The 72,089-nt window shown below is 36.3% G+C and overlaps 1 protein-coding gene across 1 annotated transcript; it reads right to left on the bottom strand.

The window, feature by feature from the left end:
• Positions 1-25,826: 25,826 nt before the first annotated feature.
• Positions 25,827-27,605, bottom strand: LOC143555604 (uncharacterized). Its single transcript, XM_077045126.1, has 5 exons — positions 27,354-27,605; positions 26,877-27,137; positions 26,688-26,777; positions 26,400-26,555; positions 25,827-26,141 (listed from the first exon to the last, which is right to left on the bottom strand). The coding sequence occupies exons 1-5, from the start codon at positions 27,603-27,605 to the stop codon at positions 25,827-25,829; spliced, it is 1,074 nt and encodes a 357-aa protein (XP_076901241.1).
• Between the last annotated feature and the right edge of the window lie 44,484 nt (positions 27,606-72,089).

Below are 72,089 nucleotides of genomic sequence, written 5' to 3' on the forward strand. Positions count from 1 at the left end.
ATTAGAAAGCCTTTGGTTCGAGCAAGGGTTTAACACCTACTCATTCAAACAATCTTATTAGTCGGTTTGAATTTATTGTTTTCGTTATGAATTTATTATTTCAACCTATTTATTATCTTCTGTTCTTGAGTATGATTGTTGGCTAAACCCTTAGATTGCCTAGGTTATGATGAACCTACTTTGATGTTTTGATTTGACTTGGGATTATTTATTGTTATGGTTTAGTAAAATATTTACTTATATTAAATTGATGCGTATGAATGTCTAGGATTGTTTGATGAGTTTTATTCCATAGCTTTCCTTGATTATTGTTTGTCATATGATAGGTTGCTATTAGATCAATTACTTTGTGTTTTTATTATTTTATGATTGATGTCATGATAAGATCATAGGAATAATATTATCAAATAAACCTAAGTGTGATGCTAACCTAAAATCTATAAAGTGCTAGGTTATTGATAGATCTTTATTATTTAATCTTGCTAGATTTAGTTCTTCGTAAGCAGTCCGTCTAGGGTTGATTATTTATTATTGTCTATTGAATCAATTAAATATTTTGAATTGCCTTTGATTTCCGCGCAGTAAGGTAGGATTTCATATAAAGGAACTAGATTGTATTTAATTAGGTGACCGTAAGGGAACTTGATTTTTAATACTAATGTGCGTTAAAACTTGTTAGAAACCCATAGGTGTCTCTTGAGAAGGGTCAGGGGTCCTGTTCGGGTTTTCTTTTAAGTGTCTATTTTACTATCCCAGTGCATAACTAAATATTTTCCCGGGTTAGTTCATAACTGAAATTTAGGGGATTCTAACCCAGATGGATTTTTCACCATCATCTTATTTAAATAACAAACTTTACTTTCGTTTAAGTTACTTGTTTTCTTAATTAGTTTTTAATTATAGTATTAAATTAGTATTTTAAATAAAAAACCCCCCAAAAAAATATAATTAATAAGTCATGTTTAGTAGTCGAGTCTAATTAGCTAATAAACGTAATTTAAAGAGTCTCGTGGGTTCGATATCCGGACTTACTTAGCTTTACTAGAGTCGATTGGTTCACTTGCCGGTTAGTAGTTTAGTCGAGTTTTAGGGAGTCTAGAGTATTACTTAGTGTTTATTTTTAGTTAAGAATTATTAAACTACTTTTAGCACATCAGGTTTTTAGCGCCGTTGCCGGGGACTCTTGGCAATTGCGTTATTAGATTTGATTAGACTTGCTTGCTATATACGTGCTATTTGCTTTATTTATTGCTTTGAGGTCGTAGGTGTCTACTTTTAAGTGTTAGTTATTTTATTCTATTTTCAGTTTTTTTATTTTTGAGTCTTTTATTAGAGTCTACCAATTTTGTTTTGGGTGTTTTTCAGGTACATGCCACATCTTCACTCGCAAGGATCGCCGTTGAATTGTTTTGGACCTACTCCGTTGAAGTCCGATGACCCGACTCCTCGAGAAAGATGTGCCTTTTGTTTTTGATAATGAGTGTGTGAAGGCGTTCACGTTTTTAAAAAAGAAGCTCGTAAGTGCTCCCGTTCTTTGTTCTCCCGATTGGAGTTCGCCGTTCGAGCTCATGTGTGATGCTAGCGATTATGCAGTTGGAGCGGTTTTGGGGCAAAGGAGAGATAAACATTTTCACCCCATCTATTATTCTAGCAAGACGTTGAATGATGCCCAAGAAAACTACACCACACCGAGAAGGAGCTTTTAGCCGTTGTTTTTGCATTTGACAAGTTCCGCTCCTATCTCGTGCTTTCGAATACCACCGTTTTTACCGATCATGCAGCCTTGCGTTTTCTCTTTCAGAAGAAATATGCGAAGCCTCGTCTTATATGGTGGATTCTTCTACTTTTAGAGTTTGACATCAAGATTAAAGATAAAAGGGGTGCGGAAAACGTAGCGGCCGATCATCTATCCCGGTTAGAGGACTCGATGAGAGAAGAGTTGCTTGAGGAGGAGATTGGAGATACATTCCCTCACGATTCGATCAATTTTGTTGCGGCTGAGAAGCAAGGTATGCCATGGTTCACTGATTTTGCTAATTATTTGGCTAATGGTTTTGTGTTAGAGGGTATGACTATGCAACAAAAGAGGAAATTCTTCCGGGATGTGAATAGGTATGTGTGGGATGACCCATTTTTGTTCAAGATTGACGGTGATCGGAATTTGAGGAGATGTGTAACAAAAGAGGAAGGTTAGGATATTCTCAAGCATGTTCATGAAGGGTTGACTGGAGGTCATCATGGTGCGCATGCTACCGCGCAGAAGGTACTTGATAGTGGGTTCTATTGGCCGACAATTGTTAAAGATGCTGAAGAGTTTGTGAAGCTTTGTGATGCGTGCCAAAGAACAGGTAATATTTCGTCCAAGAATGAGATGCCTCAAAACCTAATACAAATTCTTGAAATCCTTAATCTCCTACATACTCATTTGTGTTTGATACTTACTCGATATTAGCCATTAGCTCTGTTTCGACCTTGGTAAGATATCAATTATAGTTATCATATCCCCAAGTTTCGAAGTTAGGGTTTCTATTGAATGTTTACTGATTAATTGCTTGATTTGTGCAGGTTCGAAAACTACTCTCCGCTATCAATTGTGCATTTATGAGTACTGATTGTTTTCTTATTTTGCAGAACTGATGGCAATGAAGTTCGAGTCTAGGCACAATATGTGCGCCCTGTTGGAAGTAATGATGACAATAGAGAGTTGGAGTTAATCATCAATTTCCTTAACAACTCCAACTTGAGAGTGGCATTGACAGAAAGCCTAACCATATACAAGAATCACATCACGGATTTCTGGAGCTCTGCTAATTATGTTAATGACATCGATGGGAAGAGAATTGAAGCTTCTGTCCTAAATCTAGATATTGAAAGTAACTGAAGCATCAATTAGAGTGTTACACCCCAACCTAAGGCGGAAATGTCGGGGCGTGATCCAATTGCTCACAGCTCGAAGATACTATCATGATGTAAAGGTGACGATATCTAATTAATTATTTATTTCAATTATACTAAATATCCAAATACAATAAACAATTTAACCATACAAATATAAGCTCAAATAAATATTAATTTGATCATATCCTAAGGTCTTGTCTACATGTCCAAACTTTCAATCTTCAAAACAAGCAACCTGCATATGCGTATAAAATAGATTTTGTCAACATAAAGTTGAGTGAGAATATCACCAGTTTTGACACAACAATATAAATAAGCATGACGTAATAAGTGCGGTAAATATAATCAAAACACAAACAAGTATGTAGACCATTGCCAAGCGAATCGGGCGTTGGTCACCAACAGGAACACCCGCTATATGATTGATTGAATGGTAACACAAGTAAGCAAGTAGCACGTATGTTTGATTAAATCACTCACAATAACACGTATGCATTTATTTGAATATATATATATATATAGTATGAAATACGGATACTTACGCATATGTCCCCAAAACGTTTAGAAAAGTTATAAAAAAGGGGAATGATAAACTCACCTTATATTAACGACAAACGAATATAAATACGAATAAGCAAGCTAACGAATAAGCGAGTCATCCACTACATGTCAAAACTAGTCCCTATAGTTCCCGAAAATGCGATTTTTAACCGTTTTAAGCGATTTTAAAGGTTGTTAAGAGCTATTTGGCATAATTGAAAGTTATGAAATTATAAAATTAGTTAAACCAATAAATACATGTTTTAAATAGTTCGAAAGATCCGAATTACATTCTCGAATTGGTTTAAACAAATACGAATAATCCGAGATGTTACAGTCTCCCCTACTCTAGGGAATTTCGTCCCGAAATTAAAGAAAACTATAACATCATTGTTTTGAAAATAATTAAACTTTTAAGAAAAATATCATAACATAGAACTTCTAGTAATCAAAGCAACGCTCCAAATGACAATCCGATAAGGGCAATTATATATAGGATGTGCCAGCGGCGTATCCACCATGTCCTTATCATCTTATCATTTGTATCGTTACCCAAGCTACCTTAGGTTCTAAATCATGACACACAATTGTACTTATTATGATTTCCATGCGAGGACTTGGATAATTATGTTCCGGACCATGATTATTCTTATCGTCGGATGGTCCGCATAACTCCTTTCATCATGTGGGTTATAAAACATTTAAAATCGTCATTTTGAATGAAGTAAATGTTTTGATAACTTTAAATAAAGATTCAAGAGATAATAAATGTTCGAGTTTGATTAATAAAACCAGGTTATCTCTATTATATTTTTTGATTAGGAAAGTTACAAATTTTGGAGATTGAAAAGGATTTCTTGAATAAGACATTTGAAATGAATTATGATGACCAAGAATAAGCTAAGAGTGGAATATTATATGAAGTTAACCTTGATAGATAAAGAACTTGATTCATGAGATGGTATGCGCAAAAGTTTAATTTATGACAAATCTCAAAATAGTTAATAGCACGCGGATTTTTTTTTAAAGATCGTATTCATTAGGAACTAAATTCTTAAGATCGAAAGTATAAGTTTAAACATAATTAACGAAAATCTTGATGAATTGAGTTTGATAAATTTGAGAACTATGAGATTAAAGAGAAGTTAATACAAAGTCATAGCTTTTAAAGTTGTGATATTGAGATATGATTAATTCGATTTTATAACAAAATATTATATTAATAAGTAAATAATAATATTAATGAAAAGGCTAAAATGTTCATATTCAAATAAATCGTTAATAGATTAAACTAGGAAGAGGATATTCCCAAGTCACCGAGATAGTGCTATTCCAATTAAATCTTTAAAATTAGATAAAATAATAAGTGGGTAATTGAAGATATTAAATTATATTAAATTGGGAATTCATGGATTTAATCCTTTTTTCACAAAATCGTTATAAATATTAGGAATTAAGTAAATTGAATTATCTATGGTTTATAATGGAAATTCAAGTAAATAACAAACATTAAATTAATTGTGATACCAAAATAAGATGTGGAGTATATAATAAAATACGATAAACACGAGGCTAGAAATGCATGAACCACCATGACTATTCTAACAACTACAAAGTTTATCATTAAAACGTTTAAGGTTTTCAAAATATATCAAAAGTCAAAGTAGGGAATTGAAGTATTTATGATGGAGATTCAATCAGAAAGTTAATTTAATGATAAAAGTTAAATTAATTAACGGAAGAATTTTTTAATTTAAAAATGGAAATTAAATTTAGAGATTACATAATTTAGTTTAGTAATAATAAAATTTACAATACTTAAATTTTAATAATAAAGATTTATAAAATGCAAAGTAAGTTGTGAAAAGTAACAAGAGGAAAATCAAGAGATAATAAGATATTTATAGTTTGAAGTTGAGGGCAATGATTTAAATGCACTTAGAAATTTATAGTTTGAGAATATGGAAATTAATAAGAAAAGATGATTTAAATAATATTTTACCGAATATGAATTAGTATAAGATTTCTTGTTCGGTGTATTTGAGTTTTGTCGAGATTGGCGGTCGTTTGGTTAACGAAATACAGCAGCAAACTCCTTGTCGATTCTAGTAGTCGAATGGCAATCACGGGAAACAGGTGAACGACGTTGATTACGATGATTGATTCTTAGGAAAGACATTCTACGAGGATCAACAATGAAAATGTGTAAGATGACAGGTAAGTTGTGGGAATGAGTTGATGTGAGATAATAGGGATGCGTATGTATATGTATATGTATGTGTATGAATTAGTGCTAGTGAAGACTCGAGGACGAGTCGAGATTGAAAATAATATATATAAGTTTGAAGCATTTAAGTAAATGAACAATGTTTATAAAATTTTTCCAAGAATAAAATAATCAAGCATATCAAACTAGTTGGCCTCCCATGAGCTTTCCATGGCAATTTGAATGGCCCAACTAAATAAAGCAACATAAAGTTTGTGAATTGGCATCCCGCGAGTGTTCCATGGCAATTTGTTGGCCCAATTCAAATAACTAGTAATAAACAATTGAGTTGGTCAGCCCATAAGCGTGTACATGGCGTTTAACTGATCCAAGTAATTAACGAATTATCAAATCAATGGAGTTGGTCGGACCATGAGCGTCACATGGCATTTAACTGACCCAACTAAATATCGAATCAACGAATAAAATATGAGTAGTTGGTGTATCTCGGGAACCACCCCGGTTCCAACCAAAAAAATCAAATTGAAAACGGTTTTAAGAAATGGATAGTTGGAGTGCCCGTGAATTTCCATGAATTTTTCACCCAACTAAGCATTTAAAATAATCTAAAACACAATTTGAAAGTATAACCGTATAACCGGTTATGTTTACCACACAACCGTTTAGCCGATTACGGGCACCCTTAAAGTTACGGTTGCACGACATTCGTCATACCCCCATGCTTCAAGGTGAATGAGCAAAACAAAACACGGGAATTCTTAAGGAATTTCCAACAATAAAAGATAATATACCAAAATAAAAGATTTAGAAAAATATTTTGAATGTGAGACATAGCCTCGGATTTTGTGTGTGTGTGTAATCATTAAATAAGATAAGTATAACAAAATAATTAATATAAGCAAGCTGTAAATTTTTTTATTAAATAGCACATACGGCAGTTCAGATAAGCACATACAGGCTTCCTAACATATGTCTAGGACCATTTCTAACGACCTATCTTATAATCTTCGGCTCTGATACCAATCTGTCACACCCCAACCTATGGCGGAAATGTCGGGGCGTGATCCGATTGCTCACAGCTCGAAGATACTATCATGATGTAAAGGTGACAATGTCTAATTAATTATTTTATTTCAATTATACATAATATCCAAATACAATAAACAATTTAAACATACAATTATAAGCTCAAATAAAGATTAACTTGATTATATCCTAAGGTCTTGTCTACATATCCAAACTTTCAATCTTCAAAACAAGCAACCTGCATATGCGTATAAAATGGATTTTGTCAACATAAAGTTGAGTGAGAATATCACCAGTTGACACAACAATATAAATAAGTATGACGTGATAAGTGCGGTAATATAATCAAAACACAAACAAGTATGTAGACCGTTGCCAAGAGAATCGGGCGTTGGTCACCAGCAGGAACCCCAACTATATGATTGATTGAAAAGTAATCCCAATATACGATTAATTGAACGGTAACACAAGTAAGCAAGTAGCACGTATGTTTAATTAAATCACTCACAATAACACGTATGCATTTGTTTGAATATATATATATATATATATATATATATAGTATGAAATACGAATAGTTACGTATATGTCTTCAAAACGTTTAGGAAATTTATAAAATAAGGGAATAATAAACTCACCTTAGATTAACGATAAACGAATATAAATACAAATAAGCGAGCTAACGAATAAGCGAGTCGTCCACTACATGTCAAACGATATAAACAACTCAGAATCTGGAATTTTAGGATATGATAATATATGTAAAAACGAACTCGTGACCGCTGGAACCAATCCAAACGGACGTTTAGAACTCAAGTTATGTTTGTTTTAAGATTTAAGTGAGCTGGTACTGACCAGAATCCAAACAGCAAGTCGGAAATCAAGTTTTGGTCAGTAGTCTTAAAATTTCGTTACGAGAATAAAAGTCTTCTGGACCGAACATTGAATCTGACCAGAAGCATGAGAAAACGAGTAGTCAAATTTGTTGACTATTATGCCCTTAAACGAGTTTGAGTCCAATTGACCACCGAGAATCCCTCACTCGGAAAAAATTGATTGAGGTCTTTATTCTACAGATAAAAATCTACAATATTGAAGAAAACAACTTACCCTAAAGATAAATGGAACAAGAGATAATCGAGGTTAAAGAGTCTTGAAGCTTGAAAGTCAAACCGGAAGATGAAAGTTCTTAAAGAAACGCCATAAACCATCATGAACGAATTTTTTAGAGTTGGGGGCTGAATTTCCAGATTATACTAGGGTTTTAGGATATACCTTGTTTAAATATTAAAGGCTTTGTTTATTATGAAATAACTATTTTAGGAAACCGAATAATCAATTAATGACAAAATTGGGTATAATAACTTAAAGATTTTGGTTTGGACAACAATAAAATGAAATTTGAATGTTTTATAAAATTACTTGACATATCTTGGAGCATAAGTTCCGTTAATTTAATCAAAAATAGGAAAGAATTGGCAAAACTAGTCCATTTAGTTCCCGAAAATGTGATTTTTAGCCGTTTTAAGAGATTTTAAAGGTTGTTAAGAGCTATTTGGCATAATTGAAAGTTATGAAATTATAAAATAAGTTAAACCAAGTTAAAAACCAATAAATACAAGTTTTAAATAGTTCGAAAGATCCGAATTACGTTCTCGAATCGGTTTAAACAAATACGAAAAATTCGAGATGTTACACTGAGAGGCACTACAATTGAATGAAAATCATGAGGTGCTATCTTTGTATTCGGTCCGAAGACTTGTGATAATATTTCAAGAAACAATGGGATATCAAGGAGGTGTGAATGAAGGACAGTTTCAGAAGGGAATCTTTCCCTTGATTTATAGATTCTTGATACATCATGTAATCCAGTCCCTTTCTCCAAGAAGAGGAACTTGGACTTTATTAAGCAGGGTGCTTGCTACCATGACTGTAGCCATCTTATATCAGCAACCATTCAATTTTTCAAGACTTATTTTTAATGGTTTGGTGTCCAATGCTGAAAAGGGGCGAAAATCAGAGATTTCTTATGTACCCAAGATTCTTTCAAATACTTATCAATAGATCTCTGCAGAATCTACTACTGACAGGAGCAGTTCTTAGGCTGCAGGACCCGAATGTTTGTCAAAGGATCAAGGAGGCAAGAAGCAAATTTAATGAAAATGTAGAATGGGACATTCTCCCTTAGTTGCTTGTTCCGGAGATAGGAGTAATTGATGTACCTCTCACACTAGGACACAGTGAAGATGATAAAGATGAAGGTGAAAGTGATAAAGGTCATGATGATGATGATGATCAGGGAAATGACAATGATGGTGCTAATTATGAGCCAATTATTGAACCAATTGCACATGAAGCTCAAAATGTTGAGGTTATGGGCCATAATGTTGAAGTGAATGAATCTATTCCTAACCCAGTTGGTAATGAAATGGTCGTATTTGCAGGTCCTAGACCAGATGTTCATATGGAAAGTCCAGAGGGTGATAGTGGACCAGCAAATGAGGTTGTTGAACCAGTTGCTGAACCAATTGTCGGTTCTGGTGAAGTAGCAAATGATCAAATAGATGATGATGTCTTTGTTACAAATGTGGTCTCAAATGTAACTGAAACTATTCAGAAGTTCATGCCACCGGATTCACAAGAACTTGTAGAAGACAAAAATGATACATCCTCCTATGGATCTGAGGTAGCCCATGAAACAATTCAATCATCTCCTGACACAATGTAACACCCGTTAATTTTCGGTTTAAAGATTTAAAGCTTGTAAAGTATGTACATTTCTCGGGAGTTATCCGGCATTCCTCGTCGACCTTACCATCTTTCCGGTGCGTTAAATTCACTTAAATTTTCTTTCAAGTCACCATATCTTTCAACTTGGAGGGGCTAGGATGAAACATTTTATATTATAACATAAAACATAAAAACCCTAACCCCTCCCCATTCACTTCAGCCGATCGGACCTATGGCAGCCCCAATCACCCTCGTTTTTCTTTTTTTCAGCCAAGTTTAGGGCGTGAAAATTCAATTGAAGGTTAGTTTTATGTTTCCCAAAGTCTTTTACTCCTTAATTGATCATATTAACACGCTTATTGGTCGTTAGGGTTGAGTTTTGGTTATAACGATTTCCGACAGATTCGTACTCGTTTATTGTTCGGTCTGTAACTTGATAAAAATATATTGTTCTTGATCGATTCTTGTTTCTATGATGTTCTAATTTGAGTCTAGTTTCGAGAAAGGTATAATTTGTAATTTTTGTACAAGAATTGAATGGTTTTTATGATTTTATAAGATCGAGTATCAAAGCTGATGCGGGATGACGGATTCTGGTCTGTCTTCCCGACATCATAACTCTTTTTCAACAAGTCCTAATTGGTTGGTTCCACTTCTGGAAGTTAATATTTTGAGTTAGGAACGAAACCCAGTTGGAATCGTTTAATTTGGCTGGGTAATGATTTTTATAAATATAGAACCATTTTGTTGCGCACTGAAATAGCGGCACATACCTTTCTGTGTTGGAGGAATTTTTATGATTTTTTTGTCGACTAGAAAAATATAATAAAAATATTTTTATAAACCTAAGACATTTATTAAAGTCTGGTAAAAATTTAATAATTTATTTCCAAGGTTATCCTATGTAATTAAATGCATCTTTGTATGCTAAAATCTGCACATTTTACTTGTTATTGATCGATAAGTTCGTTTTAGGTTTAACCGGTGGATGTTCAATTGTGATCGTGTCAGGGCTGTTTGAAGTGAGTTTTTGCACTAACATCTTCCTAGCTATGTCTAGTATTACATACTTTAAAATCATGTCCTTTGGTTTTCGTTTGATAGGTCAACTAGTTGTAGTTTGAAAGATTGTTTTCGGTTGGCTAGAATAGTGTTTTGTTGCGTTTAACGCGAGGGATGAAGTAAGTGATGACCAATTCAGTTTGGATAGTTTCGGGTTAATGTACGGGCTATTGAAAAATAATTTTTATGGGTTTTGGGGCTGAATTGGTTGTCGGTTACTCAAACGGGTCGGTACAACGCGCATTCGCGTTTATTGATTAGTTGGTGCATTGTGCTTCGAGTTACCGACCCATTTGACTCGTGTAGCGTCGTGTGGACTTGTTGGCTGTGAAATTATCATAACGGTCCACACGGGGCTGAGTTGGATGTTAATTGCCTAAACAACTCTTAAACGCGCATACTAGTCCCACCTAGTGCTTCCGGGGGTAATTTGGGAATTCTTTACTCCCGGGAGTATCTATGGGTCGTGTTAGTAAATGTAAGGCCCCGGGGGCTGTTATGATTTGGTTTGATGAGGTCGAGGCTTTAGGTAACTCGAACCATGTTAAAACGCCTCGTATGATAATCGAGTCGGTTCGGTATCGTTAGTAATTCTTGTTCATAATCCGACAGGCTTTTGAGTTGCGGGAGTACTTAAGGCTCCTCTAGCCCGTTGTGATTGTGTGCCTCATGTCAGGTAAGTTCATGATGCCCCTTTTAATCTTTTTACGTTTCGGGCTAGCATACACACCGTAATACGATTTTACATGATTTTACTCGTTACAACTAATTGGATGGTAAGTACATAGCCTTAGTTGTATTTGTGCATTTATAAAACTATGAGTGGATTATGTTCTATGCCTTAGGATATTTTAGACTCGTTTATGGACATATATTCCTTAAGGTTATACATATTATTTGTGCTCTAAGCTCGAGGTTGCTATTAGGCTTAGTATTGAATGCCTACATTATCCATTATTTATGGATTGTATGTGATGATATTGTTTGGTTGGATATTTGAAGTAGATGTTTGTAAGTTTGTATGTGAATGTGTATGTGTGGGTAAACTGTGACTGGGTCAAATTATTACTCAGGGAAGACCCGGAGTGAGGAGGCCCGTGTTGCATGTTTATGTCCCGGCGGGTTCAATATTTTACTTGGGGATGACCCGGGGTGAGGAGGCCCGCCGTTCTGCTTAACCGTGGTCGGGTCAAATATATTACTTGGGGAAGACCCGGGGTGAGGAGGCCCGTATCACGTGTTTATGTATGTTTAACCGTGACCGAGTCAAATATATTACTCGGGGATGACCGGGGGTGAGGAGGCTCATGTTGCGTGACTTTTGTATTATTAAACTATGACCGGGTCAAATATATTACTTGGGGATGACCCAGGGTGAGGAGGCTTGTGTTGCATGATTTTGTTGGTTTTGGTAAAACTACGGCCGGCTCAAATATATTTCTCGGGGAAGACCCTAGGTGAGGAGACCCGTGTTGTGTGTTTGATTAAGAAAAGATGTTTAATGTTTTATTTACTTATGATTTGATCAAGAAGAGTTATTCATTATTTTATTTACCTATGACTTGACCAAGGAAAGTTATATATCTAATTACTTATGATTTTCTCCTACATTTTATACTTATGGAGTTAAATTGTTTATTAGATATTACTTATGGAAAACTTGAACTCACTCAGCTCAAGCTGACTTTGTGTGCATGTTAGATTGATTTTCAGGTTGAGGATTGGAGATTACTGCTTGGACGTGCTGGGGACTACTCGGACGGTTGACGGCATATCTAGTCGAAGAATTAATAGTGTAAACTGTTTCTTTCAATTTATTATTATAAGCATTTAAATTTTGGTTTTGGGTACTTTTCCTGGTTTTTGGGAATTTTGATGTTATTTATACCGTTGTTGATTGCTCTGAACTGATTTTAATAAGATAAACATGTTTGGTTTTTTAATTTTTGTGAATTTTTGAATATGATTACCAACTGTAGGATTCCCGAGGTTCGGGGTCTTACAAGTTGGTATCAGAGCCATGGTTCGAGGGATCCGAGCATTCCCAAATGCTTGGACTCAAACTGTAAAATATAAGGCTAGAAAGTCAACCGCGAGTAGCTGCACGCCAAGAGGTAAATTCTATATTTATGTATTCATTTTTATAAGCATGAGGGTTTTATTATGCGCATAAACTGCTTAAGTGTTAGATGGGATGCTAATATGGTTAGGGGCAGTGGGTGCTTAGGATGGGCGGGTAAAGTAAACAATTAATAACACTTGATCAACGTTATTAGCAGTTTACCCTTACTTTCCATGTTCTAAACGCTACCTGTGCTTGACTGTGTTAGGGTTCTGTCTTTGTAGGGATAGGATATGGCTAATGCTCGTGTCGTTAGCGTTACGTTCATCTCATTCCTTGAATTCTCCCGTTCATTCCTCAATGTCTCGAACGCTTTGCGCTTAATTGTTTAGCTGAGGCGTAGCATGCTATCACTCTGGATTTCCTTTTTATTGTTGAGCTACGGCGTAGATGATTAGTATTTGTCTCCATCTGCGCTCGTTCCTGTATAGCGGGATTCGGGGACGAATCACATTCTAATGAGGGTAGACTTGTAACGCCCGTTAATTTTCGGTTTAAGGATTTAAAGCTTGTAAAGTATGTACATTTCTCGGGAGTTATCCGGCATTCCTCGACGACCTTACCATCTTTCCGGTGTGTTAAATTCACTTAACTTTTCTTTCAAGTCGCCATATCTTTCAACTTGGAGGGGCTAGAATGAAACATTTTATATTATAACATAAAACCTAAAAACCCTAACCCCTCCCAATTCACTTCAGCCAATCGGACCTATGGCAGCCCCAATCACCCTCGTTTTTCATTTTTGCAGCCAAGTTTAGGGCGTGAAAATTCAATTGAAGGTTAGTTTTATGTTTCCCAAAGTCTTTTACTTCTTAATTGATCATATTAACGCACTTATTGGTTGTTAGGGTTGAGTTTTGGTTATAACGATTTCTGACAGATTCGTACTCATTTATTGTTCGGTCTGTAACTCGATGAAAATATATTGTTTTCGATCGATTCTTATTTCTAAAATGTTCTACTTTGAGTCTAGTTTCCAGAAAGGTATAATTTGTATTTTTTGGACAAGAATTGAATGGGTTTTATGATTTTATAAGATCGAGTGTCAAAGCTGATGCGGGATGACGGATTCTGGTTTGTCTTCCCGATATCATAACTCTTCTTTGACAAGTCCAAATTAGTTGGTTCTACTTCTGGATGTTAATATTTTGAGTTAGGAACCAAACCCAATTGGAATCGTTTAATTTGGCTGGGTAATGATTTTTATAAAAATAGAACCATTTTGTTGCGCACTGAAATAGCTGCACATACCTTTCTGTGTTGGAGGAATTTTTTTATGATTTTTTTATCCACTAAAAAAATATAATAAAAATATTTTTATAAACCTAAGATATTTATTAAAGTCTGGTAAAAATTTAATAATTTATTTCAAAGGTTATCCTATGTAATTAAATGCATCTTCGCATACTAAAATCTGCACGTTTTACTTGTTATTGATCGATAAGTTCGTTTTAGGCTTAACCGGTGGATGTCCAATTGTGATCGTGTCGGGGCTGTTTGAAGTGAGTTTTTGCACCAACATCTTCCTAGGTATGTCTAGTATTACATACTTTAAAATCATGTCCTTTGGTGTTCGTTTGATTGGTCAACTAGTTGTAGTTTGAAAGATTGTTTTCGGTTGGCTAGAATAGTGTTTTGTTGCGTTTAACGCGAGGGATGAAGTAAGTGATGACCAATTCAGTTTGGATAGTTTCGGGTTAATGTACAGGCTGTGGGAAAATGATTTTTATGGGTATTGGGGCTGAATTGGTTGTCGGTTACTCAAACGGGTCAGTAAAACGCGCATTCACATTTATTGATTAGTTGGTGCGTTGTGCTTCGAGTTACCGACCCATTTGACTCGTGTAGCGTCGTGTGGACTTGTTGGCTATGAAATTATCATAACGGGTCCACACGGGGCTGAGTTGGATGTTAATTGCCTAAACAACTCTTAAACGCGCATACTAGTCCCACCTAGTGCTTCCGGGGGTAATTTAGGAATTCTTTATTCCCGGGAGTATCTATGGGTCGTGTTAGTAAATGTAAGGCCCCGGGGGCTGTTATGATTTGGTTTGATGAGGTCGAGGCTTTAGGTAACTCGAACCATGTTAGAACGCCTCGTATGATAATCGAGTCGGTTCGGTATCGTTAGTAATTCTTGTTCATAATACGACAGGCTTTTGAGTTGCGGGAGTACTTAAGGGTCCTCTAGCCTGTTGTGATTGTGTGCCTCGTGTCAGGTGAGTTTATGATGCCCTTTTTAATCTTTTTACATTTTGGGCTAGCATACACACCGTAATACGATTTTACATGATTTTACTCGTTACAACTAATTGGATGGTAAGTACATAGCCTTAGTTGTATTTGTGCATTTATAAAACTATGAGTGGATTATGTTCTATGCCTTAGGATATTTTAGACTCGTTTATGGTCATATATTCCTTAAGGTTATACATATTATTTGTGCACTAAGCTCGAGGTTGCTATTAGGCTTAGTATTGAATGCCTACATTATCCATTATTTATGGATTGTATGTTATGTTATTGTTTGGTTGGATATTTGAAGTAGATGTTTGTAAGTTTGTATGTGAATGTGTATGTGTGGGTAAACTGTGACTGGGTCAAATATATTACTCGGGGAAGACCCAGAGTGAGGAGGCCCGTGTTGCATGTTTATGTCCCGACGGGTTCAATATTTTACTTGGGGATGACCCGGGGTGAGGAGGCCCGCCGTTCTGCTTAACCGTGGTCGGGTCAAATATATTACTTGGGGAAGACCCGGGGTGAGGAGGCCCGTATCACGTGTTTAGGTATGTTTAACCGTGACAGAGTCAAATATATTACTCGGGGATGACCGGGGGTGAGGAGGCTCGTGTTGCGTGACTTTTGTATTATTAAACTATGACCGGGTCAAATATATTACTTGGGGATGACCCAGGGTGAGGAGGCTCGTGTTGCATGATTTTGTTGGTTTTGGTTAAACTACGGCCGGCTCAAATATATTTCTCGGGGAAGACCCTAGGTGAGGAGACCCGTGTTGTGTGTTTGATTAAGAAAAGATGTTTAATGTTTTATTTACTTATGATTTGATCAAGAAGAGTTATTCATTATTTTATTTACCTATGACTTGACCAAGGAAAGTTATATATCTAATTACTTATGATTTTCTCCTACATTTTATACTTATGGAGTTAAATTGTTTATTTGATGTTACTTATGGAAAACTTGAACTCACTCAGCTCAAGCTGACTTTGTGTGCATGTTAGATTGATTTTCAGGTTGAGGATTGGAGATTACCGCTTGGACGTGCTGGGGACTACTCGGACGGTTGAAGGCATATCTAGTCGAAGAATTAATAGTGCAAACTGTTTCATTCAATTTATTACTATAAGCATTTAAATTTTGGTTTTGGGTACATTTCCTGGTTTTTGGGAATTTTGATGTTATTTATTCCGCTGTTGATTACTCTGAACTGATTTTAATAAGATAAATATGTTTGGTTTTTTAATTTTTGTGAATTTTTGATTATGATTACCAACTGTAGGATTCCCGAGGTTCGGGGTTCTTACACACAACCGAACCAATCAATTCAGGCCCTGAACAAATTCAAGAAACCCAAGTTCCAACACCACCTACATCTTCTCTAAAAGACCCAATCATTTCGTCAACACCTTTGTCACCACCAGCCAAATCTACCCAAGACACACATGTATCTACACCACCAACCTCACCTCTAAAAGAAATTATTCTTACTGAAACCCTTCATACTTCCCAAACCATTCCCAAAGAACTTGAATCCCATAGACTACCCTCACCAGAAACCTCCTCCCCAGAACCTTTCTCTGAGAATGCTGAGCTGGAATTCACTAACATTATGCTTCGGGAAAAGAATGCCTTTTTAGAGAAGAGGAATATAGCTCTAGATCAAGCCTTGCAGCACGCCATACTCAGTATTCAAACCCTGGAGCAAGCTGAGGTTGAGAAGACCTCAGATGCACCAAAACAGGGGGAGAATCTTAATGATGTGTTGTAAAACACTCGTATTTTCCGTACCTTTTATCTACGTAATATATTATATTTTATGTGTTTTTACTTGATTTATTTAGGTTTTACGTAAGTTTAATAACCTTGTAGGTTTTGGGTAAAAGAAAGGAAGAAACCGGGACTTTTCGAGCTTTTTACGAGCCTTTTACGCATACAAGTTCAAGACAAAGCTCAAGGCCCGACCCTAATGCATCATGGAGGCCCAAGACCATATTATATTATATTATATTATATAAAAAAAATAAAACCCTAATCAGCCTAGAGAGCTGCTGATCGGATTTAGCAGCACAACAGCAGCCAACAGCAGCACAACAGCAGCCAACAGCAGCACAGCAGCAGCAACAGCAGCAACCAACAGCAGCAGGAAGAAAAGAAAAGAAAAAAAAAAGTGTTGTTCGGCTAGGGTTTGATCGTGTGACGGCTAGGGAAGGAAGAATACACAAGAATCTAGCCTCGGGAAGGTTCGACATCAGTTTACACAGCAAGGAACGGCCGGGAATTCATCATATATCCTTCATTTTTTCACATTGTTCATTACTTTGATTATCTTGTTCAATTGTTTACTAGTTTTTGCAATTGATTGATAGATTGAATTGTTTATGAGTATTGTTGATTGTTGAATGATATTTGAGATGATTAGTAGGAGTTTTATGATGTTTTATTTGATCATTAGCTGCTGTCCAAAAACTATGTTCGGCTAAACTTGTTAGTTCTACCTAGGGAAGATGAAAATTGTTGAGTTTTGATGAGTTTAATGGATTGTTTGATTAATGGACTTGAATTGCTATTGTAAAGTTTGATTTAGACATGAAAAAGGTTGTGTTTAGTGGCTGGAAATTTTAGTGATTCATTGCATAAACCCCGTGTGTTGATTGATTAGTTTTGTATTGATTGATCGGTGCATTGTTTGATTCTAGACTTTGTGTTTAGGGTTTGTTTGCGGTAGGTACCACCGTAGGGTTTTGTTGCGTGAATTTGTGATTAAAGTACAGCGGTTAAACATCTTTCTTGAAACCGAGAGGTGATAGGAAGTAGGGTCGTCTCATTGCCTTTGCATGCTAGAATAGGGATTGCGCGAGAGCGAGTTCGTTTCTTGTCAGGTTTAGGTATTTGAGCGACTAGTTGATCTATTTTGGTTTAAGTTGAATTGTTCCTCTATCCTTGGTTGTGTAGTATTAATTACCATTAGGGTCGAGTGTTGGTGAGACCGAGAGGTGATCCTTCATTAGAACACGTTAGCAATTATTTCCCGGTTTGGTCGTTTTAGGCGATTTTGAGTAGTTTAGGCTTGTTGAGTGAGACCAAGAGGTGATCCAGTGAGCCCGAGCGATCCTTAGTCGTGTCATATTTAGGGACCGGTGTCTTGAAGTTATTCAATCCATTAGCTTGTTAGGCCTACAATTTGATTCAGACCTAGGTAGATGTTTTTCTCCATCTTAAGTCAACACAGTTAGTTTTCCGTTAAGTTTTCTATTTTTGGTAAGTTTTGTTAGTTAATCCAGTTAGTTCAGTTAAGTTAAAAAAAATCAAAAATCAATATAATATTATTTTAAGGTAGGTCTTGTCTAGGGTTAGTGATCTTTAGCGTTCTAACGTGTCCACGTGTTCGATACTCGGACTTCCTAAGTCTATACTACTTGCGATCGGTACACTTGCCGGTTGTGTGTGGTTTTAGGATTTTCGTTTTAATATTAAAGCTTAGTTGTGAGGGTCATTATTATAGGGTTATTAGACACACATCACTTAATGAAACAGATGCTCTTAAATTGATCAATAAAAATTATTATGAGGGAAGTGATGAAGATGATGAAGTGGGACCTAAAATGCTTTGAAGATGATCAATGAGGAGTATGAGGAGGAGAAGGAAGAAAGAGATGTAATGAAATAGGGGGAGTCTGATGCTGAGGAAGAAACCCCTGAGCAGATTGAGAAAAGACAACAATAGGGAAAGGGGTTGCTCTCTCTGAAGAAGAATTGCAACCAAAAGCCACTCCTAGAGTAACCTCTGGAGATGATGTTTGGACAAAAATGAAACAATTGATACTGAAATGGCTGAGGTTGAATCGGTGAAAACGGTTATGAAAATCTTAAATGAAGAGAGAGAGAAAGTATTTGTAGAAGAAGAAGAGGAAGAGATTGATCAGGAGGTAATAGAGATGTTGATTGAAATGAAAAGGAAGGAGGAGGAAGATGAAAAACTGAGAAATTTGGTAGATGAGAGCATTAAGGTTGCTATGGAAAATTTAAAGAAAAGCATTCATTCTGAAGATCCTATTACTGTTGAACCAGAAGCAGAAGTAGATAAGCCTAGGCCTGAAAATCAAAATGAATTCAGTCTTGGAGTCAGAGATGAACCTGAAAAAGACACAGGACCAAAAATTCCATGGAACATATATGTAAAATTTATCTCTCAATTGGTTATGCTCAGGACAAACTACTACATTCTCCTGAATCCTGATAAATATGCACCGGAGACTGTGGTAGCCGCTAAAAGGGCTCAAGCAGCACAAAGAGAATAACACTGGAAGGCTAGCCAGCTGCTGCTAAAAGATAAACTAGAGCCAATAACTAATGAGGTTGTTGAGGATGATTTTCAGGTCAAAGAACCCAGAATTGAAGAGATCATTGATGATGAACAAGCAAATCTGACTTATGAGCACATGGCAACTGAACATGTTATCACTGAGTCAGAGCATGAGGCTGAGTGGTCTTTGAAAAGAAAAGAAACATATGAAATTGAGACCCCCAAAGCAAAAACCAAAAGTCAGTCTATAAAAGAAGACGTCATATCAAGGTTACTGTATAGCCTTCTATTACTCAAACAGAAGAACCTATGATTGAGGCTCTAAATAACTTAGATGAACATATGGAGATTGATGAAGAAGAAGAAAGGACAAAGAAGACCGATGAGAAAGAAAAGGAAGATACAGCCTACCTCTTGAGCCTCAACTATGATTTGAAATACCTACAGAGAATGCCCAAAGAGAAAATTACACAAGAGGCTGAGGGCTGGAGGAAGAGAGAGTCTAAAAGAGACTTTATGTTGAAAGCTGGACAGAGACCTGCATTTCTAAATCTGCAATCCTTTGACACATTCGACCAAATGTACAAGAATGCATTGGTGGATGATGTGGCAAACTATGTTCAGAAGATAAGAAAGAGAGATGCTGAATCAAAAAGGTTAATTGAAGAGATGAAAATGAAGCATAAAGATTTCAAGTATCTTCAAAAGCATGGATGCACATATGACCCAATCAAAGACCTATTTATTGAAGAACTAAAAGAAAAGGTCAGGAAATTGGAAGAGGGCCATGAAAAACAAAGTACGAAAAAAAGAGAAAACAAAAAACTTCAAGAACTGAAAGAAAAGGAAGCCCGTGAACAAAGAGAATATGAGGAAGTAAAGAGCAAGCACAAAGACATCAAGTTCTTGCAACTGCATGGATTTGAACACAACAATCTGGTTGGACTGACTCTTGAAGAATTGAAGAGGAAGGTGCAAATGGTCAAAGACTCTCACAAGGATCAAAAATCACTGAGGATTGCAAGAGACAGAATTTATTAAGAATAAGACTTGAAAAAGAAAGAAAGGAAGTAGAAAAGAAGAAAGTTGAAGCAGACAGATGGTTTAATGATCCAGAATGAGTTAAAATCTTAAAGGACATTTTACTACAGAAGGGGAATGACAGAAGCTGAGTTTGATAGCATGCCTCATGAGCAACTGATTGAAAAATACAATAGAGAGCAAAAGCTATTCATGGAAACTCAGAGACAAATTGAGGAAGATAGAAGAAGAAGAGAAGAAGAAGAAAGGTCTGAAATGATAAGCATTCTTTGTAAAAGAGGTGCAAATTTTGGAAAGCTAATGATGCAGACTGATGATACTACAGACAATGGTTTGAAGAATCAGAGAAAGAGCATGCAAAGAAAAATCCTCTGTAGGATCAAGTAGAATTGCAGTAAGGTTAGAGATTGTGAGGCCTGAACATTCAAAGAACTTGAACTTGCCCACACATCTTTATTTTGATAAAAGATCAAGGACCCTAAGAATAGTAACTGAAGACAATGAAGAGAGCTTAATAATCTTCAGAGATGACTTGAGAAACTTTTCAAGAGAACAACTGCAAAAAATGGCTCAGCTGGACCTTCATGACAATTTGCAAGTCAACAAAGAAATTACTTCTCAAAGTTCCTAAAAGAACAATCTGAAAGTTGATTTCCGTTTCTGAATCAAAGAAGGACAGAAGCCCACAATGAAGCTGAGAGAGAAAGGAGAAGAAAGAGAATAAATGAAGTGCACACTTTAGAACTCTTCTTATGAGACTCCAAGAAAAAAAAAAACTCATCAGGCAAGTAGCTCCAGTGGAAAACAGAGAACTTTGAAAGAGTGCTTAGCCATGAGAAGGGAGATGAAGAAGCTAAACTCTCAAGTACAGCAAAATGGCAGAATAGCTCATCTCTCTTACAACCGGAAAAATGATTCTGTATTTCTGAGAAATGCATCAGGAGGAACTATTGCGGTGGTTTTGTATGATGAGGATCTGCACTTCATACACATCCAAGACTTACAAGATATTATCAATGCAGAGTTTCCTCTTGATTCTGAAGATGGAGTTGAGCTAGAGATGTTCAAACAGAAGGCTGCCTTTGTGAAACTCAAAAAGGAGAAAGCTGCTGAAAGGAGCCTAGGAAGAAGATAGCAGGATGGAGCTAATGGATGATCAAATTTATTCCTGTTTATATTTGTTTTCTTTGTTATGATGTATTTTGTTTTATATTTTGAACAATGTTTGAATTTGATGTGCAATGCCTAAATGGCAGAATTCCCTTATGTAATGTAATGATATTTGTACTTAAATTGACTATCTTTAAATTTTGAGTCAAAGAGATTGAAGATATCAAGAAGAATATGCTTGCTCGATGGACAATTTCGAGCAAAGAAATGATTAGTCAAAAAGAATGAAGAATGCTAGAGGAGAGTATTTTCTATGTGAAAATATTCTAAGTAAAGTATGCTCGAAGACACTCATCGAGCATACTATGCATATTGACTCTGCTCGAGCAAGGTACATATCATGCTCGAACACTCTTACACTTGTATTTTTATTTGTCTTTCATTATGTAATGATTAGGGGATTCTAGAAGTAATGTCTGGGTCTATAAATAGCATCCTAGGTTTCCATTTAGAAAGAGGTTGGCAACGGACGCAATACGAGAGCGAAACATTCTAAACCAATATTCTCTTTGTCTCCTCGTACCGCAGCCGCCGTCACAAAACCCTAGACATTCATTTCACTGTTACATTAAATGATATATTGAATGCATTGAATCTTTGTCTTTGATATTGTTACTCTTGTCAACCTACTTAAGGTTTGCACTAGATTTACGGTCCTGACATTAACGTTTACACATCTTAGAAAAGCAATCAAACCCTAGGGACCAAATTGCTAAATTTTAAAACATTTTTCTTCTTCCTTTTTCCCTCCCTATCGGTGTCACATACCCTCCCCCCAACTATGATCATTGATCCACAAAATTAGCAGGGAATCACGGATTTGGTTTTACCTTATCAGTAACTCATCTCTTGTGCGTTCAATCACAACCAAAATATGTTAATTGGCAGCTAATTAACACGAAATATACAATTACTCGAACCGTGGCTTCATTGATCTCAAAACAATATAAAAGCTCGTCCAAAATGCAATTAACTTGTCTTATACCTTCCTCTCTTTATCACTAAATAAATCCCTAAAACAATTTCATCTCAGAAGCATTCCAACATAGTTTTTGGTTTCAAAGTCTCGCTGAGGCCCTAAGCTATCGTGCTCATTCATTTCATGTTTTTTTCAAGGCAAATTTTATGGGGTTCTAATTCGATTTTGTGTCCTCTATAAAACACCTATGTCAATAGTACCTTCAATTTGGTTCTTGAGATTTATGAACCAATTGTGTTAGTGTATTAGTATTTTGAAAACTAATAAAACTTGGATAAAATTTATATAGATTGGATATTTATCATTTTATACTCGAATAGTTTTGCAAATCGTTTAAATAAAAAAAATACAAATCCATGTGTTCAACACGAATAGAAAAAGAATGAACGTTCGGTGAACTTATTTCCTCATGAATATTATATTAATGATGGATAATAAACAAAGCACATCAAAATGACAAAACGGGGTCGGTTTAACGAATACAAATACAAATACGAATAATAAGTGTCGAACATCACAACTATGCTGTAATTGCACTTTACTATAATCATACTATATTTTATATTTGATTCAAACCATATATATATATATTATAGTGTTGTGTGTGTGAGTACATTATGCAGGCATGTTTTAGACTAACACGTCAAGTTATTCCATGACACACATAATTTGTGATGTCCTACTATGCATACAAATATGGTTGTGTATTCGATATACTTAAACAAACTATAGTCATTCATTGCTATATCAAATATTATTCAAATCTATATGTAATATAACGGCGAGACTCGTGGAATCACATGCGATAGTCTTCAGCATACGCTTTTTATTGGTATTGTTGTCTCGACAGTGTAACTTCTCCACATATAACTATTTTACCATTTCATTTTCTTAAATATTGATATCCTAATTATTGTTGTTGTTGTTGCTGCTGTTGGTGCTGCTGTTGTTGTCGTTATATAGGTAAAACAATTGAACATAGTCACATAAGAAGATTAGTTTTATGCCATAATTGCCAATCAAACGAATCAAAAAGGGCTCTGAAAAAGGAATCCAAAATGGTGACCAAAGAAGCACTCAGTATGGTATTTAATATCTCGGTTTCATCTAAATATCAAACTCAATATTTATATGAACTAGGAATTATAACACCTTTTATTTAATTTTAATAGTATTAATAAAACATTATGCATGTTATAGTTGAGGTAACATCATTGATTGGAGATGTAACCTATTTTTTGTATTTTTTGTCTATTAGCACATTTTGATGTATAAATATATTATCAACAATGTTTATTTGTAACAACATTTTTCACATTACTACACCTATTTATGCGTACTATCTCATCTTGAAAGGCTTTATCACAACAGTAGAAATCGCACCAATTCCTTGTTCAGTACAAAGTGCTAGAGTACAGTAGCGTTTTATTGGAAGAAGTACAAATTAATGTCCTTGTACATCAATGCAATAACTTAATTAGCTCATTTTGAAAATGTACTGTATATCAAGTCCAAATTAATGACCTTGAGTATAACAGATAAATATGTTGTCTTTTTGTTTTAAAACTGATTTGAGAAACACAAGATTCATTGTTTTGAAAACTCCAGATATAGTTCACCCACACATCAAGAGTCGAAAACTAAATCAAAAACAAAATCTTTTTGGTTTTCAAATAGGAAACAATAACAAGTAAAACAAATGAATTTCAAAACTATTTACAAAACATGTAAACAAATACCTATTTTTAGCGTTTATTATGACTGGTGTTAAGTCAGTCATTGGTATTGTTGTCCACCTAAACTTTCCAAACAAATGATTCAGGAATTTATGTGATATGTTTAATTGGTTCAATTAAGTACAAAATATCAGGATTTATCAGTTCTAATCTTGATTCAAACATAATTTGATTTTTACACAGTCACCCCAACTTGACTTAAACCTTAGAATCAGATGATTTAAAAACCATTTATTTCAAGCATACTAGCAAATAATCCCCACTACAAGATATACCCCCGTTATCAAGAAATACCCTACGGTCCTTTTCCATGGATGAGTATGCAAGATTTCGTCTGTCGGCTTGCATACACTGTGTCCCTTGTGGTCCGTTTCTTAATGTTAATAAGACGTGAGCAAGGGGATAATATATGTCTAACAGCCGAATTTGATCAAGCCAGTAATGATTTAGTACATAAATACTTATGCGATCAAGTTTAATGACTTATAAAGTAGCTTAAAATACGGGTTCGCTTTTTAAAGCATTTTTAAATATTCATCGACATGAATACCCAGATGATAATCCGCATAGAGACTAGATGGATCCAAGAACCTTAAAGTATCCCATCAATACAGGATTTATGACCATAAGACCATACATCATTGAAGCACTAACCATTTACTAATAGCTATGTTTTTAACAATTTTATAACCAATCATTCTGATTAAAAGGCTTGAGTATGACTAGCTATTACATTTTTGCCATCATTATCAAGACTTTTGCTAGAAACTAATACCCCATCAAGTAGGCATTTTAGGTTTATATCGCTTAATATTCCATACTTGTTTGTTTTAAAGGCCTACCAATACACCAATACAATCAAGCACACAGCCTTTTATGCCTACTTTTTACTGGATTTGAGATCAGATGATCAATGTACTATCATCTTCCCTTTTTGCTTCAAAAACTCATTTTCTGTGGAGCAACATTTTTTACTATTTCTGAAATTTTAGAATTTTATAATATTTTTGGCTTTTTCAATTTTTCAAATGTTTTTGGTTTTTCAGAAATTTTCTCCCCCTAAAATCAAAAACCATATGAAAATATTTATAGGAAAAACAAAGTTGACTATGATGTTGAGGATCACAGGATATCCGACTCATCTAATATCACGGTAACCTTCTTATCACCACTGCCCAAAAGTCTTATACCGTTAAGTTTAATAAGTAAGAAAAACGTGACTTATCAAAAGCTTTGGTAAAAAGATCTACTTTTTGTTCATCGGTGTGAATTTTGTTTACGGTAATCAACTTCTTTTTGTAGCAATCACGAATGAAGTGATACCGTATTTCAATGTGTTTAGTTTTAGAGTGGTTTACCGGATTCTTTGTAATTGAAATAGCTGCAAAATTATCTACAAAGATAGGGGTAGTAAGAAAATTCAAACCATAGTCCCGCATCTGTTGTTGGATCCATTGAACCTGAGAACTGCAACTGGAGGCAGCTACGTACTTAGCTTCACAAGTAGATAGCGATACTGTGGTCTGCGTTTTGCATTGCCATGTGACAAGACGATTGCTGAAGAACTGGCACCCCGCTGTTGTAGATTTAGCGTTCAGCTTATAGCTTCCATAATCCGAGTCTGAGTATGCCCTCAGCACAAACTCATCGTCTTTTGGATACCAGAGACCGACCTCCGGACATCCCCTCAAATATCGTACGATATGCTTGACGATTATGAGATGTGATACTTTTGGATTCGACTGATATCAGGCGCACAAACATGTGGCATACATGATGTCTGGCCGTGACGCAGTAAGGTACATCAATGAGCCAATCATGGATTGGTATAACGTTTGATCAACCTTCAACCCGTTGGGATCAGGATCGATACCATAGTTCAATTGTAGAGGAGTACTGATTGCCGTTGCATCAGACATGTTGAACTTTGCCAGGATGTCATTGACATATTTGGTCTGATGGATAAAGATACCATCTAGTAACTGCTCCACTTGAAGTCCCAGGAAAAACTTCATCTCCCTTATGGCACTCATTTCAAATTTAAGCTTCATCACTTCCTCGAACTGCTTGCACAGAACATCGTTTGTCGACCCAAAAATGATATCATCGACATAAATTTTTACGATCAGAAGATGTCCGTCAACCAATTTTGTGAAGAGTGTACAATCAAGCGTTCCTCTGATAAACCTATTGTCCAAAAGATGTTGGGACAATGAATCATACCAGGCTCTCGGGGCGTGATGAAGACCATATAGGGCTTTATCAAGGAGGGACACTTTGTCCTTGTGGATCCATTAGACAAACCTCGGTGGTTGTCTTACGTAGACTTCTTCACTTATCTTTCCATTCAGAAAAGCAGACTTGAAATCAAGCTGATACACTTTGAACCCTTTCCATGAAGAAAAAGCCAGAAAGATCCGAATTACTTCCAGCCTTGCTACAGGTGCATAAACTTCATTATAGTCAATACCCTCTCTCTGTTTAAATCCCAAAACAACCAATCTTGCTTTGTTTCTCACAATAACCCCGTTCTCATCACGCTTACATTTAAACACTCATTTTGTGTTTTTTTGTTTCTTGTTCTCAGGTAAGTCGACTAGATTCCAGACCCCGAGCTTCTCAAATTGCATTAATTCTTCTTGCATCGCATTAACCCAGCTCTCTTTGGTCAGGGCTTCTTTGTAAGTCTTCGGTTCAATCTGTGAAATAAAACATTTAAATGAGAACCGATTTTGTAATGGTGATACACTACTATAGAAACACTGTAGGCTTTGATCAATTTGACGTCTCTTCTGAACCCCAGTATACAAATCACCAATGACGTTATCCTTCAGATGATAGGAAAACGTTCTCAGTATAACTTCAGTAGGAACTGATACTTTAGTTTGAAGATTGTTGACATTATCATCTTCAGCTACTTCGGTTGACGAAGGAGAGATAGCCTCAATGATCTCCTCATCTATTTCACCACCATCATCAAACACATGTGTTGTCTCTAAATCAGCATCGGGCAGAATAGGATCTGGGACATCTTGAGGAGTTGATATAATTAGGAGATTCTGATGTTAGTAAAATGGCTGAATCGTCTGATAACTGTTGTTGATATAATATGGTCACAGTATCATCAGATATAATCTCCTCAGTGAGTATGAAACTCTCCCAAAGGCTTTCATAATCAAACAATCTCGAATCTCCAGGTCGTTGGTTGGTGTACTGTAGCGTTGACAGGCCACATTCTGTACTTACACAATCTTGTGGAGGCTAGGAATATATACACGTCGTAACGGACTAGCATACGCCACGAAGAATCCCTCAATCGATTTAGGACCAAATTTGCCACTTGTTTCAAGAACTGTACATGCACAACCAAACTGTTCAAGCCACTTTAGATTTGGTTTACGTCGGTTAAGTAGCTCAAAACACGTCTTTCCAAACTTCTTCACGGTAAGAACCCGGTTGAGTGTATAACAAGCCGATGCTACCGCTTCAGTCCAGAAATTCACAAGTAATTTCGAATCAGAAAGCATGGTACGGGCTGTTTCAATCAAAGTGCAATTCTTTCGTTCAGCGGCCCCATTTTGTTGTGGAGTATAAGGTGCGCTAAACTCATGAAGAATCCCCGGTCATTACAATACTCTAGCATTCTATTGTTCTTGAACTCGGTCCCGTTGTCACTTCGTATTCTTCGAAATGGAAAATTGTAAAGGTTCTCGAGTTTCTTGAATAACACCATGAGGGAATCAAAAGTTTCATCCATAGAATCCAAAAGCATTACCCATGAGAATCTTGAATAGTCATCGGTAACCACAAGGCAATAGAGTTCGCCCGTGATACTCTTGACATTCACAGGACCGAAAAGATCCATATGTAGATGCTCGAAAGGTAGGTTGATGGGATTGATAAGCTTCTTCAGATGAGGTTTCTTTGTCTGATTTCCCTTATTGTAGTCTAAACACTCTTCATTCAAATGGAAACTCCTTAGATTAACTCCTTCTACCAGATTGTTATGAACCAAATGGTTCATCTTCCTCACATTGATGTGGCCCATCCTTCGATGCCATAAGATAGACTCCCGTTCTATTGCTTTGGATATGAAACATTGTGCAGTTGAAGTAGATGTTGATGCAGTACACATGTTGAGAACATAGAGATCATTCTTGCGAGGTGCTCGCATTAATATCCACTCATCAGGTATTTTGAAACCAGGTTTCAAAATCATACACTCCTTGTCAATGAAGTGAGTTAAGAAACTCTAATCACAGATTTGTGATATGCTTAGAAGATTGTTCTCCAACTCTGAAATATAACTCACTTTGTCAAATGTGACTTTCCCGTTAGTCAACGTGCCTTCACCCACTATTTGTCCTCCTTGATTTCCAGCGGAACCGACATACCCTCCTTGAATAGATCTAACATTTTCAAGTGAAGGGTACCTGTCATGTGCCTTGTGGCCCTGCTATCCATAATCCAACGTGATTCGTGGGATGTTGGAAGCCCCTGCACAAACAGCAAACAGTTTCTTGAAATAAGGAAACCCAAGCCTTCTTGATCTTGGGTTGCTTAAATTTCTTGTACAATATTTTCACATCATCTAAATCAGAATCACTTGAAAGTAAATCACAATTCGATAATTGTGAATCAGATACAGATTTGACCTCCTCAAAACTTGGTGGTTGTTCTTTTGACACAACTTTTGCCACCCAGTTCTTACCAATATTTTGTTTCTAGATGTAAAAAGTGGATGTGTAGATTTAACATTGTCAGTTTTCTCACACCCACTCTTTACAGACTCTTCACGTTTCAAAATCCTAACCTTCTTAGATTTTAAAGCAATCGATGGTTTTTCTATATGCCCAAGTCCTGGTTTCTTAGAAACAAACTTCTGAGGCTGAGCGTGGTCATGCTTGAATCTATTGGGACATGCATAAAATACATGCCCAACTTCATTTCAGTTTAAGCATCTCCTCCGATTAACAAACTTAGTGATCTAAGGAACTGTTTCAGCACTTTCACGCTCGGCTTTTAACTGATAAAATTCTTGGTTTGATTGGTTTCTAAACACAGCCTCCTTCTCGGACTCAGAAGTTTTTACTGTACAAACACAATTTTTTTAACCGGTTTCGATTTGTTAACACGAAGAGATTGCTTATGGTAAAAACTGGTTTTAGCGAATCTCTTTGACTCAACAACGTTCTCTTTTTCTGAAACAAGAATTTTAACTAATTCCTTGGTAAAAACAGACTCGGCAACCTTAATCCCGGTTGAACCATCACAACTCGAACTTTCATTTTCAACATTTTCAGAAGCAATAATATCTTCATCAACAGACATTGTGGTATCGTGAAGTGGAGTTTTGACTTCCATACTCAACGCCTATTTTAAACCTTTTGGTTTGTTGGGAACATAAGCGTTCAACATGGGTGGCGGGATAGCATGATAATCCACATTTGATTTTATGTTCTCAATCACATCATCCTCAGATTTTGAATTGTTTCTAGGCATGATATGATCGAGAACATATGATGAGGCATCATAGCTACCAAGCTTCAAATTAACTCTCTCTGTCTCAATCTTGAGCTTTTGTAGCTCAAGTTTGTGAGCTGCATTTACATCAATATGTCTGTTGATGGCTATTTACTTATCTTCAACCGTGTGCTTAAGCATCAAGATGGTCTTCTCATCTTGTAGGATTTTCTCCCAAAGCTTCTTTTTACACGTTTAAAGTTTATCATATGCCTATTTTACATTTTTAAGATCCAACAAAACCTTATCATAATGTTTTTTCAATTGTCTAATTTCTAGATCTTTGAATTTACATTCATCATAGGGTAACTCGCATTTTTCACACATATTAGAGATTAGAGTTACCTGGTTGGCCATGAATGCATGTTCTATAGGAAATCTTTCTTTATTCGAGATCTCAGAATCTTTGTCAGTTATTTCTTCGACCAATCCTTCAACAAGTTCCTCTTGAACCTTTTCTTAAACTACCTCTTTTAACTCTTCCATAACACTTTGTTCCTCAACAGTAATTGTTTCCTCCACATCTTCTTCTCCAAAGTCGATCTTACCATGTGGTACTTCTTCACCATTAAACCACCCTGCCAAACTCTCAATAATGTCAGAGGGAAATAAAGAAGTAAGATAATCAGAAGGAACCACATGAATTTTGACATAAGTTCGAGGAAGTTCATCATCTGAATCAACTTGATCAACAACATCTTGATCAACCTTCTCACTTTGTTTGTTCTCAGTAACAAACAACTCATCCAAATCACTTTTCAAACCTTTATCCTCATCATCATCCTTGACCTTTGCAACTTTTTCCATCTTGTCATCACCATCAACCACTTCTGCCACGTTAGCTTGAAATACAGAGTACGAGTTGAAACCTTCATCCATTTGAGCTGTGGCAGCTTTCTGTTGTGACTTGGATGCCTTAGTATGTTTCTTGCCTTCTGAAGTTTCAGCCTCGTTTTGTGTGGGACGATGACATATGGCTTGCTTGTAGTAATCCCAACCAAAAGGATTTGCCCTGTTATCATCCACAATCTTACTAGTACACTCCCTTTTGAAATGTCCTTTCTCCTTGCATGGAAAACACCAAACTTTCGATTTATCAAAACCAAGCTTTGAAGTTGAACCATCCAACAAATTTTTCCCGGTAATCTCTTTGAAACGTTGGGCTCTTCGAATTACACTCGCTATACACCATCTAATGTTGATCATTTCCATTTCTTCTGGATCAATTTGGTAGTAGTCCTTTTTAGTCATGTTATAGTTGCCAATCCTTCTTGCAACCAAACATTCATATGACTCCAATACCGATCCAGGTAAAGCCATATGTTCTTTGACGGATTCAGTAGAAAAGCCACCAGTATTCTTCAAGTTTACCGCGATGTTGCATTGGAGAACTTCAAGGTTAGATGCTTGAGTGCTTGAATTTGATGCATGAGATACAGGAACAGTGCCAGAATAGCTACTATTGTATTGTGGAGTAGTAGGTACATTTGTCACAAAAGCCTGTCCTATCTGTTCAGCACAAAAAGCTGTTGGTATCTTAGGACTGGAAGATACTCCTGATTGAGAACTCTTGTAGTAGAGTCCTATGTCTTGAGATACAGCAATAGATTTCATCTTCTGTTTCTTCCTTAGCTCTAGTTCATGTGCTTCGAGTTTCTCAATAAACCTTGCCAGATTTAGGCGTGCAAAAGCAATCGAATTTGATTGTTGTAACATTAGAAATGTGCCCCATTCATCTGGTAATGCGTCAGCAAGTTTATCTATATACTCGTATTCCGGCTTGTCTATCCCGAGCCTTTTCATCTCATTAACAAGATGAAAATAATGTTCAACCAGTTGAGCAAAAGATTCTCCCTTCACCGGTGCGAATATATCAAACTCTTTCTTGAGTAAAGCCATTTTTCTCTTCCTCATGTCGGGATTGTCTCTATCCTTATTCAACAAAGCATGCCACATCAAGTAACATGAACCATTATGCTGTAGAAGCCGGGAGATTTCAGCCTTGATAGCTTGTTGAAACAGATTCAACATTTTCTTTCCTTTCATAAATGAAGCCTTGTCACCCTCTTCAATTTGTGACAAACGATAGTTGCTTCCATTTTCATATTTCAGAATAATATACTCTTCTTCCACTGCAGTCCACGTTTCATAGTTTAGTGCTTGGACATATGTTTCAAATTTATCTGCCCACGATGGGTAATCTTCCATGCGGAGAAGCTTCGTGGGTTTGTTTGAAGTCCCCATTTCATTCTCTAGATTAATGTTTTGAAGTAGAGCAGAGGGTTGAGACACAAATGCACTTAGGTTGTCTATGATGAAAACAATTTACTAATCAAGAACCGGATATGTTTTGGAAAGAGTCAACGGATAAGTGAAAAACTTGGTCAACGGATAAGTCTTGAACGATCAGCAAGTCAACACCAACTCAGTCAACGGATATGTATTCAACGTATATGTTTGGCAACGTGTAACATATACGGCGTATATGTTATGTGCCATAAATGTTATGCGCCAAGAACATACCGTGGAAATAACATATGCGCTCAGAAAGTTCATGATGAAATTTTGTTAATTTGATTAAGCAAATGATGATGAAATTGAATGAAAATTTGTAGGGTTTGTCACGAAGGTGTAATGAATGATTGGTGAGAAATTGAAGGAAATTGCACGGTCAGAAATGACGATAGAAAGAAATGAGTAGAAAACTTGTGATATTCAAGCGAATAATGAGCCAAAGGCTCTGATGCCACTTGAAATAAATTGTGAGGATGACTTGAACACTCCTAAGGATCTAAGATGTTATCGCTAATATCTCGAGGTGCTGAAAACAACGAGATTTGAAGATCACAAGTAACATTAAGTCCATATTCCATTAATCAAATCAAAGGATTACAAGATATGACAATTCTGAGCACTTTCTCTCTCTAGAATCTGACTTGAATGACAAAAAGCTATTGATTAACGCATAAGTTCTCCTATTTATAGGATTGATATGTAAGTATACTTGGGGAGTATAAGATATACGGCGCATATGTTATGCGCCGCATAACACATGCGGACTCAAGGACTTATGCGTTAACATACTAATAACATAAACAAAAGACATTAAAGCTTATACAATCAAAACTAAGACCTTAGCAATAGACATTATGTCCTTGCAACCTATGTCAATAAGTATCTGACTTGATCCAAGGGTATTACGGCACCTCAGAAGCCATCTAAACTTCTATGACAACCTAAAATTTTCTCAGCAAAAATGAGAGCCTATTACTATAAACTATAAAACCAAATTACCAAAAATGCTTATCTCGATAATTTTGGATCGATCTGCTCATTCCCTACCCCCTTAGGAAAAAGACAAGATGGAGGAATTGACTAATTCATGATGGAATGAATGTTAGAATAATCTTGTAAGGTAAATTGACAATTCTGGTTCTAGAACGTTGTCACACCCCGCCAAGGCGGAAACGTGGGTGCGTGACGTCATGTATACCGTAAGCATATGATCATCACAAACATAGTAGTATTAGGATATCATTAGTTTTCAAAAGATTTTTACAAACCACAAAATGTTTTTAACAAGATAAGTATACACAATAAGAGGTTTCTTGTATATGACCCAGATATCAATCGGGTTATATATCTGAAATCCCTCCAAAATAGGTATCCTATTATGCATCGAGGTCCCGGTTCCATGATTTCCTTACAAGCTTGTTAATTCCCTGAAAGAAACATACATTTTAAAAGGTCAGCACAATGGTTGGTGAGTTCACAAGTTTTAAGCCTCGAAATATATTCACATTGTTTATAAAACATTGAATCAGTTCACAAACAAGTATACGATAAATTATTGAAACAAATACGGTAATCCTCCATAGAGTGCGCAAATTCTTCGAATTAATATACGACCCATGAGCCTATAACCAAACCACGACTTATATCCTTTTTGCCCTATTCAAATCTCACAAATGGAATATACGCACTCTGGTTTGATGCAATATCGGAGGTTAGTGTGACTAACCTAAAATAGGGGAATGTCAAGGTCAATAGTACTATTCGTATATTCCTGTGGCTAACTCCGTTAGCTAATGGTTATATTATGCAAGAAAGGGACTTATAGCACTACATTGTTCAACTCAAGTTCGTATAAGGATCAGCTGTTTTGTTTCTAATTATCCTATATAAAAGTAGCTGTATATGCTTCTCCCCCTGGTTGAAAACAATAAAACAGTAAAAAGGGTTCGTGAAACTAACCTCATGAGTTAAGTGGTCGGTTCGCTAGTAATTTCATATTAACCAAGTTCTGCTGCCTTCACACGTCCTAAATGTGTAAGGTCAGTTAGTTCGTTAGCGACTCGCAAGTCGGTTTATGCTAGTCGCTTTCACCCAACTAGCCGTTTCGTTTATTATATTTGTGTTGGTTGCTTTCACCAACCGAATGTTTCGTTTGTTAAGTTTGTGTCGATTCCTTTCACAAACCGAACGTTTCGTTTGCTAAGTTTGTGTCGGTTGCTTTCACCAACCAAACGTTTTGTTTAATTTTTGGACGACCCATTGGTGATAAGTTTTTATATTCTTTTTGGAAATAAAAATATATACTTATATAAACATTAAAAATATAATTCTTATTAGTGTCGTTATAACAACATATTAGTTTGAGATGAGTAATAAATATATATAATAAAATTATATAGTTATGTCTAGACAATTTTCACTTAAGTTATGACCAATATTTTTGAGAAACATAATATGTCTATATTTTCGTCGGAACATTTTAAAACCGACTTTACATATAGTTTTGTTCATTTAACTCGTAAAAATTGTTACTTTTACGTCTAACATTTATATATTTCTCCAAAATATATATTTATGTAAAAATTATCTTTGTGACTACAAACATGACATTACCAGAAGTATTACTTATAAATTGTCGTTTTCAAATATAAAATTTTATAATTTCATTCAAAATTATATATAGGCTTTATAAAATTATTTAAGCGCCATTTTAACGTAAAAATATGTTTTTGTCACCCAAAACTATAAAATACGATTACTTTTGTAATAAAACCGTATGTACATGTTTAATCGTATTTTTATATTATAACTTTTTAAAACTCCATATTCTTATGAATCAAGATTCATATAAATATAAATTTTTGCCCAAAAATTCCATATTTCCCACCAAAATTAATTTTCTTTACATATTGTTCACTAACCCGAGTCTTAGACTAACACCAAGTTTTTACTTGCTTATCCATATTATCCAGTTTACAACACCTTTATATCATTATTTGTCCATGAAAATAATATGCTCATATACATGCATGTACAAAACATTGTTTTTAGCCACCATAACCAACTTTTTTTAATATATAAACCACATTCTAGCATGTTTTTAACCCTTCCAAGTCTCTAAGTGTTTTTCAAGCATAATAATAAGTTCATTTACATGATCATAAGTTTTCCTTAACATGTTAGGTGGGTAGATTTTTAGTTGGGTGTTGAAACTAACATAAACACAATATATAAAGAGACTAGAAATAAAATAGAAAATCTTGAGCTTGTATCCACTTCTTAGAGCATCCTAACCCATTGTTGTTTTCTTGAATATCTTCAAAGTAATATATGTTTGTGTGTTGTAGAGTAATCGACCAATAAGAGAACAGAGGATGATTATTGATTGGGATAGGATAAGTGTAAAGCTTGTTTGTTGTTACACTACTCACAAGGGTTTATATTATAAGGAACCAACAATTTGAAGAATATGGCAATTGTTTTTTTATATATAATATTAGTAAAATTATGTGGTGGGGGTTTGAAAATTAGATGACATAGGAACAATGTGGAGATTTGAGTCGGCTGAATATCATGGGAAATGGAATTTGGTGTGTAAACAGAAGTATAGTGATAGTTAAAAGATTTGGAATGGTGATGTAAATATATTATCTATTTTGACTTTGATATATGCTATCTAGTTATATAATTTCATGAATGTTTAATACTTCTTCGAGAATATATGTTTGTTGCTATTAATCTCCAGCCACAAGAATGCATCCAAGATGATAACATTTTGTTTGGATGCTTAGTAGTTATTATTACTATTATTTACTTTTTCTTTTCTTTTCTTTTCTTTTGATCACGGGGATTTAGTGTATTTCTTTTTCTTTTTATATTGCAAGACATTTGCTTTTATTAAGCAAGTGTTTAATGTGTTGACTAAGTAAAAGAAAGAATGGATGTGGATGGGTATTAGGTTGTGTCATACGTGAGTAGAGGGGGTAAAATATGGTGATGGCATGTTGGTTGTTTGATGTTGTGATTGTAGGAAGATTTGATTGTTGAATATCTTGACTAAATATTTATTATTTTATTATGTATATTCTTATTCAAGTTTTCATGCAAATGTAAAGATGCATGTATGTATGCATAGAAAAGGCTTTTTGGTCGTGAGTTTTAGTTTTGCATTTAAATTTGTTAGTTAATAGTATTTGATGTTGGTTATAAGCTACTTAATAATGACTTAAATTTAGATGTATTTGATTGTTTAGTTATAAAATGGTTGAAAAAAAAACGAGCTCAAGTATTCTTAATGTATAGCGTTACGCACTCGACTGTACATATATATTGGCTTGTAATAAACCTAAACGCTCGAAGACCCATTTTATATTTGTTGTTCGGATATTTTATAAAAATAATTATAAAATATAGTCGTATACCATAGAATTTAAAATTTCTAGTTCGTTTATATATATGTTCGAGTCGTTTACAATTATCACCAACGTCTGTGTTCGTCGGACGAAATCTGGAATTTTGAGTAATTTAGAAAAAATAAATAAATAAATTACTAATATGAAATGTATCGTGCATATGGGGCCTATGCTAGAATCGTCGTGATTAAACTTAACAAAATTTAATCATGCGGGAATCAACGTTAGGAAATCTTAATTAGCATTGTACTGAAAATGATCTGTTTAGTGGAGTGTCACATTCTCCCCCTGTTATTAGAATTTCGTCCCAAAATTCTGTCCGTGTCATCCGTAATTGGCGTGTTAGGAGAAAGATTTGGATACTTTCTTTTCATTTCATCTTGACGCTCCAAAGTAAACTCTGGGCCACGTTTCGAGTTCCAGGGAACTTTCGGCAACTTAATCTGACTTCGTCTAAGATTTTTGATTTTCCAGTCTGACACTTCAATAAGTTCCTCCAAGAAATTTAGTTTACTATCAATGTGAACTTCGTCATGCAGACTAATCAGTGTTTTGTCGGATAGACACTTTTTCAAATTGCATACATGGAATGTGTCGTGAATACTGCTCAACTCCTGAGGTAGCTTAAGTTTGTAAGCCATGAGACCTACTCGTTCTAATATTTGAAATGGATCAATGTACCTCGCGTTTACTTTTCCTCATTTAGCAAAACGAGATATCTCCTACTTGAAATTCGAGCGGTTTGCGGCGGTTATAGGCGTAACTTTTTTGTCGGTCTCTCGCCGCTTTAACCCTTTCATGGATTTCAAAGATCTTATCGGTGGTTTGTTGGATAATTTTAGGACCACTAACTTGTTTGTCACCCACTTCGGCCCAACAAAGTGGTGATCGGCACTTACGACCATATAATGCTTCAAACAGAGCCATTTTGATGCTGGTGTGATAACTGTTATTATAGGAGAACTCAGCCAACGGTATGTGAGTATCCCAACTACCTCCAAAATCGATAACACAAGCATGAAGCATGTTTTCCAGAGTTTGAATGGTCCTTTCACTTTGACCATCCGTTTGTGGATGATACGCGGTGCTCATATCGAGGCGTGTACCTAGAGCCTTTTATAATGATCGCCAGAAACGTGAAGTAAAATGGTTGTCCCTGTCGGCACTCCTTACTTGGAAATGATCTCCTTTAGATAATTCCTTGCCAGTCTATCATCTTGTCTTTTTCCTTAATCGGAAGAAAGTGAGCTGACTTTGTCAAACGATCAACAATAACCCAAATTGTATCACAATTATTTGACGTCTTAGGCAATTTCGTAATAAAGTCCACTGAGATTTGTTCCCATTTCCATTGGGGTATCTCAGGTTGTTGAAGAAGTCCTAATGGCTTTTGGTATTTAGCCTTAACCTTAGAGCACATCGAGCACTTTCCGAAATAGGTGGTAATATCGCCCTTTCATATTAGGCCACCAATAGAATTCTTTAAGATCCTTATACATTTTGTGGGCCCCCGGATGAATAGAGTATCTAGACTTATGGGCCTCGTCTAGTACTAACGTACGCAATTCTCCACAACGTGATGCCCAGATTCGGTTCGAGAAATAAATGATATTATCATCCTTGGGTTCCAATTGTTTTACTATTCCTCCAAGGATTCCTTTTGCAAGTGCTCAGCTTTGAGGGCTTCTTGCTGTGCATCACGAATTCGGGTGGTAAGGCTTGTATGAATGGTCATTCCTAATGCACCAACTCTAAGAGTCTTAAATCTTTCCTTGCGGCTTAGAGCATCAGCTACCACGTTAGCTTTTCCAGGGTGATATTTCATTTCTGTAACGCCGGTAAATTTTCGTTAAAAGGATTATGTCTTGTAAAGTTTGTATTTTTAACCGAGACCCGATTTAGCATTCTTAAAGGACCTCCTAGTCATTCTCAAGAGTCGCGTTATTCAACTTTTGGCTCAAGACATCGCATATTATAAGTTCGGGGGCCTAAGTGTAAAAAAAATTATTATAACCTAAAGCCCTAACTCCCCTCCCCTTACTCTGGTCCGATCGCAGGAAGAGAGAGCCACACCACCATTGTTTTTATTCTTTCTCCAGCCAATCCCAATGTGTCAAACTCTAATTTAAGGTTATTATTATATCAATGAATGTCTTTTTCACCATTAAACCCTTTATTGAACCCTAGAGATGTCATAAACATGTTAGGGTTTGAGTTTTGATTAAAACAATTTCCAACATATTTGTACTCCTTTATTGTTTGGTCTGTCACTCGATTATAAATCATTGTTTTTGATCGATTCTTGTTTCCATGATGTTCTACTTTGAGTCTACTTTCCTGAAAGGTATAATTTGTAATTTTTGAACGAGATTTGAATGGTTTTTATGATTTTATAAAATTGTGTGTCAAAGCTAATGCGGGGTGATGGATTCTGGTCTGTCTTCCCGACATCGTAACTCCTTTTTGAAAATTCCAAATGTAACATCCAACTTCTGTTAAATAATAAATAACATAAAGTTTATTATTTGCTGTTTGTCGTTAGTTTAATTGTGTGTGTGTTTAGGTTTGGAATAATATTTTGGTTGGAATGGAAAGTGGGTGGTGGGGCCCATAGAACCCTATATATATCCCATCTTCTTCTCCATTCCATTTCTTTACGCAACACCTACACTCAAGAAACACACACACTTTCTCTCTAACAACCGAAACCAATCCCGAACTAAAAGAAGAAAGGACCTCGTGTGTGAACGTCATCAAACCCCAAGAATCACGTCCAGATCCTTGAGTCGTCTCGGATCCGAACCGAACCCAAAGCAAAAGGTAGGTTTCGGTAAAATGGTTAAGTTTTTAGTCGGTTTCGACATGCAAACTGATAGGATGATAGATCGGACTGTGAAATATAAGAAAAACATAAACTTGGTGAGTTATAACCTCACGGGTATGTTATAGGACAAAAAGGTGATGTTTGGACATCATAAAACAAGGGTATACAAAGTTGGTACAACCCAAAACCCATAAAAAGGGTAAAATCGGGTCCTAAGGAAGAGTCACGGAGTAATTTAGCTTAAAATGGCAAAAAATGAAGAAAAGTAGGTATTTTCGCATAAGTCTATTTCGCATCGCACAGCCATGCGAAGCGAAATCAATATTTTGCATCGCACCGCCATGCGAAGCGAAAAAGTCATGCGAAGCGAAAAGGTCATGCGAAGCGGAAAAAAAGTCATGCGAAGTGAAAAAAAGTCATGTGAAGCGAAAAGTCTTGCGAAGCGAAAAAGTCATGCAAAGCGAAATTCCATGCGAAGCGAAATTCTTCCATGCGAAATTTCATGAAATTCATTTTCTGATGCATTTTTGTTAAAGGACTGTTAATGAAAATAAAATTTTTCCGAGCTGACTTCGCAGCTCAACCCCAGCCAGGGGCTCTGCCCCTTAGACCCTGCTAGGGGCTGCCACCCCTAGACCCCGCTACTAGGGGCGCTGCCCCCAGACCCCCATTAGTTGAGGGTTTCATTAACTTAGATGTAGGAAGTAGTAGTAATGGATAATTGACATGCGTAATGTATTGTACAGTTAGCCGTGCACAACTAAGGAAGGGCATTACCATTAACGGTGAGAGAAACTGACTCCAGGTGAGTTCTAGCCCCTTTATCTGTTATGTTTTCGGGGCTGGTGCATACTCCTATGTGGTAGATAATACATTTACTTGATTGGTAAGTGTTTGATACGTGTATGATTGTGTATTGAATGTATTGTTGCATAATGATTATATATATTTATAACTAGAAGATATGTAAAGTATGCACGTATGATAAAGGTATGGTTATTCGAGACAGAAGGGACAAGACCCTTATAATATCTGAGATGTTAGGGACCAGACCCTCATAATATCTGAGATGATAGGGACCAGACCCTCATAATATCTGTGATGTTAGGGACCAGACCCTTATAATATCTGTGATGTTAGGGACCAGACCCTTATAATATCTGTGATGTTTAAGATAGAATAGCTTATGGTATACCATAGGGTTTTATGAAAGAAAATATGTAAGAACGTATGCATGTATGTAAAGTATGTATGAAAGAAGTGATAGTAAATAAGGTATGAATATGTATCTCCGGAAACATATGAGTATGGTATGAATGTAATGTATGTTAATTGATTAACTAGAATTCACTCAGCGTAGCTGACTTTTAGTATGCACGCAGGCAAATAGGTTGAGGCAGCTGGCTTGAGGATGGACACATGGCACGAGCTAAAGAGACTGGCATCCATGAAGAAGTGTCATGACTATTTTATGTTAATATTTATGAAAAGACAACTTGTATGTTAAGAAGAGATTTGATGTTTTGTAATGTAATGCATGAAGTTTTAATTAATCCGCAAAAGTTTTTATTAACTCTGATTTTAGAATTGTGTTTATGAGTGAATCCAACACCAAAGTAGGGTAACCGGGAACGGGGCCTTACACCAAATTAGTTGATTCCACTTCTGGAACTTCATATCTTAGGTTAGGATTACATCCCAATTGGAATCGTTTAATTTGGTTTGATAATGATTTTTAAACAAATAAAACCCTTTTGCTGCGCACTGATATAGCTGCACGTACCTTTCTGTGTTGGAGGAATTTTTATGATTTTTATGTGCACTAGAAAATTATAATAAAACTATCCTTATAAACCTAATACATTTATTAAACTCTGGTAAAAATTTCATAATTTATTTCTATGATTTTCTTGTGTAATAAAATACATCTTTGCATGCTAAAATCTGCATGTTATACTAGTTATGGATCGATACGTTCGTTTTAGGCATAACCGGTGGATGTCCAATTTTGTCCTTTCGGGGCTGTTTTAAGTGAATTGTTTGCTCCATCATCTTCCTAGGTATGTCATATATGTCCTACTTTAGTATCATGAGCATTAAAGCTCGTTTGATTAGTCAATTGTCGTTGGATTGAAAACTAGGATTTCGGTTGTCTAGTTTGTTGATTGTTGCATGTAGCGCGTTGTTTGAGTGGATTAACAACCAATTCAAATTTTGTAGCCTCAGTATGATTTACGGGCTGTGAAAAACTATTTTTTATGTTAATGGGGGTGAATTGGTTGTCGGTTGCTCAAACGGGTCGGTACAATGCAAATTCGTGTTTAATTGGTTGTTTATGCGTTGTACAAGCGAATTGCCGACCCATTCAAGTCGTGTAGTGTCGTGTGGACTTGTTGGCTGTAAATATACTTAATTTGGTTCACACGGGGCTGAGTTGGTTGCTAAGTGCATAAGCAACTCGTTAACGCGTGTATTCGATACAATTAACAACTTTCGGGGGTAGTTTGGGAATCCTTTGTCCCCGGAATTAACTAAGGGAGGTTTTGGTAAATATGAGGCCTCGGGGGCTGATGTAATTAGAACTTGTATGGTTGTTGCCTTGGGTCAATCAAATCGTGTTAGAACGCCTCGTAGGATAAACGAGTCGGTACGACTTAGTTAGTAATATTTGTGTGCAATCTGACAGGCTTGTCATTTGTGGATTGCCTTAGAGGTTCTCTAACTCGTTGGTATTTGCGTGACTCGTGTCAGGTGAGTTCATGATGCCCCTTTTTAACTCTTTTTACGTTTTGGGCTGGCATACACACTCAATTACGTTTTTACCTGAATTTACTCGTTAAAACAATTTGAAGGACATTGTATAGCCTTGTTATTAATTGTGTATTTATGAAACCAGGTGTGGATTATATACTATGCCTTAAGATATTTTAGACTCGTTTTGGTCATAAATTTCTTAGGGTTATATATATTGTTTATGGTATAGACTTGAGGATGTTAGTAGGCTTGGTGTTAATTGAATATGAGTAGACCTACTTACTTTGGTTCTTATTTTGGACTGACGTATATACATTACCTTATAGCCTACGATTGTTGAAATTATTTAGTTCCTTATGACTAAGATTTATGTGAATAGGCTTATTGATGTATGTGTGCATGGTGATTATGGCCAGGTCAAATATATTACTCGGGTTGTTAAATCCCGTGGTGGAGAGGCCCGTGTGGCGTAATCATCATTTAGGCGGGTCAAATATATTACTCGGATCCTTGAACTTGTGTCTCGTGATTCGTGGTGGAGAGGCCCGTCGTTTGCTAAACCGTGATCGGGTCAAATATATTACTCGGGTTTTACTCGTGGTGGAGAGGCCCGTATCACGTGTTTAGGTTTGTAAACCGTGACCGAGTCAAATATATTACTTGGGTTTGACTCATGGTAGAGAGGCTTGTGTCACGTGCTTATGTCTTACTGTCACATCCCAACCTAAGGCGAAAATGCGGGGCGTGATCCGATTGCTCACAGCTCGAAAATACTATCATAAATATAAATGACAATATCTAATTAATTATTTTGTTCAAATAACACACACAATAATCAAGTACAACGAAACAATTCAAATAAATAAATACAATCATTTAAAATCAAGTTTGTCTTCAATATAACCCTAAGGTCTTTCTAAGTGTCCATCCTTCAACTCAAGCAACTTGCATATGCGTAGAAAATGGAGTTTTGTCAACAAACATGTTGAGTGAGATGATCACCAATTTTGACACAACAAATAGTTATATAATAAATAAATAATAAATGACAAGTGTTAAATGCGCAAACCAATCTATGTGGTAATAATCAATCGAACCTTAACAAACCAAAACCAAGTTGTACTCGTGTGCCAATGAATCGTTGCCAAGCGAATCGGGCATTGATTACAATGACTAAATTGTCGGTTTACCTTCGCCAAGCGAATCGGGCTCCGGTTACTAAGACGGTCGTATGATCATACTAATGAGAACCCTTTACAAGGGGATATGTTGGACCTCTCCGAACGTTATCAAGTAAACAATTAAACATGTAGCAATTAGCAAATAGCATTCAACTGATATTCACACAATAATTATGTTTGCGATTTTGAGTATATACATAGAATAGAAAATATGAGTAAGTACGCATATGTCCCTAAAACATTTGAAAACAGTGTATAAAAAGGGGAATGATCAAACTCACCTTAGATTAAAGGCAAGTGAGTATAATTAAGAATAAGCGAGTCTATGGATAAGCGAGTCGTCCAATATACGTCAAACGAGATAAATGATCAGAACCTGAAACTTTGTGATATGAAACTATAAATAAAAAAAAACTTAATGCCGCTGGAATCAATCCAAACGGATTAGTAGAACTCTAGTTATGTTGAATTAAATGTTTAAGCGAGCTAGTACTGACCAAAATCCGAACAGCGAGTCGGAAGTCGGGTTTTGGGTAGTAGCCTTAAAATTATGTTACGATAATAAAAGTCTTCTGGACCGAACGTTGAATCCGACCAGAAGCATGAGAAAAAGTAAAGTCAAACTTATTGACTGTTTTGCACTTTAGCGGGTTTTAAGCGAATTGACCGGTCAACACCCTTCAATCACCAAAATTGATTGAAGGTTATTAACTAGGGAATACGTATGAACGATTTTACAGTTTACAACTTACCCGGAAGTGAAAGGAATGATGAGAAACGGAAGTCAAAGGTCCTTGAGTTTGCAAAGTCAACGAACAAGTCTTGAATCTTTAACGAATATGCAAAAACCGAAGGGTTGGAGAACGAGCAGAGGTAGGTGATGGTTGGAGGAGGTGTATTAGGGTTAGGTTAAAGTTTACAGTAGAGAATTATGACTTGTTTATATAGAAATAGCTAAACCAAACTAATTATAGGCTTTTTGGTCCGTTTAAGCAAGTAAATACGTTTTAAGGAAAGAATCAACGATTTATTCACAATGATCTGATCTTGGGCAGGGGAAAACAGATTAGAACTTGTATTTTACTTATAGGATGTTTACTTGGACCTTAATTCACTCAAACATACCTAATATAATCGATTTTATACCTTAAACGAACTAAGGCTTAAACGATCTGACCAGTTGTGCCATAGCGCCGCGCGGCAGCCACCACCCATGGTGATCGTGCAGCGCCCCGAACCTCTTTGGGTGTATGTTTCAATTTTACAAGTTTTGTCCCTGTACTTTGTTAAATGAACATTACAAGAACTAGTTTTTGGTATAATTTGGTTTTGAACATTGATTGAAGTACAAGGGCCTAAAGTGAACATTAGGGAACTATATATATCATAATTAGTTGATTTTCAATAATGATAAAGATCTAAAAATGTTTCGGGTCGGGTTCTACGCAAACGAATATGGTTTGAAAAATCCGAAATGTTACACTTACCGCGTCCGGGTCAAATATATTACTCGGGTTTTGACTCGTGGTAGAGAGGCCCGTGTACACGTGTTCAACCGTGGATAGATTATTTGGTGATTATGTTTATATTTATTTATTTATTTATTTATTTATTTAATTATTCATTTGCCCATTATTATCTATACTGTTTTATATATGTAACTTTTGAAACGAATTATGAATGTTGTTTACTAAAATGTGAACTCACTCAGCTCAAGCTGACTTTGTGTATGTTAGTTTGACTTTCAGGTTAAGGAGTGGATGTTACCGCTTGGACGTGCTTGATGCTACTCGGAGAGTTGAAGGCATTTCTAGACGAGAACTTTAAAATGAAACAAACACTTTACTTTATATTCGGTTTGGGATTTTAAATACTTAACTTTTCCATTGTTTATTGTTTGGTACTTCTTCCGGTTTTGAGAATTCTGATACTTAGTAAATTCCACTGTTTATTACTCTGAAATGGTTTTTAATAAAATGAACTTGTCTTTGTTTTTAAAATTTTTGTGAATTTTGGATATGATTACCAACTGTAGGATTCCCGGGATGCGGGTTCTTACAAGTTGGTATCAGAGCCAGGTTCAAGGGATCCGAGCATTCCCAAATGCTTGACTCGAACTGTAAAAGAAAAGACTAGAAATGCCAACCGCGAGTAGCTGCACGTCAAGAGGTACTTTTATTTGTTAATCCTTATAAGTTTAGGGTTCCATAATGTGCATAATTGTTTAAGTGCTAGATGGGATGCTAATATGGTTAGGGGCAGGGGGTGCTTAGGACGGGCGGGTAAAGTAAATGATTAATAACACTTGATCAACGTTATTAGCAGTTTACTCTTACCTTCCATGTTCTAAATGCTACTTGTGTTTGACTATGTTAGGGTTCTTTCTTTGTAGGGATAGGATATGGCTAATACTTATGTTAATAACGTTAATGTTCCTCTCGTTCGTTAAAATTCTCCCGTCTATTTCTCATCCGCTCGAACGCTTTGCGCGTAACGATTAAGCTGAGGCGTAGCATGCTGTCATTCTGGGTTTCCTTTTTACTTTACTACTTCAATCCCTCACTTCTTCGAGGACGTACGTGTAAGGGTTTTAGCCAAGTAGTAGCGTAATATCATTCCAAATATCTTTTTACTTGTTGAGCTATGGCCTTTGTTCCTGTTTGTAGGCTTTGTGCCCGTAGGGGTGTTGTCTCTTCCGTTTCTCGTATGATTAGATGATTAAGATTTGTCATAATCTGCGCTCATTCCTGTATAACGGGATTCGGGGACGAATCCCATTTTATGGGGGGTAGACTTGTAACGCCCGTAAATCTTCGTTAAAAGGATTATGTCTTGTAGAGTTTGTATTTTTAACCGAGACCCGATTTGGCATTCTTAAAGGACCTCCTATTCATATTCAAGAGTCGTGTTATTCAACTTTTGGCTCAAGATATCGCATATTATAAGTTCGGGGGCCTAAGTGTAAAAAAAATATTATAACCTAAAACCCTAACTCCCCTCCCCTTACTCTGGTCCGATCACAGGAAGAGAGAGCCACACCACTATTGTTTTTCTTCTTTCTCCAGCCAATCCCAATGTGTCTAACTCTAATTCATGTAATTATTATATCAATGAATGTTTTTTTCACCATTAAACCCTTTATTGAACCCTAGAGATGCCATAAATATGTTAGGGTTTGAGTTTTGATTAAAACAGTTTCTGACAGATTCGTACTCGTTTCTTGTTTGGTCTGTAAACCGATTATAATTCATTGTTTTTGATCGATTCTTTTTTCCATTATGTTCTACTTTGAGTTCACTTTCCATAAAGGTATAATTTGTAATTTTTGGACGAGATTTGAATGGTTTTTATGATTTTATAAAACTGTGTGTCAAAGCTGACGGATTCTGGTCTGTCTTCCCAACATCATAACTCCTTTTTGAAAAGTCCAAATTGGTTGATTCTACTTCTGGAACTTCATATTTTTGGTTAGGATTACAACCCAATTGGAATCGTTTAATTTGGTTTGATAATGATTTTTAAACAAATAAAACCCTTTTGTTGCGCACTGATATAGCTGCACGTACCTTTCTGTGTTGGAGGAATTTTTATAATTTTTATGTGCACTAGAAAATTATAATAAAACTATCCTTATATACCTAAGACATTTATTAAACTTTGGTAAAAATTTCATAATTTATTTCTATGGTTTTCCTATGTAATAAAATACATCTTTGCATGCTAAAATCTGCATGTTATACTCGTTATTGATCGATGCGTTCGTTTTAGGCTTAACCGGTGGCTGTCCAATTTTGTCCTTTCGGGGCTGTTTTGTCACACCCCAACCTAAGGCGGAAATGCCGTGGTGTGATCCGATTGCTCACAGCTCGAAGATACTATCATAATATAAAAGTGACAATATCTAATTAATTATTTTATTCAAATAAAACACATATTATCCAATTATAACAAATAATTTACATATATGAATATAAGTTCAAATAACGATTGACTTGATTATATCCTAAAGTCTTGTCTACGTGTCCAACTTCAATCTTCAATACAAGCAACCTGCATATGCGTAGAAAATGGAGTTTTTTCAACACAAAGTTGAGTGAGAATATCACCAGTTTTGACCAAGGTTGCAAAAGTCGCTAGGCAGACTCTAGGCGGCCGACTGGGGAGTTAGGAGTACTCGGCCTTAGATGGTGAGTAATCGGCCTTAGTCGAGGAGTACTCGGGGATGGGTCAGCGAGAACTCGGCCTAGGCGGGGATTACTCGGGGAATACTCGTTGAGTACAACCATGGTTTTGACACAACAATATAAATAAGCATAACGTGATAAATACAGTAAATATAATCAAACCATAAAGAAGTATGTAGACCGTTGCCAAGAGAATAGGGCGTTGGTCAATAGCATGAGCACCCAATATACGAATGAGTGAATAGTAATCCCAATATACGAATGAATGAATGAATAGTAACACAAGTAGGCAAGTAGCACATATGTTTTATTAAGTCACTCAACTTTATGTTGAAAAAACTCCATTTTCTACGCATATGCATGTTGCTTGTATTGAAGATTGAAGTTGGACACGTAGACAAGACTTTAGGATATAATCAAGTTGATCGTTATTTGAACTTATATTCATATATGTAAATTGTTTGTTATAATTGGATAATATGTGTATTATTTAAATAAAAATAATTAATTAGAAATTGTCACTTTTATATTATGATAGTATCTTCGAGCTATGAGCAATCGGATCACGCCACGGCATTTCCGCCTTAGGTTGGGGCGTGACATATTGGTATCAGAGCCGAAGGTTATAAGATAGGTCGTTAGAAATTGTCCTAGACATATGTTAGGAACCATATACGTGCTTATCTAAACTGCCTTATGTGTTATTTAATTGTTTACAGCTTGCTTAGATTAATTATTTTATTATGTTCATCTTATTTATTTATTGCACACACACACAAAATCCGAGGCTATGCCTCAAATTCAAAATATTTTTCAAATTTTTTTATTTTGGTAGATTATCTTTTATTGTGAGAAATTCCTTAAGAATTCCCGTGTTTTGTTTTGCTCCTTCACCTTGTAACTTTAAGTGGTGCCCGTAATCGGCTAAACGGTTGCGTGGTAAACATAACCAGCTAAACGGTTATACTTCCAAATTGTGTTTTTAGATTATTTTAAATGCTTAGTTGGGTGAAAAATCCATGGAAATCCATGGGCACTCCAACTATCCATTTCTTAAAACCGTTTTCAATTTGATTTTTTGGTTGGAACGTATCGTCTGGGGTGGTTCCCAAGATACACCAACTGCTCATATTTGATTCATTGATTTAATATTTAGTTGGGTCGGTTAAATACCATGTAACGCTCATGGTCCGACCAACTCCATTGATTCTATAATTCGTTAATTAGTTGGGTCAGATAAACACCATGTACACGCTCATGGGCTGACCAACTCAATTGTTTATTACTCGTTATTTGAATTGGGCCAACAAATTGCCATGGGACGCTCATGGGAGGCCAATTCACAAACTTTATGTTGCTTATTTAGTTGGGCCATTCAAATTGTCATAGAAAGATCATGGGAGGTTAACACGTTTGATATGTTTGGTTACTTTATTCTTGGAAAGTTTTATAAACATTATTTATTTACTTAAATGCCTCAAACTTATATACATTATTTTAAATCCTGACTCGTCCTCGAGTCATCACTTGCACAATTCTATTATACTTCTCTATTATTCCAGATTGACTCATTCTCACAATTTACCCATTATCTTATAAAGCTTCAACTTTGGTCCTCATCGAATGTCTTTCCTAGGAATCAATCATTATAATCAACGTCGTTCACCTACTTCTCGTGATTTCCATTCGACTACTAGAATCGATAAGGAGTCTGTTGCTGTATTCCGTTAACCAAACAACCGCCAATCTCGGCAAAACTCAAATACACTGAACAAGAAATCTTATACTAACTCATATCCGTTAAAATATTATTTAAATCATCTTTTCTTATTTATTTCCATATTCTCAAACTATAAATTTCTAAGTGCATTTAAATCATTACCCTCAACTTTAAACTATAAATATCTTATTATCTCTTGTTTTTCCTCATGTTACTTTTCACAACTTACTTTGCATTTATAAATCTTTATTATTAAATTTTAGATATTGTAAAGTTTATTATTACTAAACTAAAATATGTATTCTCTAAATTTAATTTCCATTTTTAAATAAAAAATCTTTCTTTAATTAATTTAACTTTTATCATTAAATTAACTTTCTGATTGAATCTCCATCATAAATACTTCAATTCCCTACTTTGACTTTTGATACATTTTGAAAACCTTAAATGTTTTAGTGATAAACTTCGTAGTTGTTAGAATAGTCATGGTGGTTCGTGCATTTCTAGTCTCGTGTTTATCGTATTTTATTATATACTCCACATCTTATTTTGGTATCACAATTAATATAATGTTTGTTATTTACCTGAATTTCCATTATAAACCATCGGTAATTCAATTTACTTAATTCCTAATATTTATTAGATTTTGTGAAAAAGAGAAAAATCCACGAATTTCCAATTTAATCTAATTTAATATCTTCAATTACCCACTTATTATTTTATATAATTTTAAAGATTTAATTGGAATAGGACTATCTCGGTGATTCTGGAATATCCGCTTCCTAGTTTAATCTATTAACGATTTATTTGAATACGAACATTTTAGCATTTTCATTAATATTATTATTTACTCATTAATATAATATTTTATTATAAAATCGAATTAATCACATCTCAATATCACAATTTTAAAAGCTATGACTTTATATTAACTTCTTTTTAATCTCATAAGTTCTCAATTAATCAAACTCGATTCATTAAGATTTTCGTTAATTATGTTTAAACTTAGACTCACGATCTTAAGAATTTAGTTCCTAATGAATATGATCTTTAAAAAAAATAAAAAATAAAAAAATTTCCGCATGCTATTAACTATTTTGAGATTTGTCATAAATTAAAATTTTGCGCATACCATCTCATAAATCAAGTTCCTTTATCAATCAAGGTTAACTTCATATAATATTCCACTCTTAGGTTATTCTCGGTCATCATAATTTATTTCAAATGTCTGCTTCAAGATATCTTTTTCAATCTCCAAAATTTGTAACTTTCCTAATCAAAAGATATAATAGAAATTACCTGGTTTTATTAATCAAACTCAAACATTTATTATCTCTTGAATCTATATTTAAAGTTAGCAAAACGTTTACTTCATTCAAAATGACGATTTTAAATGTTTTATAAGCCACATGATGAAACGAGTTATGCGGACCATCCGACGATAAGAATAATTATGGTCCGGAACAAAATTATCCAAGTCCTCGCATGGACATCATAATAAGTACAATTGTGTGTCGTGATTTAGAACCTAAGGTAGCTTGGGTAACGGTACGAATGATGAGATGATAAGGACATGGTATGCATCCTATATATAAGTGCCCTTATCAGATTGTCATTCGAAGCGTTGCTTCGATTATTGGAAGTTCTATGTAATGATATTTTCTTTAAAAGTTTAATTATTTTTAAACAACAATCATGTTTTGGTTTTCCTTAGGGACGAAATTCCCAAAAGTAGGGGAGACTGTAACATTTCAGATTTTTCAAACCCGTATTCGTTTGCGTATAACCCGACCTGTAAACATTTTTAGATCTTTATTGTTATTGGAAATCAAATATTTATAAGACTTTAAGTTTCTAATATTCACTTTAGGCCCTTCATACTTTAAAAGATGTCCAATTCTTAATTTATACATAAAAGATTCATTAATTATCCAATTCTCAAACTACAAGGACTAAAAGCGTCAAAAACTAAATTCCTCCCATTTTGGCCGGAGCACCACGTGGTGGGATGGCCCTCCCCCACTGCGCAGAGCTATGGGCAAGCTGTCAGATCGTTTTGTCTAAAATCATTTTCTAGTTCGTTTTTGGCCCGAAATCGCTTATTTTTGGACAAAATCAAGTGTTTTAAGCCCCAAGAAGTCCCCCAAAGCCTAGATACATGTCCATATACATTAACCCTTGTCCAAGAATGAAATCCTCTGGTTATTCTATTGATTTGATCATTAAAGGCCCATTCGGTTCTTAAACGAGTAAGTTACCATATTTAGTTCAATTTAGTGAATCCTATATAAACATATCATTATTTATCTGCCAAAAATCATCCCTAAACCCTAATACACAAATCCAAGCCGTCACCTACATCTGCCATACTCCATCTTCTTCAGTTTTCGCGTTATTGTTGAAGATACAAGTTAAGACGGTTTCTCTTGATCCTTTCACTTTCCGGGTAAGTTGTAAACATAGGAATCATTCATACATATTCCCTAGTCAATAAACTTCAATCAATTTCGGTGGTTGAAGGGTGTTGACTGGTCAAATCGTTTAAAACTCGTTAAAGGACAAAATAGTCAACTAGTTTGACTTAACTTTTTCTCAACTTCTGGTCGGATTCAACATTCGGTCCAGAATACTTTCATTCTTGTAATGAAATTTTAAGGCTACTAACCAAAACTCGACTTCCGACTCGCTGTTTGGATTCTGGTTAGTATCAGCTCGTTTAAATCTTAAAACAAACATAACTTGCATTCTAAAAGTCCGTTTGGATTAATTCCAGTGGCAACGAGTTCGTTTTTATTTATATTATCATATCCTAAAATCTCAGATTCTAAATTTGTAAGACCCCAAATCCGGGAATCCTACAGTTGGTAATCACATCCACAATTTCGCAAAAATTTAAAACCAAACAATTCTTTGTATTTAAAACCGGTTCAGAGTAAATAACAGCGGAAAAAGTTTAAGTATTAAAAATCCCAAACACGGGTACAGGTGTCCAAAATCAAATGTAGATAAAATATATGTTTTATTTGAATTCCTCGACCAGAAATGCCTTCAACCTCCCGAGTAGCATCCAGCACGTCCAAGCAGTAGCATCCACTTCTTAACCTGAAAGTTAATCTAACATACACACAAAGTCAGCTTGAGCTGAGTGAGTTCAAGTTTTCATAAACAACCTTCATTAAAAATTTAAATTATATGAGTATGGAATGTAGTGGAAAATCATGAGACCATAAAATCATAAATAGCTTTTCTTAACCAAATCATAAGTAAATAAAACATTAAACATCTTTTCATGCAGCACGGGCCTCCTCACCCCGGGTCTTCCCCGAGTAATATATTTGACCCAGCCGCGGTTGATAAAACCGTTAAAATCATGCAACACGAGCCTCCTCACCCCGGGTCATACCCAAGTAATATATTTGACTCGGTCACAGTTTAATAAAACAAAATCACGCAACACGAGCCTCCTCACCCCGGGTCATCCCCAAGTAATATATTTGACTCGGTTGCAGTTTAACATCCAAACACGTGATACGGGCCTCCTCACCCCGGGTCTTCCCCAAGTAATATATTTGACCCGACCACGGTTCATAGAACGGCGGGCCTCCTCACCCCGGGTCTTCCCCAAGTAATATATTTGCCCAGCCGCGTCACAAACATGCAACACAGGCCTCCTCACCTCGGGTCCTCCCCGAGTAATATATTTGACCCGGTCACAGTTTACCATCACATACACATTCACTTACACACATACAAACATCAAATTCAAACATTCAACCAAACCATATCATCACATTCAATCCATAAAAATGGATAATCTAGAAATTAATACTAGGCTTAATAGTATCCTCGAGCCTAGACCATAAATAATATATGTAACCTTAAGGAATATAAGACTATAAACGAATCTAAAATATCCTACAACATAGAAATAATTCAATCATAGCTTTCAAAATGCTCAATCACGAATAAGACCATGTAATACCATCCAATAGTTTAAGCGATTAAAATTGGGTAAAATTTGTAATAGGGTGTGTATGCTAGCCCAAAACGTAAAAGGATTAAAAAGGGCATCATGAACTCACCTGAAATCAATCGAACACCTGCAACGAGCTAGGAAATCCCTAAGTGCAAAATCACAAGCAAGGACCTGTAAATTATACACAACACGTTACTAAACTAGACCGTAAGAACACTCTTGCCTAATGGGCCGTTCAAGCCCAACACTTTTGCCCAAGGCCCAAAAACTTGGCCCAAGGCCCAATAACTTGGCCTAAGGCCCAAAACTCAGCCCAAGGCCCAACACTCGGCCCAAGGCCGACACTCGGCCCAAGGCCCAACAACTTGGCCCAAGGCCCAAGGGTAATCAAATCGGGTCGAATGCACGTGTAATAAACCTTAAAACCATTTGTTAAACGAATCAGCCCCAAATGGACCAAATTCCATTTTAAATCTGTTCTATCATCAAGATTATGTCACCTGAGTTGATAGGGTTGACGGTTCCTTTTTACAACTCTTACTTTAACATTTAAACGAAAATTCACGCACCGCCGACTCGATTGACGAAGCACTAACCACAACAGCCCCGAGCATCAAAAAAAATAATTTTTCCACAGCCCTTAAACCCCCCTAGGTACAAACTGATTCGGTCGGTCACCTGATCAATTAACGCATCAAACTCAACAATTTGCAAATCTACACCCGATAAACCCTAGTTTTCAAACTAAATCGATTGACCGACCTAAAAACCTCCATTGGCCATGGAATTTTAGTATGATGTAAGTGACATACCTTGTAAGATTTTGGTGTAAAAACCCTAATCAAAACAGCCCCGGAATTCCTCAATTGGACAACCACCCTATAAGCCTACAACAAGTCATTTAACGATCAACACGCGACGTATAAGGATGGTTTATGGTGTAAAAGACTAGAGGGGACATGGGACTAACCTTGAATTAGATTTTTACACCTTAAATGTTGGCTGAAAAAAGAAAAACGGATGGTTTGGGGAAGCTGCTGCTGCCGATCCGACATACTAGGATGGCTAGGGTTTTGATTTTGATTATAATATAAAATGTTACATTCTGGCCCTTCCACTTAATTAAGAGTTGAACTTGCATGAAAAGTTAAGCAAGAAACGTTTACAGGAATGGCCAGGAGCTCTCGGAAGAAAGCCGGGTCAAGCCCGAAGGTGTACGTAACACTACAAGGCTAAATGTTTTATCAGAAACTTACGGACATTACAAGTCTACCCCCCTAAGAATGGGATTCGTCCCCGAATCCCACTACACAGGAACAAGCGCGGGCTGCGACAAATCAAAGCATCACCTCATACACAGAACGGGTATAAATAGTACCCCTACTACTGATATCGAACCACTTCCTAGCCAAACGATTACACACGAAAGCATTCGATAAGAAAAGAAATATTCGGTACAACATTTTAACGATTAATATGAACGCAAGGGATTACCTAAAATCGCGTCCGCTACCTCCTTCGCCTCCTTCGCAGAGATACTGAAGGCCCTAGCCTGAGTCTTTGGCTTGTCATCCAACTTAACCTTAGAAGAGTTTCCCCGCTCAGAACCTCCCGCCTTATTTTCAGTGCACCGAGATGCCAAGTGCCCAGACCCCGCACACCGGTAACAAGTCAACGTCAGACACTCGTAGTGGAAATGTCCAGCTTTCGCACATCGGAAACAAGTGATAGACCTGGACCTACATTCCCCACTATGCGGCTTCCCACACTTCTTGCATCTCCCATCATATGCGTCTCCCCTATAATTTGACGTTTCAGCTCTTGCTTTCTTTCCTGCCGACACAGAATCATTGCCCCCGTAACGTTTGCCATTGGAGTTAGAGCTCGGTTTCCAATATTTTCCATGTTCAGCTGGGCTCACCATCTCTCTCTTCTCATACAATGTACCTGCTAGGGTAACCACCGAATGGAAAGAGCTCATGCCGGTGGTCACCACACCCCTACGAACATCTACCGAAAGACCCTTCACGTACTTTTTGATCCTTTTATCTTCAGGTGTAACTAGATCGGGACATAAGCGAGCCATTTGGTTGAATTTTGTAGTATACTCTCGATGTGACATATCACCCGCTTCTAAGACTAAGAATTCCTGCTCCATCTTATCTAATTCATGCGGAGGGCAAAAATGATAGATAACCAACTGCTTCAACTCTTCCCAAGCCATCCTCCTAATGGAACGATTATCCATAGCCTGAGCTAGATTATCCCACCAGCACAGCGCCTCGGAACGGAACGAGGCAGTAGCATAAGTTACCATATCCTCCTCTTTGCACTTACTAACCCTCAATACGGCTTCCATCTCTCTAACCCACTGATGAGCTGCCAACGCATCTTTAGTACCATCAAAAGCGGGAGGGTCGCACTTCCTGAAATCCCCATACGAACAACCTCTAGAAGGCACCCTAAACGCATGAACTTCTTCCTCCTTCTCACTTGACACCACCACCTCATCTTCTACCTGAGTCTCCTATAGGTACACATAGGGACATATGTGTACCTATTCGTATTTCATAATATATATATATATATATATATATATATATATTCAAACAAATACATACGTGTAATTGTGAGTGACTTAATCAAACATACGTGCTACTTGCTTACTTGTGTTACTATTCATTCATTCATATATTGGGTGCTCATGCTATTGACCAACGCCCGATTCGCTTGGCAACGGTGTACATACTTGTTATGGTTTGATTATATTTACCGCACTTATCACATTATGCTTATTTATATTGTGGTGTCAAAACTGGTGATATTCTCACTCAACTTTATGTTGACAAACTCCATTTTCTACGCACATGCAGGATGCTTTGTATTGAAGATTGAAGTTGGACACTTAGACAAGACCTTAGGATATAAACAAGATAATCATTATTTGAGTTTACATTCATGTATTATATTTGGATATTGTGTGTATTCTTTCAATAAAATAATTAATTAGATATTGTCACCTTTTAAGTATGATAGTATCTTCGAGCTATGAGCAATCGGATCACACCCTGGATTTCCACCTTAGGTTGGGGTGTGACATGTTTTAAGTGAAGTGTTTGCTCCATAATCTTCCTAGGTATGTCATATATGTCGTACTTTAGTATAATGAGCATTGAAGCTCGTTTGATTAGTCAATTGTCGTTGGATTGAAAACTAGGATTTCGGTTGTCTAGTTTGTTGATTGTTGCGTGTAGCGCGTTGTTTGAGTGGATTAACAACCAATCCAGATTGCGTAGCCTCAGTATGATTTACGGGCTGTGAAAAAATATATTTTTTATGTTAATGGGGGTGAATTGGTTGTCGGTTGCTCAAACGGGTCGGTACAATGCAAATTCGTGTTTAATTGGTTATTTATGCGTTGTACAAGTGAATTGCCGACCCATTCAAGTCGTGTAGTGTCGTGTGAACTTTTTGGCTGTAAATGTACTTAATTTGGTTCACACGGGGCTGAGTTGGTTGCTAAGTGCATAAGCAACTCGTTAGCGCGCGTATTCGATATAATTAACAACTTTCGGGGGTAGTTTGGAAATCCTTTGTCCCCGGAACTAACTAAGGGTGGTTCTGGTAAATATGAGGCCTCTGGGGCTGATGTAATTAGAACTTGTATGGTTGTGGCCTTGGGGCAATCAAATCGTGTTAGAACGCCTCGTAGGATAAGCCAGTCAATACGGTTTAGTTAGTAATCTTTGTGTGCAATCCGACAAGCTTGTGATTTGTGGATTGGCTTAGAGGTTCTCTAACTCGTTGGTATTTGCGTGACTCGTGTCAGGTGAGTTCATGATGCCCCTTTTTAACTCTTTTTACATTTTGGGCTGGCATACACACTCAATTACAATTTTTCCCGAATTTACACATTAAAACAATTTGAATGATATTGTATAGCCTTGTTATTAATTGTACATTTATGAAACCAGGTGTGGATTATATTCTATGCCTTAGGATATTTTAGACTCGTTTTGGTCATAAATTCCTTAGGGTTATATATATTGTTTATGGTCTAGACTCGAAGATGTTAGTAGGCTTGGTGTTAATTGAATACGAGTAGACCTACTTACTTTGGTTCTTATTTTGGACTGACGTATATACATTACCTTATAGCCTACGATTGTTGATATTATTTAGTTCCTTGTGACTAAGATTTATGTGAACAGGCTTATTGATGTGTGTGTGCATGGTGATTATGGTCGGGTCAAATATATTACTCGGGTTGTTATATCCCGTGGTGGAGAGGCCCGTGTGGCATAATCATCATTTAGGCGGGTCAAATATATTACTCGGATCCTTGACCTTGTGTCTCGTGATTCGTGGTGGAGAGGCCGGTCGTTTACTAAACAACGATCGGGTCAAATATATTACTCAGGTTTTACGTGAGGTGGAGAGGCCCGTATCACGTGTTTAGGTTTATAAGCCGTGACCGAGTCAAATATATTACTCGGGTTTGACTCATGGTGGAGAGGCTCGTGTCACGTGCTTATGTCTTACCGCATCCGGGTCAAATATATTACTCGAGTTTTGACTCGTGGTGGAGAGGCCTGTGTACGCGTGTTCGACTGTGGATAAATTATTTGGTGATTATTTTTATATTTATTTATTCATTCATTTGCCCATTATTATCTATACTGTTTTATATCTATAAATTTTGTAACGAATTATGAATGTTGTTTACTAAAACGTGAACTCACTCAGCTCAAGCTGACTTTGTGTGTATGTTAGTTTGACTTTCAGGTTAAGGAGTGGATGTTACCGCTTGGACGTGCTGGATGCTACTCGGAGAGTTGAAGGCATTTCTAGACGAGAACATTAAAATAAAACAAACACTTTACTTTATATTCGATTTTGGGATTTTAAATACTTAAATTTTCCACTGTTTATTGTTTGGTACTTCTTCCCAGTTTTGGGAATTCTGATACTTAGTAAATTCCGCTGTTTATTACTATGAAATGGTTTTTAATAAAATGAACTTGTCTTTGTTTTTAAAATTTTTGTGAATTTTAGATATGGTTACCAACTGTAGGATTCCCAGGATGCGGGGTCTTACAATTTCACAATCATAATCATTCAGCAATTCAACCCAACGACGTTGCCTCATATTCAGATCCTTTTGGTCGAAGATATGTTGTAAGCTTTTGTGGTCATTGAAGATAGTGCACTTGGTACCATAAAGGTAATGTCTCCAAATCTTAAGTGTGAATACGACGGTTCCTAATTCCAAGTCATGAGTGGTATAGTTCTTTTCGTGCACTTTAAATTGTCGAGAGGTGTATGCAATAAGCTTCTTATTTTGCATCAACACACAACCTAAACCTTGGTGGGATGCATCGCAATACAGGACAAAATTGGCTACTCCCTCGGGTAGAGATAGAATTGGTGCGCTACACATTTTTGTTTCAACAATTGGAAAGCCGACTCCTGCTTTACGCCCCAATCAAACTTTTTATCCTTTTGAGTCAATGCGGTCAAAGGTTGGGATATTTTGGAGAAATTTTCAATAAACTGACGGTAGTAACCAGCTAAACCAAGAAATTGGCGCACTTCGGTCGGAGTCCTTGGCGTTTCCCAATTCTTAATCGCCTCGATCTTGGCCGGGTCAACATGAATACCCTTTTCATTGGTCACATACCCGAGGAAATAGACTTCCCGAATCCAAAATTCGCATTTCGAGAACTTCGCATACAACTGCTCATTCCTTAACAATTCCAAAATCAACTTCAGATGCTACTCATGTTCTTCCTTGGTTCGTGAATATATTAGGATGTCGTCAATGAATTCAATTACGAACTTGTCTAAGTAGGGTTTACACAGTCTATTCATAAGATCCATGAAAACAGCAGGCGCGTTAGTTAAACCAAAAGGCATGACTAAGAACTCGTAATGTCCATAGCGAGTCCTAAACGCCATTTTGGGTACATCTTCCTCTTGTGTCCTTAATTGATGGTACCCGGAACGCAGATCAATCTTAGAATAAAAACTTGAACCTTGCAGCTGATCAAACAAATCGTCTATACGAGGGAGTGGATACCGATTTTTGATTGTTAATTTGTTAAGCTCTCGGTAATCAATACATATTCGAAGGGTTCTGTCTTTTTTCTTAACAAATAAGACCAGAGCTCCCCAGGGTGAGAAACTTGGTCTAATGAACCCCTTATCTAACAACTCCTAAAGTTTTGTAGGTAGTTCTTACATCTACGATGGCGCTAATCGATATGGTGCGGCTCCCGGCATCAGATCGATACGGAATTCAACTTGTCGAAGGGGTGGCCATCCGGGCAAGTGTTTAGGAAAGACTTCTGGATAGTCTCGTACGATCGGTATATCCTCAAGTCATCATTCTTTGGGTTCCTTTCTACAATGTTAGCCAAGAATGCTTGGTATCCTTTACGTAAGAGATTACGGGCTTTCATACACGAAACAATCTTTAAAGAACTTGTTTTCCTTTCTCCTTGAACAACCAATATTTCACTAGTCGATAATGGAAGTCGCACTAGCTTTTCGAAGCACACAATTTGGGCACGATTTTTAGACAACCAATCCATGCCGATAACTATATCAAACTTCCCAACTCTACGGGTAATAAATCTATTTCAAACGAATGACCCTCTAAGACTAAAGTGCATCCTTGGACTACTTCACTAGTTTCAATCAACTTCCCATTTGCTAACTCTATGATGTATTTATCTTTTAATTTATTAGGCTCTATTCCCAACAAAGGTCTAAATTTGGTATAGACAAAACTTAAATCGGCACCAGAATCAAACAGTATATGAGCATAGTGATCATTGACAAGAAACGTACCACTGACAGTTGAGGGGTCCTGGCGGGCATCTTTTGTCCCGATCAAAAATGCTCTTCCTCGAGCCTGATTGTTGTTGTTCCTCAATTTGGGACAATTATTCTTGAAATGATCCGGACTCCCACATTCATAACAAGCATGTTTCCCCTTATCAGTATTCCCTTTTTCAGCAAGAGCAGAAGGACAATATTGAGTTTGGTGCCCCCATTGCTTACATTTACCACACAAATTGCATCTCCCATCATAGTGTCTTGTGCACTTGTTGAACCTAGGTTTGTTTCCAGCATAACCTTTGGTTTTAGTAGTTGCCATATATGCTTTAACCGATTCATGGCATTTGTATTTTTGGTTACATGACTTCCCAACCCTTTAGTAGTTGCCTTTTCTTTTTCTCATAGCATTTTGGTTCTTTTTCTTAGTCATTCATCCTGACTGCCTCATCGGTTAAAGTTTGAGCCAAGGCCACTGCACTTTTAAAGGTGGCAGGCTTTGAGGAAGTAACCAAACTCCTAATTTAAGGAACTAGACCCCAGATATACCTTTTAATCCTTTTATACTCAGGAGTCACCATATGAGGTACCAACCATGCCAATTCTTGGAATTAAGTGGTATAAGCAGTAACATCAGAACCTGTCATTGAAATATTCCACAAATCGGTTTCAATCTTTTGGAGTTCACTTCGAGGACAAAACTCCTCCAGCATCATGGCTTTAGCATCATGGATTTCAATTCTTCCCATGTCAACTAATGTGCAGCTTCCACACCCAAAGTTTGAACTTTTGAGTTCCACCAAGTTAGTGCCTCGTTGTCCAGGGTACACATGGCATACCTCACCATAAAATTAGCAGCACAATTGCATATGTTGAGCACAGATTCCATCTTTTCAATCCAACGAATTATTCCAATTGCACCTTCAGTTCCATGGAAGTTTCTCGGTTTGCAGGATAAAAAGGTCTTGTAGGAACAACCCTTTTCATTATTGCCCGCTTCTGTATTAGCAATAATAATTAGATTAATACTTGATTAATGACACATAGTGATTTCTCTTTCCATTTTTTTTAGGTATGAATTTCTTAATTCTTTACCTCCGGTACCTCCTGAGCCAGTGCCTCCGCCGGTACCAGTTCCGTTATCTCCAGTACCATTTCCTCCGGTGCCACTACCAAACCCGTTGTTTCCGTTTTGATTTGCCTCATATTGTGTAATCGCGGATGCTACGTGTTGTGCTACCAATTGGTCAATCGCCTCAGGGCTCATTGGACCGGTGCTTTCGGGGTTGCTACGGGTGTTTCGCTTTTTCGGTGCAATGAGTTTCTTTCTAATACAGAAGGTAAAAAGAAATAAGACAAATATATAATAGAAATAACAATGTGATCACATGAGCATGAAATATAAGCACACCATAATATCATACAATATTATACATCAAGAGAAAACATCTAGTACATAGTTTTGCATAGCCGATACAAAATGGATGGGGACATACCCCCCATCAGTACAAAGCTATCATACATATAATATTGCATAGGCACACCTCGCTCAGCTAGGTATAATAAGCTGCAAATACCCCACACAGCATAGCTACTCCAGCCACGAGTATGCTAGCTCTAGTCATCATCTGGTGTCTCCCTACCCGAACCTCAAACTCCATAATCTAACCATGAAGCTCATAAAGCATATCAAAGTCATGGGCCCTCAAGAGTCAGATCCTATCAATGTCATCTCGGATCTGAGTAAGACTCGCCTGCAGTGCTCGAGTAGACCTCTCAAGTGGTCCAATAGTCATCCTCATCTCTCGAAACTCAGACTCGGCAGTATGTCTAACCTGGTGCAGCATCCCATGTAAATTGTTCAGATCCTTTCCCATCATTCTAGCAGCAGCCTGTCTCATCCTCCTCACATCAGATATCAAAGTCCTCAACATCTCTAATCATCCTCTCAAGCTGCCTGTCATGTGTGTGAGTCCTAGCGACCAGAGTCGGTATGGTTGCCTCCATTGGCTCCCCCGTGTAGGGTAGCGATGGTGGTGGCTGAGAGGTCTCACCGACCTCAAAGGTAGAGGGAATACCCTCAAGGTCACGCCAATGGTCTAGTACACGTGCCATCCATCCCGGCCTTCTAGCAGCAGATTGATATTCAAGTCTCTTCTTTGGTGGTTGTTTAGTCTTCTCTGGCTCATCTCGTGCAGCTAAGTTCCTCTTATTGGGGAATGGGGGATTCTTCCTAGAACACTTCATCTTTAGAGGTCCGTTGCCTTTCCTAAAGAATATGGTGGCTCACCTATGGCCACGTCAGGAGGTGTGGTGCTCCTAACAATCATCTTACCACGGAGGGGATATGGTAGTGGCGGGGGTGGGGATGGAGAACATGGAGGTGGGGAAGGCAGTAGTGGCGAAGCTAGTAGTGACGAGGATAGTGCTGTCTCCATGTTGGCATCCTCGCCATCAGAGGCAATCGGGGAGGGTGGTGTGTTTGAATTCTCACTCGGGTCCTCGTCAGAATCCGTGATGATGATTGGGTTTTCTTTAGACATGCCTGTGACAAAAGTATCCGTACAATGTGATATAAGTTTTGTTTATGTTTATGCATGCATAATTTTTTTTTAATTATATTTTTTTTGAGTCACCGGTTATAGACCAGATCTCTAGTTCGCTATAACCAATGGCTCTGATACCAGTCTGTCACAACCCGCCAAGGTAGAAGCGCAGGCGCGTGACGTCATGTATACCGTAAGCATATGATTATCACAAACATAATGGTATTAGGATACCATTAGTTTTCAAAAGAGTTTTACAAACCACGAAATGTTTTTATCAAGATAAATATACATAATAAGAGGTTTCTCGTATACGACCCAGATATCAATCGGGTTATATATTTGAAATCCCTTCAAAAGGTATCTTAATTATGCATCGAGGTCCCGGTTTCATGATTTCCTTAAAGAAACATACATTTTAAAAGGTTAACACAATGGTTGGTGAGTCCACAAGTTTTAAGACTCGAAATATAATCACGTTGTTTATAAAATGTTGAATCGGTTCACAAACAAGTATACTATAAATTATTGAAACAAATACGATAATCCTCCGTAGAGTGCGTAAATTCTACGAATTAATATACGACCCATGAGCCTATAACCAAACCACGACATATATCCTTTTTGAGGTGTTAAATCTCACAGATGGAATATACACACCCTGGTTCGATGCAATATTGGAGGTTAGCGCGACTAACCTAGAATAGGGGGAATGCCAAGGCCAATAGTATTATTCGTATATTCTTGTGACTAACTCTGTTAGCTAATGGTTATATTATGCAAGCAAGAGACTTATAGAACTATATAGTTCAACTCAAGTTCGTATAAGGATCGGTTGTTTAGTTTCTAATTATCGTATATAAAATCAGTTGCGTATGCTTCTTCCCCCTGGTTGAAAACAATAAAACAGTAAAAAGGGTTCATGAAACTCACCTCGTGAGTTAAATGGTCAGTTGGCTAGTAATTTCAGATTAACCCGGTTCCACTGCCTTCACACGTCCTAAATGTGTAAGGTCAGTTAGTTCGTTAGCGACTCGCAAGTAGGTTTATGCTAGTCGCTTTCATCCAACTAGCCGTTTCGTTTATTATATTTGTGTCGGTTGCTTTCACCAACCGAACGTTTCCTTTGTTAAGTTTGTGTCGGTTACTTTCACAAACCGAACGTTTCATTTGCTAAGTTTGTGTCGGTTGCTTTCACCAACCGAACGTTACGTTTAATTTTTGGACGAGCCGTTAGTGATAACCTTTTATATTCTTTTTAGAAATAAATATATATACTTATATAAACATTAAAAATATAATTCTTATTAGTGTCGTTGTAATAACATATTAGTTTGGGATGGGTAATAAATATACATAAAAAAATTATATATTTATGTCTAGACAATTTTCCCTTAAGTTACGACCAATATTTTTGAGAAACATAATATGTGTATATTTTTGTCGAAACATTTTAAAACCGACTTTACATTTAGTTTTGTTCATTTAACTCGTAAAAATTGTTACTTTTACGTCTAACATTTAGATATTTCTCCAAAATATATATTTATGTAAAAATTATCTTTGTGACTACAACCATGACGTTACCAGAAGTATTACTTATTCATTGTCGTTTTCAAACGTTAAATTTTATAGTTTTATTCAAAATTATATATAGGCTTTATAAAATTATTTAAGCGTCATTTCAACGTAAAAATATGTTTTTGTCACTCAAAACTATAAAATACGATTACTTTTGTAATAAAACCGTATGTACACGTTTAATCGTATTTTTATATTATAACTTTTTAAAACTCCATATTCTTATGAACCATGATTCATATAAATATAAATTTTTGCCCAAAAATTCCATATTTCCCACTAAAATTAATATTCTTTACATATTGTTCACTAACCCGAGTCTTAGACTAACATCAAGTGTTTACTTGCTTATCAATATTATCCAATTTATAACACCTTTATATCATTATTTGTCCATGAAAATAATATGCTCATATACATGCATGTGCAAAACATTTTTTTAGACACCTTAACTAACGTTGTAATATATAAACCACATTCTAGCATGTTTTTAACCCTTCCAAGTCTCTTAAGTGTTTTCCAAACATAATAATAAGTTTATGTACATGATCATAAGTTTTCCTTAACATGTTAGGTGGGTAGATTTTTAGTTGGGTGTTGAAACTAACATAAACACAATATATAAAATATAAAGGTAGGTTTAAAGGAATTTAGCTCACTTAGTACTAGGATTAGAGACTAGAAATACAATAGAAAATCTTGAGCTTGTATCCACTTCTTAGAGCATCCTAACCCATTGTTGTTTCCTTGAATATCTTCAAAGTAATATATGTTTGTGTGTTGCAGAGCAATCGACCACGAAGAGAACTAAGGATGATTATTGATTGAGATAGGATAAGTGTAAAGTTTGTTTGCTGTTATACTACTCACAAGGGTTTATATTAAAAGGAACCAACAATTGAAGAATATGGCAATTTGTTGATACATGTTTTGTCCGTCTCGGTCTTTATTGACTGATAATGTAATAGTTTAATGTTATAGGGGTTATTAATGTAAATTTGCCTAAATGTAAGGCACATTCGTTACGGAGTAACGAATGTGTCCCATTCGTCTTAATGTAAGTCCCATTCGTTAACCAAGATTAACGAATGGAACATAACGAATGTGGGCTATTTGCTATCATTAAAGTATTAACTAATAAGCTTGTTTATTCATTAAGTAAGTGTAACGAATGACTCATTCGTTAAGTTTATCTTAACGAATGAGGTCATCTCCTATAAATATCCCCTGTAAGTTATTCTAATGTAACAGTTCTTATTATTCCGTCATTCATCTCGTTACTCTACCTAATTGTTCTCTCAACACACACACTGCACACACTAACGTAATCCTTGCCTAATCGTATACATAATCAACAATAACATCGATGTCATCATAGATCTAGATCCGTGAATGCTCTCTCAAGTGGTATCAGAGCCATAAGATCAGATCTTCGATGTTATTCGTTAATGAATTGTTCAAATTCATCAAGGATTGTATCAATTACATCATGAATTGATATAATTCATTGATTTGGTAAAACAGAGTGTCTGGTTATCATTGAATTTGGAACTGTTCTTAATGTAATTAGGAGTATTAATCAGTTAATTGAATAGTAATGGAGGTGTGAGGTTGTTTTTAATTGAGCTATGGATAGTCTGGTTTGAGTTTGAAATGGTTTGGTGAATACATAGTGTAATTGATAGGTTTGGTAGTGGTTTGAGATTACGGACGAGCATTGTAAGGATTCGGAATTGATATGCGAGTTGATTGATAGATAATTCAGGGATTTCGGACTAGTTTAGAAAGAGAACTGGATTTTTTGAAAAGTTTGAAGATGAGTTCTTATTCGTTAACTGATGAATTCTCATTCGTTAACTGATGAGTTCTGATTCGTTAATCATGAACTGCTCACTCGTTAATTCATTCGTTAAAAGTTAACTGCTCATTCGTTAATCTACTCCTTTCGTTACAAAACCACATTCGTTACATCAACAACATTCGCTTAAAGCTCATTCGCTATTCATTCTCCATTCGTGATACTTATTCGCTTTATAGTTCATTCGTTAAACCCATTCGTCTTAACAGTATTCTCGTTAATGAATATCCTTAATGAATATCCTTTATTAGTGTCACATTCGTTACTGTTCCTCCATTCGTGTGAACAGTAATCATAAGTTTTCATTTTTTACAAGTTTAGTCCTCTAAGTTTCAACAAGTGTTATCATGGCTTCTCAGAATGCCTCATTCTATGATTTAGCTTCCCAAAATGCTCTAATGCAGCAAATGCTTACCATGGACAATGAAATTGGGAGCCACAACAAGTGTCCAAAATTGCTAAAATTATCCGATTTTCCTCTGTGGGAACCAAGGTTTCGTGCTCACTTGGGATCCGTTCATCTAAGTAGTGTACGTTATCTTGATGTTGTGTATGCTGCATCATTGGTTGGAAGTGACAATCTCGGCTGGACTCCTAAGGAATTCAAAAATTATGAAAATCAAGAGTTGAAAGATTTTGAGAGTGAGACTAAAGCTTATTCAACTCTCACTATGGCATTACCTGAACAAATCTTTCATCAATACAGCACCATAAAGATTTGTTCATCATTATTCGATACCCTGAAAAGAAGAAGCCTGGGTAATACACTAGAAAACAAGAAAAACGCTTGTGAAGTTTCAATTCATAAACTTTATCTTGATGAAGAATGAAACGGTTGAAGAAATGATAAATCGTTTTAGTTATCTAGTAGTTGAAATGGCCAGCGTTAACCTTGAGCCAACTGAGACTGACAAGATCGATATGTTGAAGAATCCATTGCCTTCGTCATATTCGACTTTTCTCTTTGTGTTGAAAGAAAACGGTTTCTTTCGTAACCCAGAACTTACTGCAGTGCATTTTATCAACAAAATTGAGGAAAGAGAATTTGAGTTAAAGTGTCAAACGTCATTGAAGGACAATCAAAATGAGGATCCTTCAATTTATGGTGGGGCAATGCCAGCAAACACTTCTTCAAGTCAAAGTTCTGTCCCAATCACTGCTTTCTTCACTCAAGCTCAAGATGAGACTCCTAATGTAAACAACTCCCCCAATGTATGCTTTATGGCATCAAGTGCAAAATCTGAGTCTACTGCCAATGCTTCAAGTTCATTACCAAAAGTAAACCTTCAAGAAGCGGAACAACAATTTGCTTTTGTATGTGTTTTCATGACATCATACAAACAATTGGTGGGTAGCAAAATTGCTACTAGTGAGTTAACCGATGAATATTATGATCAAATTGATCCTGATGATCTTGAATTGATAGATCTCAAATGGAATATGGCTATGATTGTTACTATTTTTTGTTATTTGTTCATTGAAAATCTTCGAAAATCCAAAAAGATTTTTTTCTTTTTCACTTCTACTTTAGTTTCGATTTACCAAGCTAGCGAATAATTCAAAAGAAAAAAGAAAAAGATTGATCCCCAAAAGTTTTAAGTTAATCGTGCTTAATGTATTTACAACTGATATCAGTTGCGATTTAACGTAAAAATCCGTTTAATTTAAACATTACCAATCCTTGGTTGATTGGGTATATTTAAGGTATTCAATCAAACCCTAATTGGATGTGATTGATTATTTTATTATTTGTTTAAAAACTTAATTGGTTTTAATATTATTTAATTCCTTAATGAGATTTTTGTCTCATTCGCTAAGGAAAAATGGTGATTCGTTGATTGGTTTAACAAATGTAAAGCCTTTCGTTATTTAAAGACTAACGAATGAGATTTCTCATTCGTTATAATGACATTCGCTTCCGTTGTGCATAACGAATGGTTGACATTTGTGTGACCATTAACGAATAGAATGATTTTAATGTATCATTCGTTAAGATTTTAACGAATGACAGTTACATTCGTTAGAAATGTTAACGAATAACGTATATTCGTTCAAGTTTAACGAATGAATTTTTATTCGTCTAAAAGGATTGACGACTCGGGATTAATAAGTTAACGAATGAAGCCATTTGTTAGTTCAAAATTTGAACGAATGACTTTGGGTTGCGTGAAATTATTGGGGTTTATAATCCCAAGGACAGACGAATGACTCTTCATTCGCCTGATTCCTATTTCATCGTCACCTAAGAGAAACTATTGCAAAAATTTTCCAGATTCCTTACATTTAATCATACTCCAATTAACTTATATCATCGTGTTCTGCAGGTATAGACGATGACAGTGATAAAAGTTGTATGATTTTTCATCGGCTGTTAAGGGCTTAATAGATTGTTTGATATCTGCATGCTTATCGAACAAGTTATCAACTATTATTCCGTATAATCGAATCGATTAGCAAGCAGATTATATTCATTTGTGCATATAAACGACTATCGATCTTCTTTGATAAGATTAATTGATAAACTTCATAAGTGTGTTAACAGATTAGACGATGTTTTTCATCGTTTTTTACTGCTTTAAGTCAAAATCATGTAAATAATTGACTCTGGATTGTCAACATGATAATTAAGATAGATTCGTTAAGTGTTAACGAATGAAAGGTATATTCGTTAAACTTGTTAACGAATGCTCACATGATTTGTTAACGAATGATAATAACGAATTAGTTTGATTCGTTAAAGATTTAATATTTGATTCGTATGACATATGTTAACAAATAGGGTTGATTCGTTACATGTAACGAATGTAAACTTTTAATGTATAACGAATTTCTTATTCGTTTTAAATCACTTAACGAATGAGATAGCCATTCGTTATTCAGAATTTAATATTTAAATATTATTCTAATGTGTAGTATTTTTTTTAACATAAATGGCTGACGAAAACGTTCAGAATCCTGCTCAAGCTGAACCTGAACAAGCACCTGTACTGTTATCATGGAATGTAAGTCATAATATATGTGCCTATCTCGAGCCGAAATTTTATGATACACCTATCTTTGGCGGAATGATTAGCTTCTTGACTCATTCAAGAATTTACAAAGCCATATCTACTCGCACAGTGGTTAATCAGAGGATTATTCGTGCGTTCTGGGATACAGCTAGATTGAATGAAGCCGAGAATCAGATAGAGGCCGTTATTCAAGACAAACGAGTAGTGATCAATGTTGGAGTGATTCGAGACTCGTTGGGCTTTATTGATACTATTGACGATCTGTGTGAGTTCGAGAAGGATTTGATTAGAGGGTTATTCAACCGGGTAAAGTATAATGGCGATTTAGGTAGATCTATGTACAACAAGGCAAACTTGTGTGAACAATACAAGTACTTGTTGCATGTGTTGATACACTGTCTCGGAGGTCGTAAAGGTGGATTTTATGAATGCCGATCAATGCTTCAATCTGCTTTCGTTGCCTTAGTGTTAAATAAACCATTCAATTTCTCTTAAATGGTTTATTATCACTTGTAGGAAAATTTGTCGAGCCATCATAAGTTTCTAATGTATCAAAGATTTCTACAGATGATAATCAATGATCTACAGCCTGACTTGATTAAAGATGAAGATGATGTTATGAAGCTGAAGCACATGGATGACGAGACAATGAGACGTTTGAGATCGTACAAATGTCAGAGTCTTGCAGATCAACCAAAGTTCAAACGTTGATTGGTCATTTGGTGAATATTGATTATGTTTCACCGCCTAATGATCGTAGGATTCATGATAACTCCGACTCTGAACGTGAAGGTGGTGGTGGTGGAAATGGTGGAGATGATGGTGGTGATGGTGGTCTGGGACCACAAGCTGAGTTAAGTTATGAGCAGAAACGTAAACGTAAAGGGAAAGAATTAATGGTGGAGAAGAGTGATAAAGTAAAGAAACAACGGGTTAGACGTGGTTCAGGGATTGAGATTCCTAGTCAACAGTTTGTTCGTTCGACTCCTCCTGTATCTGTTTCGGATCCTGTTCACACATCTCCTGTGCCTCAACAGATTCCAAGGTCACCGACTCCGGTTCATATGCCAGTATCTCCGGTACCTCCTTCTATGACCTTGATGACTACTTCACTATCAGATCCTATTTTTGGTGACATCCTTCAGACTATTTTGGCTCGTATGCCTACACCGCAACCTACTACTCCAGTGACTCCTGCTACACCTACACAGTTTCCGAGACCTGAGCACTCATTTATGACATTTAATCGCCCTCAGGGTACTTTGCAACCAGTTCATCCTAATTTCTTTGGTTTGAATCTTCAAACTCAATGGTTTCATATGATGAATCTGTTGCACCTCCAACAGACTCAAATGCAAGCTGATAGAGCTGCCCATGAGCTAGCGCAAAGGAATTTGTTGCGACATATTCAGTTCACTCAACGCGAAAACAGGGAACTTAGAGCCCTTGTTGCTGCTCAGGGGGAGAGATTAGACAAACAGGATGAAATCATTCTTCAGTTGACTTGTAAAGATGATGAGTTGAAGAAATTAAAGAACGATGAAGATTATCAGGATGGAAGAGGTGGTGGGGTAGATCAACAACCAGGCGGCAGTTCTGCACCGTCGGCAGGTAATAAGACTGATTCGAGTGCTGGTGGTGGGTCTGGAGATAGTCAGTTGCAGATTGGGCCATACAAGGATTACACGAAAGCTAAAACGATTGATGTCATTCCAGCGAATATGATTTTGTTTGTTGGAATGTATGGTGAACGCAGATGAGATCGAAGAAGGTGAATTTGTTGATCATTCATTAAAAAAGAACAAATTGTCTTGCTTCTGGATCTAAATGAAGATGAGGTGGATGTGTTGGGTAAGAGTGTGGACGTGGATATTGAAATAGAGGAAAGTACTAATACAGGCATTCCACACGGGAATGTGCCTGATTTTGATGAGGTAGAGGTTGAAGACGTCACTGCTGAGGAGTACCTTGAGTTCTACACCGACAACAACAACAACGACTCAGGTATTCCATTTTTCACTACTGAGCATTTTGATGCAGCAGAACGTCGATTGCGTGAAGAGATTGAGAAGTGGAACAAAGCTGCTGAAACAAGTCACCTCACAGCGAAAGAAAGAAAATAGAAGTGTGCTTTGGAAGGTATGTTCGAGCATGATTGCAAAGAATGAACAAGATGATCGAAGCCTTTAGATATCATGAGAAAGAGGAAGTAAAATTGGCCAAGGCTCGAACATCAGCATACCAGATGAAGAAATACAAGCTTGTAAAAGATGTGAAAGGTGATTTGGTGGCTTGGCAGTTTGATTCGGAACTTAAGGTATATATCGTTAAGTGGGAACATGGTATTTATTATTTTAAACGCCCACACGATATCTTATCTATGCCTAGATGGGATGTGAGAACACTAGCAAACAGACCGTTCGTGAATCGTGGGAATGATCAGTGGGCTGGGTGGTTCTATAAGCAGTTATTACATGAAACTCGTTTCGGTTTCAAGTTCTTCAAGCCGCAGGTGCCGACTCACAAGTATATTGATGAGATTGATACACGCACAGGCTGGAGGAAGATGATATTGCAAGTGAAGCCGCCAAAGACGATGAAGAGGGCTCCAATGAAGATCTTTCCTCAGAGTCTATTCACTTTGTTTAATTATTGGTACTACGACAATCATACAGGTGAAGCGGTTATTGATTCGGTCATGGTTCAAACACGAAGACGATACGTGTGATTGATCCGGTGTGGCTGGTTAACTTATCTGAGTCTGACAATGATGCGTTATTTACAAGTCAGATCAGGTTTGCTAACGTATGCGACTACGAGATTGCTATGCAGTTTCAGAAGGTCGTTCGTGTCTGTTATGCATACAAGATTCACAGTTGTGTAGACTGGAAGACCAAGATGTTTCAGAGATGAAAGATAAAGAGCTCGAGACGAGGGGGAGTTTGTTGATACATGTTTTGTCCGTCTCGGTCTTTATTGACTGATAATGTAATAGTTTAATTTTATAGGGGTTATTAATGTAAATTTGCCTAAATGTAAGGCACATTCGTTACTCCGTAACGAATGTGTCACATTGGTCTTAATGTAAGTCCCATTCGTTAACCAAGACTAACGAATGGAGCATAACGAATGTAGGCTATTCGCTATCATTAAAGTATTAACGAATAAGCTTGTTTATTCATTAAGTAAGTGTAACGAATGACTCATTCGTTAAGTTTATCTTAACGAATGAGGTCATCTCCTATAAATACCCCCTGTAAGTTATTCTAATGTAACAGTTCTTTTATTCCGTCATTCATCTCGTTA

This window comes from Bidens hawaiensis, unplaced genomic scaffold (assembly GCF_021521415.1).
Source record: "Bidens hawaiensis isolate Kalapana, Puna unplaced genomic scaffold, B.hawaiensis_p1.1 tig00018213_1, whole genome shotgun sequence".
Classification (NCBI taxonomy): domain Eukaryota; kingdom Viridiplantae; phylum Streptophyta; class Magnoliopsida; order Asterales; family Asteraceae; genus Bidens; species Bidens hawaiensis.

Coding starts and splice junctions, on each gene's coding strand:
- LOC143555604 (XM_077045126.1), bottom strand. CDS start 27,605: ATGCTTTCTGATTCGAAATTACTTGTGAATTTCTGGACTGAAGCGGTA. Junction 27,138..27,353: donor ATGCTAGTCCGTTACGACGT/GTATATATTCCT, acceptor TACTAACATCAG/AATCTCCTAATTATATCAAC. Junction 26,556..26,687: donor TGCAATTTGAGAAGCTCGGG/GTCTGGAATCTA, acceptor GGATTTAAACAG/AGAGAGGGTATTGACTATAA.